We start from the raw sequence: 71,806 nt of genomic DNA, 5'->3' as shown, positions 1-71,806 counted from the left end.
TGGGTAGGAGGGAGGGAGCCACTCAGCTAGCAGCATTGTCCTCCAACATTTGTTGAGCACCTACTGTGTGCTGGAGATAAAATTGGATGCAGGAACTATCAACACTAAATGGGATGTACCCCTGTCATAGACGGGGCTCAGAGGCTCTTATAGAGTAGAGAACACTGACCCTTTTGTTTGAGGGCCTTTCCGGGCAACAGCTTTAGAAAGACAGAGAAGCAGAAGCAAAAACACCAAACTTGGAGCAGTTAGGACATTTTCACTAAGGTGAAAGCTCAAAGTTTGGAATCTGTTGTGGCTCAGCCCTGCCTCTAGCAGCTAGGTAAGCTTGCACTAAATTCTTTCTCTGCCCTGAGACTTGGTTTCCAAATCTACAACATGGGATTAAAAATAGCTTCTGTTAGGGCTTTTGTAAGGATTACATAACTAATAAATAGAGGGAGTGAAGAGTCACCAAATGTTTTGAAATTAAAAATGCATTTTTACCAGAAACGGAAATGTAAGACCTGCTGCTGTTTCACCTGACGCAGCAGCTGGCAACTTTTGCATTAGATACTCTGTTGCCTTCATTGTGTAGAAGTTTCTGGCAATTATTTTATGAAGCAACTTGTTTTCAGTAACTTTTTCTGACATCAAGGTTGTTGTTAATTTTGGTTATTTTAAACAAAGTTGTGATAACCTGGCTTTTGGCTAAATCTTTGCATTCATCCCTATATGTTTCCCAAGAATAAATTGTAAAAGTGCCTTTGTGGAGTCAAGATATATTCATTTTTAAGGCTTTTGATAAGAACCAGACACAGTATTTTGGCCCAGGGTGGGGTCTTGGGATGCTGCTCACAGATGCTAAACAAAAGCTTTCACAGTTTGGTTATTTAGAGTCACATGCAGAGATCACATTTATACTATTAAATTTAATTTTATTGGATTCAGCTCATTTCTCTGCTTTTTGTGATCTTGGATTTCGATTCTTCCATTCAATGTACCTAATGTCACTCCCTCCCCCATATCTATTGTATCTGGAAATTTGATCAGCATGTGCCCATTGTTTTCATCTAACCCATTTGTAAAAATGTAACACAAGAAAAGGCCAAGAATGGAGCCCTGAGGCATACACACACACACACACACACACACACACACACACACCATGGTTGACAGTGACAATAACTCAGGCAGCTGTAAATATGCCTCATTGATTTATTGTTCAGCCCACCTGGCTTTGTCATAAGGAGACCTTGTCAGACACCAAGATCAGGTTAAGCTAAATGTCTCCCAAATTCTGCACTCTCAACCTGGAGTACTGGGAGAAAGGGAGGCTGTTACTCTGCCATATATGCTCTTGGTAAACCCTTACTAATTATAAGGAATCACAACTCCTTTAATAATGCCTTCTTGAATCTTGCCTAACTTGCATATCATGATTATCTGATTTAGAAATAATGCTTCATTTGACCCTTTTAGAACATTGAAGTATCACTTGCCCATTTCCAGTTTCCTGACATCTCTAATTCTCCATTCTTCCAATGTAGTAGGAGGTTAGGGAGCTGTTCTGCAATCCAGAATCTGTTCAGATGCAGAGACAATATTGCTTTGAGTAGCTAGGTGCTTTCCTTTATTCGCCACCTCATCTCAGACCTTGATTTCCTTTACCAATGTTTGTTCTACCTTTGTTATTCTGGAAGTCCTTCCATTATTCATTCATTCATTCATTCATTCAAAAGTTTACTCTGCAGTCAATGTGTTAGGCACACTGAAGAATCCTGGTGACAACACAGACCCATCTCCTGCCTTTATGGAATTACAGATTAGCTGGGGTATGCAGAGTTGATCATTGCTCCAGCAAGTTCAAGATGCTCTAGCAAAGAAGAAGGTTCACAAACTGAGACTAGTGGACCAGAGAGACCTCATAAAATGCAATGATAGGAGTTAGAGTGGCAAATAGGTATGTGTGTTAGAGAGGATTGCAGACCCTGCAAAAAAGTCCAGAAGGGAGAGCCCAAAGGGAGCAACAGGGAAGACAGGTCTGGAAATGTACAGGCTGAGGCCAGACCCTGTTGGGGCCCAGTGGGTCAAGTAAAGAGCTGGGACTTGATCTCCAAGGTCAAGGGATGGGGAGCATGAATATTAACAGGGACAGAAGCAGAAATGGATTGGAGAAGCCTCCACAGTTGCCTTTTCCCAGTCTCTTGTCTCCTTTCTCCGGACTTTGGAAAGTCAGCCTTCCCGGGCTCCCAGCTAGGACCTTTCCTGCTTTCTCCTTGTCCCACCCCAGGGCTTCCAGGCAATCGCTCATTGTCTCCTGCGCTTCTGTTGCTTCTCCTTTATCATCCAGTGCCAAGATTTTGTCAGATGTTCTCCTTTAACAGCCCCCGCCCCACACAAGAAAGAAAACTTGCAACAGATGTTGGAAAAATTAATTCCGCCACTACTTTGCAGCTGTCTCGATTCAAATATCACTGTTAGAGGTGGGATTTCTCTGTTTTCTCCATCTGAGAAGGGTTAGTGAGCCCCATCAGCAATGATCTTGCCTTCCTCTTTCCTCTCCAGCCACCCCTTCCTCCCCCAGGTGCTTCTACCTGTAACTACTGTATCTTTTTTTTTCTTCCTTCACTATATGATATGTTGCTGATTTTAATTGTAAACTACATGTGAATACAGTCTCTTTGTAAGCAAATGAAAATGTCACAGATCTAACCCAGCATCTCCCCAACTTGGCCCCTCTAGACATAATCACTGTGATCTGTCGTAGACTTTTTTCCAGAACTTTTTGCTATGTGTTCATACCCACAAAAAGAACATTATGGAAAATACACAATCTTGTTTTGCACTTAAAAAAGAACTCACATGAAAGGCTTTATGCTCTGCATCCTATTCCACAGTCTTGCTTTCTTCACTCAGTTGAATGAGTGAGTCCATGCAGATCTGCCGACTCCACGGAACTTCAGCTCAATATCCCACAATTTGGACTTTTGGGTAGTTCCAAATTGTGTGTTTGTCTAGTTTAAGAGTGCCAGTCTTTCCACACCTTTGTGACACCTTTTATAAAACCTTGAATCTTAACAATATGATGGGTGAAAGTCTTATTTCACTTGCACTTCCTAAGTCACTAGTGGGGTGAGCATCTTTTCATACAGCTGTTAGTATTTGCATTTCCTGTCTGTCAATTGTCTATTCATAGACAATTTGTTTTTCTTTTGGGCTGCTTACTTCTTTCTTATAAATGTGTAAGAATTCTACATGGTAAGAAACACATATCGTATATATTCTGAATAATAATCCTCTCTATATAGTAAATAATAATCCTTTGTTATGTATTTTATAAATTCTTTAATTCCTTTCCTAACCTTTAAGTCTTTTAGAAATTACCTCCATTGAATTAAAGCTTTGTAGCCATTTCAGAGGCAGGTGTATTATTAGTTTGCTAGAACTGCCATAACCAAGTACACCAACTGGTTGTGTCAAACACCAGAAATTTATTTTCTCATAATTCTGGACATTAAACATTTGAGCTCAAGGTGTCAGCAGGGTTGGTTTCTTCTTAGGCCTCTCTGCTTGGCTTGTACATGGCTATCCTCTCACTGTGTCCTCACATGGTCTGCTGTGTCCTAACTTCCTTTCATTATGAAGACATTCATCCTATTCAGTTAATCATGTTGGACACCAGTCATATTAGATTAATTACCGTATCTTACCTTAATTACCTCTCTAAAGACTATCACACTCTGAGGTCTGGGGCCTGGGACTTCAACATATGAACTTTGGGAGACACAATTCAGCTCAGTGCAGTAGAATAGAAAGAACAAGACCAGCTACCAGAGAGTGGAGGCCTGTCCCTTTTGGTACTGGGCCCTGGTTGCAGGTAGAGTCAGGCCTCAAAGCCAAGAATACTATCTCCAACCTGATTTGACAAGAGGCTATTTCTCTACTCCCCAAACCCCCAAGGTGCTCCAGCTCCTGGTTCACTTGGCAACACTCACCATGTGTGAAGAGGAGACCACTGCTCTTGTGTGTGACAATGGCTCTGGCCTGTGCAAGGCTGGCTTCGCAGGAGATGATGCCCCCCGTGCTGTCTTCCCATCCATCGTGGGCCGCCCTCGCCACCAGGTATGTGTTCATCTGGACCCAAGGCTTTGAGCCAGTAGGAGTGGACACTATCCTATGGAGACGGCTGAGCTGTGTGTGTGTGTGTTTGTGTGTGTGTGTGTGTGTGTGTGAGAGAGAGAGAGAGAGAGAGAGAGAGAGAGAGAGAGAGAGAAAGAGAAGGGGAAGAGGTGTATGAATAGGTCCTGCTCTCTTGGGCAATGACATTGTCTTAAGAAAGAGAAGAGAGACATTCCACAAGAAATCTACCTTCTTTCCCCATCACCCCTTTCCTCCACATTCACTGGTATCTGGTCCGCCCTTACCTTCTGCTGTCTTTCCCCCCTTTTCTATCTTCATCCTTCTTCAGAGACTCTCCAGTGCCTGAATCCTTCTGAGTGGAGCCCTCAGCCAATTCACTTCTCCTCCCTTCTCTTTTGCATTGCAGGGTGTTATGGTGGGAATGGGCCAGAAAGACAGCTATGTGGGGGATGAGGCTCAGAGCAAGCGAGGTATCCTAACTCTCAAATACCCCATTGAACACGGCATCATCACCAACTGGGATGACATGGAGAAGGTATTGGTAGACCCTCCTTTAATGTGCTTGTCAATAACACAATGTCATGATGCTGGACTCCCACAGGCCCCTGTCAGCTCGTCCTTTAAAATGTTTCTCACATCCTTCTTCTCTTCTGGTCCATCCCTATGACCATCTCCCGTCTCTGCTGCCTGCATCTCTCACTGGACTATTTCCTGACTGATTTCTTTGTCTCCTGCCTCACTCACCCAATTAATTCTCTACACTGCTGCAAAGCTTTTCTTTCTAAAAACAGATCAGATCATGTCACTCACTGCCTTAGGAATCTTCAGTACTCCTCATTAACCAACAGTAGGTTCCTAACTCCGTCTGGCATCTGAGGACCTGGCCCTGCCTGATTCCCAGCTTCATCCTCTCATGTAGCTTTCACTGCAGTCTCGCACTTACCCTTTTAAAATGCTGCTGCCGCCTTGAGAGAAGTAAATAGCTCTCTCTTCCTTTTATTGTCCCTGTCATGACTTCCGACAGATGCACTAGTGCTATGTTATAATGATGACTCTTCAATGAAAATTTTTAAGGAGGAATCTCTAGGGGTTTCTAGCAGCTGTTTTATGTAAGAAAATATGAGAGGACAGTCCATTTCGAAATGTAGTTTGTGATAAACAGAATCATGCATGCAAAATGCTAATAGGGCTTTTTAAATATTCTTTTGATGAATTCTGCTGACAGCTGTCTGAGAGTTATTGATTCTGCAGTGATGGGCTTTGGAAATATAATAAAGGGCTTGTTAAGCAGATCGCAACCGGGAGTAAAGAATGTTGTTTTGAAATCCATAATTCACATATACTTTCTCTAAGTCTTAGATTCACTCACTGGTTGTGAAATAAATAGGTAAGATACAATAGCTTTTGCATCACACAGTGTAGCAGTTAAGAGCACAGGCTCTGCAGTCAGTGGCAGGGAGATCTGGACACAAAACCTTCCCTCAAAGCCTCAGTTTCCTCACTTGTGTAACTAAAAATACTTTCTTCATTAGGTTGCTTGGAGATTGAATTGGATAAATGCTTAATGAAATGCCAAGATATAGAACATATTTAATGTTCAACAAATGACATATACTGTTCATACATATCTAACAATATCTAACAATATCTAATTCAACATACTAGGAAAAAATACTTTACTCACAGTAGTAAAACTATGTGAGCTCCTTAAAGAAACCACTAAACACGTATTATGTGCCTTCAAAGAAAAACTGTTTAGGGGGGCCTGCCTGGTGGCACAGGGGTTAACGTCAGTGCTATCAAGCTATCTCCAGTTACTGCAGCATGAGTTCGATTCCCCAGCCAGCTAGGGAGCTACCCACATAGCACAGCAGACCTCTCCTGACTCACCCATGTGTATTTCAGTCAGTCTGTTCCCCACTCTGTTCCCCACTCTGTCTCTGGTGAATCCTCTCACCTCCCCAACCCCCCACCTCCGGACCTCTGGCCTGTACCCCAGCTCTTGTGTGCATAAATAAATAAATCTTTAAAAAAAATGAATAGGGTAAAGCAATTCAGTCTATCCAAATTACTAATTTGTAGGCATGTTGCCATTCCAATAAAAATCTCACATTTTTTATTATATATATCTAAAGTATACAGCTTGATCAGTTGAAATGCTTATACATTATATAATAATCACCATGTTCAAGCTATTTCACACATCTGTCCTCTCACAATTATTCTTTGCGGTGAGAATACTTAAGATTTATTCTCTTAGCAAATTTCAAATATTCATTAGCCTATTGTTACCTAAGAGTCGCCATGCTGGTGATCTTAGATCTCCAGAATTTAATGATCCTGCATAACTGCTACTTTATATCCTTTACCAACGTCTCCCCCTCCCCAGCACCTGGTTTACTCTCTGCTTCTATGCAAATTATGCTAAATAATCATAAAGAGATGGAGAAATAAATAAGGCAAAAATGATGAGAAAATGTGAATAAGAAATTTATAAGAAGATAATAATAATAATAGAAGAAATTCTTGAGAAAAGATTTGCCATATCTAAATATTAATGTATAATATGGTTATAAAAATTAAAACAGTTTGGTACCAGCACATAAGTTGAGGAAATAAACGATAAATGAATGTTCCAACACCATAGGTGGGAAGAGGATTATTCAATGAATTATCTGAAACAAATGATTAGTTATTTGGGGGATGGGGAGTATTTGTTTATTGCCCTTACTTTGCACCATTTCACCAAACACATAGCAATTGAATATAAAAGTTAAATATAAAAATTCAAATGATAAAACTATAATGTAGTGGATTTATCAGATTTTTATTTATTTATTTATTTATTTATACAAGCACTGAGTACAGTCAGAAGTGCGGGAGAGTAAGAGAATTCACCAGAGCCAGAGCGGGGAGCAGAACAGGCAGAAGGACTGAAACACACTGCTGAGGGGAGCAGCGGGCGGCAGGAGAGGTCTACGCACCTGCCATATGGGACCCTCACCAGTGGCCGGGGATTGAACTGGCGCTGCAGAGGCTGTGGCAGCTTCACAGCCCAGCGCTCAACCACGGCACCACCAGGGGAGGCCCAGGATTTATCAAATTTTTGATGAAAGAAACCATAGAGAAAAAACTAAAAAATTTGACTTCTTAAAAAATTGTAATTTCTAATATGTGAAAAATAAAACCAAATTTAAAAGGCAAATGGCAAATTGTGAAAAATATTGATAGCAAATGCACTGAAGATTAATATAAACAATTAATACAAATTGATAGTTAAAAATACAAAATCACCACCAGACAAATAAACAAAAGACATGAAAAGATAATTTGTCAAGTAGAAATTATAAGAAGTTGGACCTACCTGGTGGTGCAAGGGGTTAAGCACAGCACTATGAAGCAATTCTCTCTGCAGTGTGAGTTCGATTCCCGGCAGATCAGGGAGTAACCCACATGGGCAAAGCAGACCTCTCCTGTCTCACCCGCTGCTCCTCTCAGCAGTGTGTTTCATCAGCCTGCCTGTTCTGTTCCCCACTCTGTCTCTGGTGAATCCTCTTACTCTTCCTCCCCCCACTCCTCTGGCCTGTATCCCAGCCCTTGTATGTATAAATAAATAAATCTTAAAAAAAATAAATTATAAAAAGTTGTAAATCTGAAAAAAGCTTAAACTCACTTGAAGCAAATAAAAAAATTCAAAGTAAAATAACTAAGTATTTTTAAACTTTTTTTTAAAGATTTATTTGTTTGTTTGTTTGTTTATTTATACTAGCACTGGATACAGTCAGAAGCACGGGAGGGTGACAGAATTCACCAGAGCCAGAGCAGGGAGCAGAACAGGCAAACTGATAAAGTACGCTGCTGCGGGAAGCAGTGGGCATGGCAGGAGAGGTCTGCGCACCATCTGGGACCCTTGCCAATGGTGGGGGATCGAATCTGCGCTGCAGAGGCTGCGGGCAGCTTCGCAGCCCAGAGCTCAACCACTGCGTCACTGGGGAGGCCAAAAAACAACTAAATATTTTTACCTATCAAATTATTTCATACCTTAAGAGTGAGAACACCAAACACAGGTTAGAGTGTGGTAGAACAGGGACTCTCTTATTCCATACTAAAGACGAATAGAGCCCACGTTTGCAGAAATACTGGCATCACTCATGAAGACTCATTGCCATCTCCTTCACATCCTCTGTGAAGCATTCAGGGTCCAGGGGCTCTGCTTGTACCGTTTCCTCTACCTCAGAAGCCCTTCAGTGTCTCTGGAGACTTTCCTTTGCCAGGATCCCCCATCCCTGGTTCACATCTACCCTCATCATATTTAACAACATCCCTAGTACAAAGCCAGAGTCCATGAACATAGGGCTACAGTTGAATCAAGTACCCCTCCTCTGAGAGGATCAAAGTCCGATGCCTTTCCACTCTTTGCCAAATCCTTCTGAGATAAAGTTTCTTACTTGGTTGTCACAGATGGCCAAAGAAGGAAGTGGACATGGGGAAGAAATAACTTCCAGTAAAGCCATGGTTCTCAGTGGGGGCAATTTTGCCTCTGAGAGGACATTTGGCAATGTCTGGGAACAGTCACAGCTGGAGAGGTGCTACTGGCAAGTGGTGGGTGGAGGCCAGGGATGCTGCTAAACCTCCTGTAGTCCACAGGTCAGCTGCCCACAACAAAGAATTGTCCAGCCTAAAATGTCAAAGTGCTGAGAATTCCTGTCCAAAGTGCTAGCCTGCTCACTAATAAACAGTGAAAGTTCAAGTGTGTTTGTCAGGTCCCCAGCAGGACACAGCTGGAGACACTCAGCTGGGCTTTTGTAATTAATTTAAGGAAGGCCTACTACAGAGATGTGAGCAAGGTTAGGGGACCAGAAAAAGGTGTTGAGGCACATAAGTACTAGAAACAGAGGAAAGCTCTTATACCCCCAAGTCTGAAGGGGCGAGGGCAGTGTCACTGGGGCTCAGTGAGCTGGAAGAGGGGTCACCCAAGAGGAACTGTAGCATGGAGAGCCACATCATTGCTGGGAGGAAAACCATAATCTCTCTCTCTCCTTCCACTTTCTAAACTCTTGCTGGTATCTTCCATCAGCCAAATACAAACAGAAGCCAGAAAGCAAGGAATACTGAGAGAGACAATGGCCTTGTCCCCTATGGGGAGAAGCAGAGGAGATAAGGGAGGAGAGTAAGAAAGGGGGAAAGTCAGATGAGATAATCAACACACTAAGTGTATTGACTGAGTCCTGTCTCCCAGTCATGTTGAGAAGGACTATCGCTTCTAAATGTCAGTCAGAAATGCTCAGTTCTCTCCAGATCCAGCCCATCCTGAGAATGGTATGCCATGCTTCCCCAGCACGAGGCATGTCAGTCAGAATTTTCCAGACCACTGAGAGTCTCGTTTTACTTTTGCCTCAACCAGATCTGGCACCACTCCTTCTACAATGAGCTGCGGGTAGCACCTGAGGAGCATCCCACCCTGCTCACGGAGGCCCCCCTAAATCCCAAGGCTAACAGGGAGAAGATGACCCAGGTAAGAGGCCAGGAAAACTTGAGTTCTGGCACAAGAATGCAGCACAGATATTTGGCCCAGACCCTTTCTCCCACCTATGCATCAACACAACAGTTTTTTGAGGAACTGCATGTGCATAATCTATGCCAGCTCCTGTGAGAGGTAGGAGTAGGTTAAATAAGCACAGTCCCTGTTTAATAAGATTACAGACCATCTGCAGGCCGAGAGATACTGTGAATTTTGCCAGATAGTCCTTAATTTTGCATTGTCTTTTCAGATCATGTTTGAAACCTTCAATGTCCCTGCCATGTACGTTGCCATCCAAGCTGTGCTCTCCCTGTATGCTTCTGGCCGCACAACTGGTAAGCAGCCTTGTCATGGGTCCCCTTTCTGACATCAATGGGAGGTAGGGAGAAGCTAGTCTCCTACGGAGTCTCCGGCTCAGAAAAGTCAAAGGGACAGCCCAAGTCCAGGGAAAACCTTGCTTAGGAAAAACAGAAGGGCATACCCATGTGGAATGAAGATGAGAGTCTACCTAGTACAGCAGGAAAGAAGTTACATGAACATGCCATAATGAGTACATCCAGCCAGAGCCATTTCCCTCATGGGGGTCAGCCCAAGAGCAATACTGGAGTGTTTCTGCTCATGCAGCAGCAACCACAGCACCTGCAGTGGTGGATGTAGAAGTGTGTGGCCTTGGTATGGAAAGGTGCTCAGGGAAACAGATGGATCTTCAAAATAAAGCAACTTTGAGTTGAGATCTGATCACTTCCATGAATATCATTCGAACATTCATTCATTCATATGTTCATTGATTTCTCCATTCACTCATTCATTAACTCTTTTCCATTTCTTCCCTACCATGTGCTCCCACAGCACCAGGCCGTGGAACACTGATAAACAAGATACTAGGCACTGTGGAGCTAACCACCAAAGTGGGGAGATTCAGCAGTAAAAGATAATGTCATTATAGGCAATAGGACAGCGATGCGGAAAGGCAAGGCCATACAGAGTTTTGTGTCCTGCACTGTGCACTTGCATTTATGGGGATGCTCTTGATTTTATATTGTAAACATGATGTTTAATGGCCACATGGTAGTCATTGAATGATGTTTCTATTATTTCCTTTTTCAAAGATCTTTTCTCTATTGCTGAACATTTATGCCATCTCTACTTTTTATTTTTTATCATAAAATACGCCGAGATCAACATCCTCATACAAGAGTAAGCTTCTAGTCTCTGGATTTTTAGTTCGTATCTGGCCCTTACTGTCTTAAAAGCTCTAATTGCTTCTTAGTTGACCCTCTTAGGTCTTCTAGGTCTATACCCACATAATATACAAATAACAACAATTCTGTTTTCTTTTGATAATATCACCTCTTATTTTTATTTTCGGTCATATTGCATCAGCTTGAACATCCAGGACAATATTAAATAATAATAATACACCAACAATATAGTAGTGTTTCCCCATCAATTATAGTTATCAGATGGAGAGAGATTTCTTATGTTAAGAAACCTTATTTCCCTTCAGTGTTTATTAACTTTTTCATCAGCAGAGACTGTTGCTTTTTCACACTGGCTGATTTTTATAGCCCCTTTCAAATCTAACATACTTATTGCACACACACATGTGTAGTTTGCCTAAAGGCTGTGCAAATTATCTTGTCTCATATAAAGAATGTGCAGTCTAGATGCAAAATGACAAGTGTGTTATCATAAGTGTTCTGAGGAATATAAGAAGACATTTTACTTGCCTTGCAGAGGCTACAGTCTCATTTGGGAGAATAAATTTGACATTCACAAAAAATAGGTTTGATGCTTCTCGTGTTGGTTAAATTTTCTTAGCTGGTAAAGAAAAATGTGGTGGTTGAAGATCCTTTGATAATTGACCCCAGAAAGAGTCAGATGAAAGACAAGTAAAGTTTTCATGGGTTCCTTTCCCTCTGTCTATAGGCATCGTCCTGGACTCAGGCGATGGCGTCACCCACAATGTCCCCATTTATGAGGGCTATGCTCTGCCTCACGCCATCATGCGCCTTGACCTAGCTGGCCGCGACCTCACGGACTACCTCATGAAGATCCTCACAGAGAGAGGCTATTCCTTTGTGACCACAGGTATTCACTCCCTTTCCTGATTCTGACTTGAGCTCAGAACCAAATATGATCAGGGACAAGTAGTTCTCAAGGCTAATGAGAAGTCTGTGGCCCTGTGTCCTCAAACTCTGTTGGGTCAGACATGGAGGACCTAGGCGGTGGCTGTGTATTCAAATAGTCAAGGCTGCTTTCCTTGAGGAGGAAGGTTCCCTGCCAAGATGCCCTGGGGAGGGACAAGGTTAGGTCTTCTTGTCCTTTCACAGCATTCCCTCCTTCCCCAGGGACCTGTTCCCTCCGTCCCTGTCTACACCCGGATCAGGCTGGTTTTTATAGAGCTGAGTGATAGTAAAGCTCTGGTGATGCATTTCATTACCGGAGGGTGTATGATTTGTCTGAGGAAAAGTGGAATAAATAGGATCTAAATTTCTAAGTTGTGGATATCATGTCTCATGTCTCCCCCACCCCTGGGTAATGGTTTTGAGGTAGCAGCCTTCCTAGATTTTGTAAGTTCACAACCTATAAGTCGACAGAAATATGTCTTGCAAGCTTCTCAGAGAGACCTGAAGTTCCTTCAGGACACAGTGATTAGAGCAAGGAGAAACCCCCATGTGAAGTCATGCTTGGGAGTCGAGATTCTGACCTTCCTGACATCCTTTTAGATAAAGGAACGGAACCATTAGCATTCATCCTGAGACTGAATCCAGCATACAAGAAGGAGGTTTTTATGGACATCAAAATGGAATGACCAAACTAACTGAACTGAGAATCTACTTTCTGTCTTTTCTACTCCTTCCAGCTGAGCGAGAAATCGTGCGAGATATCAAGGAAAAGCTGTGCTACGTGGCCCTCGATTTTGAGAATGAGATGGCCACAGCAGCCTCCTCTTCCTCCCTGGAGAAGAGCTATGAGCTGCCTGATGGACAGGTCATCACCATTGGCAATGAGCGCTTCCGCTGCCCTGAGACCCTCTTCCAGCCTTCTTTCATTGGTGAGGTGCTGCCCGCAGCCCCTGCCATGGGGAGGGCAGGGTAGAGGTATGGGTGGGGAATAGTGGGAGAAAAACTGGGAGTCATGGACACTTTATTTATTATTAACACATACTCCATATTTCTCCAGTAGGACCAAAAATTTGTAAAGAACATAACTTGATAGAATATAATAGAATATAATTTTAAATAATGGGATAAGGAAATCAAAATAAAGGAAAAGCAGGATAGGGACTATACCATGAAACTAAGAATGAGGTTAATACACAAAACACTTCCTGAATCACTCAACATTGAAGTCATAGAGCTTGAAACCTATAGTAATAATAAGGGTTGGGTGGGAGAGGATCACATTAGCTTTTAAGTCTCAAAACTGTGCCTTCAAAGCCTGTCACTTTGGACGTGACCTTACCTCAGTTTTATAGAATAGAAATAATAATAGTGTCCGCCACAGAGGGTCACAGTAAATGTTAAATAAGATACTGTTTAATATAAAGACAATTACTTTCTTGAGGTGTCCATATGTAAATGTTGATCTTCATGTATTGGTAAATAGCAAACTTGATGGAGTGCTGTAAGAGGAATAAATCAGGGAGGACTTCTAAGAGAAGGTGAGCCCTTGAGCAGAATTTTAAAGATTAAGTATTTCTTAAAGGTTTATTTATTTATGCATACAAGGACTGGGGTGTAAGCCAGAGGTGCGGAGGGGTGGGGGTGAGGGGATTCACCAGAGACAGAGCGGGGAGCAGAACAGGCAGACTGACGAAATACACTGCTGAGGGGAGCAGCGGGCGAGTCAGGAGAGATCTGCTGCACCATGTGGATTGCTCCCTGGCTGGCTGTTGATGGAACTCGTGCTGCAGAGGCTGGTGATAGCTTGATAGCATTGTCTTTAACCCCTGTGCCCCCAGGGAGGCCCCGAGATTAAGTATTTTATGGTATCTAGGGCTGGAAGTATTACAGAGTGGGTAATGGCACTCAGTGTCAATGGAATGATATGTGCAAGAGCTTGGAGGTGTGGAAGATCATGTTCTATTTGAACATAATGGAAGAGTATGTCGTTTGTTATGTGTTTGTGCACACGCTTGAGAGACATTGAATCACACAAAAAACATGAGGGTTAATCATATGGGTCATGGAAGTTTTTAGGTAACAGTGTAGCAAAGGGTCAGATTTGTACTTCAGGAAGATTCATCTATCTACAATGTGGAATTACATCACATGAGGAAAAAGACTAGAGGTGGGGGAGTCCAGGCAGTGGGCATGAGCTGGTCTGGCATGCAAGATCTTTCACTCTGGGAGATCTCGATGCCAGGTTAAGGCAGCTAGATGTCAACCTTCAGGTACAAGGGGACCGTCAAAGTGATATTTTAGATACATTTCATATAATGAAATATTATTTAGCAATAAAAGAGGATAAACCATTAATAAATTTTATAACATGTGTGAACACTGAAAAGACTATGCTAACTTAAAGAAGACAGACACAAGAGGTGATATTTGTATTGATTCCATTTGCATGAAATGTCCAGAATAGGCAAATGTGTAGAGAAGAAAAATAGATTAGTAGTTGTCTAGGGCTGGGAAAGAGGTAAGAGAAAAACAGGGAGTGTCTACTAATGAGTATGAAGTTTCTTTCTGGGATATTAAAAATGTTCTAAAAATAAATCATGGTGATAGTTGCACAGCTCCGTGAACACACGAAACACAACTGAACTGTCTGCTTTAAAAGGATAAATAGGGCATGTAGATTATAAAGCTGTGAAAAAGATGATAAGATGAAAGCATTTCTTTAGAAATATACCTCAGGCAACAATGTGAAAGATCAGTCAGAACTGGGGAAAACTAAAGGGTGAGTGATGACCAGTTAGAGGTTCTGATCTTGTCACATTTGGGAGGTGAGTAAGGGTCTGAACTAGGGTAGCTGCAGCAATAGAGGGTCACTTGGGGAGCTGGAAGTATGTGTTTATGAAGTGATGGATGCTAACTGGATACTGTGATCTCCACGAGGCATGGAATCTGCTGGGATTCATGAAACAACCTACAATTCCATCATGAAGTGCGACATCGATATCCGCAAGGACTTATATGCCAACAATGTCCTCTCTGGGGGCACCACCATGTATCCTGGCATTGCTGACAGGATGCAGAAGGAGATCACAGCCCTGGCCCCCAGTACCATGAAGATCAAGGTGGGTCTCTTCCCAGTTCTCTCCATCCTGTTCTTTTTTTTTTTTTTTTTTTTTTGTGGGACCCTCGCGGGTGACCGGGGAATGAGCCAGCGCTGCAGAGGCTGTGGGCAGCCTCGCAGCCCAGAGCTCAACCACTGCGCCACCAGGGGAGGCCCTCCATCCTGTTCTTTGTACAGAAATCTTTGAACAAAGACAGACTTTCTGCTTGGGAGATGCTCAGAATCAGGCTGTCAGGTCCATTGGTGGTCTCCTGGGTTCAGTTTCATCCTGGTTTGAGACAGACTTCATCTCAGGGGGTTATGGTTCCTTGGACACTGATGAGCCCGAAACATGTTTAACAAGGGCTCTCAAACATAATCACAAGGACACCATGAAAGAAGGGGTTGAAAGAAATGGGATGAAGAGACTATTGAGAGGTTTGAGGAAAAATTAGGACAAGAGAAATAGAGGGAAGGAAAAGAAGGAGACAACACTATAGCATTTTATTTATTTATTTATTTATTATTTTAATTATATATATTTTTTTACATCATTTTTCATTTTTGCACAATGTATGCATTTTCATCTTGGTTATAGTCCCCACACAATTCCCACCCCCCCTTGTTTTGATCCTACTCCCTCCTCCCCTCACCCCCGGAAGTGTGTCTCTGGTTTATAGTTGCTTGTTGATTTTGATTTTTACTTTGTATTAATTAGTCTTTTTCCTGGTCCCTTATTTAGGTTTTCTAAACTCTGCTATGAGTGAGACCATCTGGTATTTTTCTTTTTCTTTTGGGCTTATTTTGCTGAGCATGATCCCTTTCTGCTCCATCCATGTTGCTGCAAACTGCATGTGTTTATCTTTTTTGATTGCTGAGTAATATTCCATTGTGTATATGTAACACATCTTCTTGATCCAGTCATCTATTTTTGGGCATTTGGGTTGTTTCCATAGCTTAGCTACTGTAAACAGTGCTGCTATAAACATAGGGGTGTAGGTGCCCTTTTGAATTAATGTTTCTGTGTCCTTTGGGTAAATACCTCAGAGTGGAATTGCTGGATCATATGGAAGCTCCATCTTTAGCAGACTGAGGAACCTCCACACAGCTTTCCATAGTGGTTGGACCAGTTTGCACTCCCACCAGCAGTGCAGGAGAGTTCCTTTTTCTCGACAACCTTGCCAACATTTGTTGTTGCTAGTTTTTTTAATATGTGCCATTCTCACTGGTGTAAGATGGTATCTCATTGTAGTTTTGTTTTGCATTTCCCTGATTACAAGTGATGATGAACATTTTTTCATATGCCTGTTGGCCATTTGCATTTCCTCTTTGGAGAAGTTTCTTTTTAGCTCTTCTGCCCATTTTTTGACTGGGTTATTTACTTTGTTTTTGTACTATAGCATTTTTAAACTTTCAAAAGGATGTGGGTGTTACCCTAGAGAAAGAGAAAAGTGAGCATTCTAAACGTGAGCATTTGGCCACCGGCCAGGCTGCCAGTTCAAATACACAGGGACAAACCTTGATTCCTAGACAGCCTATTGCCCTGTGTTGGCCACAGCCCTCCCCACACTGCTTTTCCTGTGTACTTTTCACCTTGCAGGTCCCAGCAGAATGGGAGCCCGCCAGCCTCACTACTCCTCCAACAGCCTCCCGTCCCCAAGCAATCAGAGACTCTTTAGGGCTTCTAGGAAATTTGCTGCTAAAAGGTTTAGAAACAGAATTGGAAATGGAATCAAGATAAAGATTGCAAGTTACAAAGCCTCACAATAAAGTTAGTCTCAGAGGATCTGAGTGAGAGTATTCCCTATACCAGTATTCTAAGAAACTTCTTCACAAAAGGGTAGGCCTGCCCCCTGCCTACCACTGCTCAGCACAAGGAAGCAGAGCGGGTCACCAGAAAACGGGTGGAGCTAGTGGGCTCTTCGCCTCTGGTGCCACCACAGTCCTGCTGCCATGCCTGCAGCAGAACTTTTTACCAGGACTATATATTAGGATACCAGCCCTAGTTTTACCCCCAGACTCTAGTACAACAGGTCTGGGGTGTCCCCATTAGCTAGGGTGCTGCATGAATACCAATAATTTGATGCATATCCCAATTTATGAGCCACTGCCCTGAGTTTAACACCATGTGCCAGGCTTCAAGGAATTCAGTATCTAAATAATAGACATGATGAATAAAAGAACTACTTAACTAACATAAGAGGAGGAGAAAAAGCGCTCCAGGAAGGGGAGTGAGCAAAGGTGACCAGAGCGTGTTTGAATGTACAAGCACCTTTTGCTACCACATTGGACAGAAGGGTTTGTGTGGAGAAATCGGGAAGATGAGGCAAGACTTAAGGATACGGCAAAGAGCTATAGCATAGGGCTGGGGACCGAGATTTAGGACCTCCAACCTAAGACAACCCAGAGTTTTCTCACAACTAGAACTGCCTAGCAATGAAGTCCATTGCCTTCTTACTGGCTGTGCCTATCCTTGAGGTATCTGTCCAAGGAGTATCTAGGTAACTTTTGTCTGCCTAAATGATAAGATAATTCTAAAAATCATATTCTACAATTCCATGATATTTGTAATTTAGGAGATATGTGGAGATGTTCTATGGAGACAAAAAATTCAATTTAGTATCTGATTTGTTCTAGCACTGGATTCTTAGATTCTTCAGAAAGTGGGAAATGAGGTTAAGAATCAGTCCTTCTGGATCCACTTTTAAGTTCAAAGTTGTTTGACATGACAACGAGTTCCTAAAGGCTAAGTTCAGGACTTCCAGTGGCACTGTATGTATGAATTTAAGAACAAGCGGCTGTTCACAGATGAAGTTCAAGACATGGTTTGAGTACACTAGCTCAGACTGAGGAATGGAGGAAGCCCAGCCCAAGCAGCCTATGCATCTAAACTCCAGAACCGAACAGCGCTGCCCCTATAGATGTTTGTATCTTACCAGCTCTTACCAAGTAACAAGCAACCATAAATCTCAGAGCACATGACAATAAGCCTTTATTGCTTGTGCATCTACAGGTCTGCTGGAAGTCAGGTGATCTAAATGAGGTTTGTCTAGAAAGCTCTACAGCTCAACTCAAATCAGGTCCACTTCTTACATTAGGGGACCCAGGCTGAAGGGCCAGCAGCTCCTCAAGGGCAGCTCTTCTCAAGATGACAGAGGCGTAGGAGAGCATACCCAGTTGCATGCCTGAAGCACATTTAAAGCCCTGCTTGTATCATGTCTACTAACATCCTCTTGACCAAAGCAAATATAGGGCCCAGCCCAAAGTCACAGGGTAGAACAATGTACTCTTTCCACAGAGGGGCAGGTAAATCAGGAGTGAAGATTTGAGCAATAATCCAACCTACTGCAAGGTCTACCCAGTTTCTTTCTGACCATGGTGGCTGTCCTTTCCCAGGCAGCCTCAGGGTGGAGAGGCAATTTCTGGATTACCTTCCCTGTTCCTTGGGGGCAGATCATGATTCATTCCATTTACTCTTTGCAGATTATTGCTCCCCCAGAGCGGAAGTACTCGGTCTGGATCGGAGGCTCCATCCTGGCCTCTCTGTCTACCTTCCAGCAAATGTGGATCAGCAAGCCCGAGTATGACGAGGCAGGGCCCTCCATTGTTCACAGGAAGTGCTTCTAAAGTCAGAAGAGATTCTCTGGGAATCTCCTTGAGACTGCTCTGTTACCAATCACAAAACATTAAAACTTTCAAACTTTACTTCTCTGTTGGGGCTTTTTTTTCTCCAGTTCTGTCTCACACATTTTACTAAGGACTTTTCACATCTTTCTTCTATCTACACATTGACCCTCTGTGGTAGGTACTATTATTATCCCCATATTACAGATGAGGAAATTGAGGCTCAGAGAAGTTAAGGTCTTGCTGAAGATCACACAGAACCAGGATTAAAATCCAAAGTTAGTTCTTCTCCTATACTGCCCTGTTTCCTTTTCCTTGAACGTGAGTAACAAGGGCTAGAAAATTGAGGGGACGGGGGGAGTTAGAGCAGTAGGTAAGAAACAAGGCCTTTCAGCGGTTGTGTCCTCATACTCAAAGGTGACACACGGAGAACATGAATGGAAAGAAAAGCACAAAGCCTATAGGATGATAAATATAAGTGGTTCAAACACAATGTTATTGAGCTTAGTGAAGGAAAGTCACGGTGGGCTTAAGATCGCTGAGGTCCATTTGTTATTATTAGACTGCATTTTGCCCCAAAAGCCAATCAATAAAGTAGCACACTGTCAGCAGCTCTATTAATGAAAAAGTATCTTCTCTCCCCTTTTGTTCCTCTCCTTCTTCCTCCTCCTCTTCCATCTTGTCTCCCTGTGTCTATGTCTTTCATTATTTGCCCCCTCCACTCCCTGCCCTTGGTCAGTTTGTTTAATTTCATAAGTATTTACTGAATTTGGATCATCTAGAATTGCTGGGTATGGCCAAGTGGGATTTTTGTACTAGTCAAAGATTATTCCTGCCAATCAGGGTCTCATTGCAAAAAGAGACAATGATTTGAGATGAAACAGAAGCACCCACAAAGTACAATGAAACAATAAGGAATGATAATAATAGCTAACATTATTGAGTGCTTACAATATGCTAGGCATTAGGTTAAGAGCTTTATGTGGATTTCCACATTTAATCCTCATCACACCCCTATAAGGCAGGATTAGTATCAGTACCATTTTATAACGAATTTCTTTTGACTAGATCACTTATCTAGTTAATTCCAGAATTAGGTCCTCACTTCTGCCTGATTATGTACCCTTTGCTCTCTCCACCTAGTCAGGTCCCATCTTTGACTCTGCTAAGCAGATCCTACCAGGTCCATGAACTTTCCCAAACACACCTATTTGGAGACAGTGAAGCAGGAACCTCAACTTCAGACATTTTTCCTCCATTTTTCCTCCATCCCTTCACTTGCCCTCTGGAGTCGGTTGTTTTAGGCCGGATTTCCCAAGCAGAACTGGAATGGCACTTCACATCCAAGTGATTTATTAAAGAAGTGCTCTTAAGAGAAACTGCTAAGTACAGTAGGGGAGGCAAAACAGGAAAGGGGAGGAGTCCGGTGGTGGGGGTGGGATCTTCAGGCAAAGTCCCCAAAAGGTGGCTTCAGCCTGAACCTCAGGGAGCTCTAGAGTATAAGCCTGACTGAGGCAACAGAGCCAGGCTTTTCACTGTCGCTTCTGCAATTAGTGGTGGATGTAGGTGTACCCTACACGGAAGGGGGGCGGAGGAGAATGACGTGAATTCACAGAGTTTCCACCTGTGCAGGGAAGTGGTTCCAGTAGGTTGAGGGCAGTTCTGCAAAGTAGTCACAGACCCGGGCTATTGGAGGATTGGGGGATGTAGGGGTGGGTGTTGGGGGCATGTAGGGAGGCGGCGCGCTCGCTCCCCTCCCACCCAACTGCCCCCGCACCCCCGACTTGGCAGGATCGGAGGAAAAGTGGGGCGCTGACACTTCTTCCCATGCCCCTTGCAATCAGAGCGATATTTTGAAAATCTCCTATCTCCAAAAGTGCTGCCTGAATGTCTGTTTGCCTGTATACACCCGATTTGACTCTTACGGTTTAATCTTGCAAGGTGAAGCACCCTTTGATAATATTTCATAAATCATTAATTCTGGGGTCGTTATGACAATGGGGTGTGGCAGGACAAAGCTTGTCAGGGCCTCATTCAGTGCCAGATGCTCAGAACTGTCCCTGTTCCTTTGCAGAATACAGTTCTTTAATAGTAGGTTTCCACTCGTACTTACCAGCAAGTCTCTGTACCCAAGTTCTCACCCTTTCACAAATCCCATTCACATGTCCCACCTCCGCCTAACCCGCCCTCCCGGTCATTGTTCAGACCCACACAAGCCAATCTATCCGGTTTAAACGAGTTCCATCTCATTTCTGAACCTCTACCCACTTATCTTAATGGGATTTTTGGTTATTATGCAAATCGACTGAGCGAACATTTATTCATTCAAGAGACAAAATAAGGGGTGGGGTGCAGTTGAACTAATTTGTTGATTATTCAGTAATGTACCAGCTTGTGCTGCGCCCTAACAAGGAATGAAGAAAAGTTAATTTGCGCAAATCATCAGATGGCGTCATTTTCATACTCAAAGCCGTCCAATTTCTTCCCATGTTAGAATATTTTGCTGGAAAACAAGAACCCTCGTTTAAAATTACAATTAATTTGGCTTGTCTTTAAAGTCACATAAAAATGCAATGGTGATGCTATTGTCCTCTTTTTTCTTTTAATTGGAGTAACAATGGTTTACGACACCGATGATTCAGAAATACTGGCTCACACCTCTAGCGATGTGTTAGTACACCCCACCCACCACCCAGGCACCAGTAGTCCTCGACCGCAATCCACTGTGCCCTCCCACCTTTGCTCCCCACCGACCCTCCCGCGCTGGTAACCTCAGTTTTACGATTATATCTCTTTCTAAAATTTATTTGTCCAATTAACAAAACCGAAGGGGCTAATCTCGCCCTTGCGAGTCCAGTTAGCAACAAACCCTCCCCCACCCCTGAGGACTTCCTGCAGCCACGCTTCTCCACAAACGTCGCGATATCAAAGTGTTCGCTTTTGACCCCCTCGACCCCACGACCCCACCCACTTCCTGCCTGGCGATCTCCTGACGTCAGATGCGCGCCGGAGCGCGTGAGGGCGGTGTTGGGGGCGGAAGTGCTTTCAGCGGAAGTGACATTTGCGCGAATCGTGGGTGGGATGACGGCGGGCCGGCTCTTTCTAAGACTACTGCGAGCACCCTCCGCTTCCATGGCTCAGAGCCCACTCGAGGGCGTGCCCCCTTTCAGGGGTCTGCACGGGGAGCGCGGGCTCCGAAGTCTCTCCATCGAAGGCAACATTGGTAAGGGCCCGAAAGTGGCTGCCCTGCCTTGGCCCCCACGGACCAGGTGCCTGAGAGGCCGGGAAAGGGAGCTGGACCCCACCTGATACTGCGGGGCTGCTTATTCAGAGTTGCTAGGGCCTTTCCCCTCCCAAAGTGTACTGTTGGCCTTTGCCTCTGATTTTTAGGGCTTCAAGCCTAAGTACTCGCCCACGGGGGTACATTTGTTGGGCCTTAAAAGCCACGCAGACTGTAGGTAGGCTAAGTTCTAGTTTGTTTTGATATGTCGAGGTGGAAATGACAAAGAGTAAAATGCTTGTTCTCCTAAAATAGGGTTGCTAGATTTAGAAGAAGAAAAAAGATACACGTGTCAAATAGGATTTCAGATAACTAATAATTTTTTTACTAATAATTTTTAAGTATGTGTCCCATGCAGTATTTGGGGCACACGTACGCAAAATTCATTCGTTATCTCAAATTCAGATTTAACTAGGTGTCCGGTATTTTATATGGCAGCCCTACTCTTAAGGCGGTTTCTAAACTTGTCATTCAGTTTAACTATTTTTGCTGTATCCCTGTGCTAGTCCCCCATTTCTTAACGTTTTTCTTTAAAAGTGTATAAATTATAATTAAAAATTAACTGTTACAAGAGTAGAGACACAGATTCGCAAAAGTAAAAAAAAACACACAAAAGTTTCAGTTTAATGTAACTAAGTCCTGAGTTGATACTTTTAAGTACTAGGGTACTGAACCCTGCAGGGGATCAGCAAAGGTTGAGTATTGAAGATATACTAGCAATAAATCGAGAAGTTCTCATTTTATTCATTCAACAAACAACCTTTTGAGCCATTTCCACATGCCAGCACTGTAATTGACCCTGAGGAAACCACAGTGAACCGAACAAACAAATCTCACTTTCATGGAACTCTAGTAGAGCTCTACAATAAACACAAATTAAACAAAGTAAGCAGTATGTTAGACTAGTAATGAGTGTAGTGGAGAAAACTCAGAGATGAGGGATTGATTGGAGTTGTAATTTTAAATAGCATAGTCAAGACAGGCCTCACTGAGTAAGTGACATTTGAGCAAAAACCTGAAGGTGAGGGAGTGAACCAACCATGTGGATAACTTGAGAATGTTTCAGGCAGAGAGAAGGCCATGTGCAAAGGCCCTGAGGTAGTAAGTGTATCTAGGGAACAGAAAAGCCAACAGTTGTGGCTAGAGTGGAGTGAGTAAGGGGAGTGGGGGAGATGAGGTCGGAAGATAAGGTATGTGGTCAGATTGGATAGGCCTTGTAATCCAACATGGGTTTTTAATTCTCATTGAGGTGGGAAGCCATTAGAAGTTTTGAACAGTCAAGAGGCATAATTTGACTTAGATTCTAAAAAGAAAACTAGCTGATACAGGTATATACCTTGGAGATCTTGGAGTTTGGTTCCAGATCACCATAATAAAGTGACTGTGGCAACACAGGGAATCTGAAAATTTTTGGTTTCCCAGTGCATATAGAAGCTATGTTTATACTTGCTGTAGTCCATTAAGTGTGTAGTAGCATTATGTCTAAAAAAATCAATGTCCGTACCTTAAATGGGACACAGACAGGAAGTGAGCACTTACCTTTGGATAAACGGTACATGTAGACTTGCTGTAAAGTTCCCACGGACCTTCAATTTGTTTAAAAAAAAAAAAGACACCATTTGTGAAGCACAGTAAAACAATGTGCAGTGAGGGATTCCCTGTGTGTTGAAAGTAGAAGATGGCAAGAGGTTATTGTAAAAAAATGAGTTAGTTGGACCATCATGGTAACATGGAGGTGGTGAGGGAATGGAGTACATTTTAAGGTAGGACCACTGGATTTGGTAACAGGTAGATGTGGGGTGTGAGATAAATAGGAATCAGAATGATGCCAATCATTTTTGACCTGCTCAACTTGAAAGATAGAGTTCTGATTTCAAGATTTTTGTTTTCGGCATATTAGGTTTTCAGACTGTTATTAGTTATCTAAGTGGATGTTGAATAGAAAATGACTCTGAAGTTCAGGGTCTCTGTACCAGAGTTATAAATGTAGATGATATTTAAATTCAAGAGACTCTGCGTGTTGATGGAAACGACTAAACCCTGGGGCACACAAATGTTAAAGAGATTGAGGAGATGGGAAAGAACCAGCAAAAAAACTGAGAAGGAATGACCAGTGAGATATGAGAAAAGTCAAAAGAGAATGATATCCAGGCCTCCCCTGGTGGTGCAGCGGTTGAGGGCAGGGTTGCTAGTTTGCCCGCAGGCTCTGCAGCGCTGGTTCTATCCCCGGCCACCCGCGAGGGTCCCACAAAAAAAAAAAAAAAAAAGAATGATATCCTGGGAGCCAAGTGAAGAGTTGCTCAGGGGAGGGAATGATAGCTGTGGAATGCTTTAAATGTTGAACCTGTTAGGTGAACTTTTGAAGAATTTTGTAGGAGCAGTAGGGGTGTAAGTCAGGTGAGGTTTGAACTGCTTCTCCCTATTTTCCTGACCTTTGCTTTTAACCTTTCAGACTGTATGCTGCTTTCTTGCTCTCATGCAAACAAGGCTCATACCTACTATGAGGGTGGACTCGTGTGATAGAGTGCCTGTCTTTTAAGGAGTTTACAACCAAGTGGAAGGAGCAGGCTTCTAAACGTTCATTTCTGTGGAAACTCAGAATCTGTGGGGTAGGAACTTCCAAGGTGGGAGAAGAGGAAAAGGAATGTTTCGGGGGACAGGAATTAACATTTGCCAAGGCAAAACCTGAAGAAATATGTGCAATTTTAATAATAGGGCAGTAGCTGTGTGTGCTTGGAGTTTAAAGGCCTGTGAGAGGATGGCAGAACAAGAGCATGGAAGGATAGGATTTGCCAGAATTTGAACGGTCTTCTGAACTGTGCTAGGAGTTTCTTCTACAGGCAGTGGGAGGTTATTGCAGACTGGAAACCAGATGTTCCAAACCAGATTAATTTTTCAAAGGAAACTGGCTGCTAGAATGAGCAAATAGAAAATTCCATAAAGGAGGCACTTTACTATGTATGTCTTGGTTGCTGCAATACCCATCATGCCTTGTATCTGGTAAGTTTGGCATAGACTAGTTTTATAGCTATTGTAGTAGTTGGAGAGAGGGAAATTTCAGGCCTGAACAGAAAGAATAGCGAGACAGAGAAGTGATGGTTTGAGAGAAATTTTGGAAGTGGAATTGACAGGACTTGGGGACCTTTTGAAGGAGTGAGGGGTAAAGAGATGTAGAGGATAACAGTGAGGTATATAATTTGGACACTGACTCTGAAAATTGAGGATGGGCATAAAGGAAGAGGAGGTCTGCGGAGCTTAAGGGTGATATGTGTGGAGTGCCTCGGAGATATACAGAGATAATTCTGGTGTGGATTAGAATCTGTGCCTGAAGTCAAGAGAGAAATAGGAGCTGAGGTTTCAACTATGAAAGTTGGTAACTTGGGGCAGTTTTTTAAGTTTTGGAATGAATGAAGTTGCCCAATGAAAGTCTGACTAATGAGAAATAGACTGGTAAGATCTTAGTGTGACTCTTCCTTGTTTTATTTCCTCTCACACTACATCACCCCACATACCCTGATGACTCTCCTCAGACAGAATTAGTCACTGCCTCCTCTGTATGCTCTCATAACAGTTTGTACCCTTAACTGTTGCAGCACTTGCGTTCTATTGAAATTGTTTGCACATTCAATACCTTCCCAGGATTGGCCATTTCATGTCTTGTTCATCTTGCATCATCAGCACCAAACCCCCTACCTGACCCATTGTATTCATCCCGTGTTTACCAGAAATTTGAATCCTGTGCTGTAATATTCATATAGAAGTTAGTCATCAGTACCAAGGAAATATATCAAACTGCTTTTATAATCAAATCAAGAATTAGCTGGTTCTCTGGCACAGGTGGCGCCCCACCCCCTAAACAAATCAGAGTGAAGTACCTATTCAGGAAACTTGAACCGGGAAAGGTGCTAACTCCTGTCCTATTGAAGTTAGATAATTTTTAAAGGGATTTTTCTTGTAGTTGTGCTGCCCTAAGTCTTATTAATCTTACCCTGAAGGTTCAGAGAGCAGCATGTAAAGAAAATTGGTCAGTGCAGTAGCAGCTGGTAGCTGCTACTGGCATGTGTGATGAAGCCATATTCCCTGTGTGATTGAAAATTATAAACGTGGTATCTCAAATACCTTAAAGTATAAAAAATAAAGTGCTTAGCCTGTCTTTTGAGTATATTCATCATTGACATGTATCATCACTTTCCAAAGCCAGTTATTTTATATTTACAAACGTAAATTGCAGAAAGGATTGCTATAGGAAATATTGTCAGTGAGTCATGTCAGACCATTCTCATTTTGATTTTCAGAGACCCTGCTAAAGAGAAAACTTGCATGTTTTTGTAGTTTAAAAACTTACACATAAATCAGTGGAGAGCTTCCCTAGTAACATGTCCCTCAGCATTCAAAATTAGTGACAGGGCCTCCCCGGTGGCGCAGCGGTAGAGCGCTGGGTTGCGAAGCTGCCCGCGGCCTCTGCGGTGCCGGTTCAATCCCCGGCTGCTCCCCGGCCACCAGAGGAGGGTCCCACATGGCGCGCAGACCTCTCCTGCCGCCCGCTGCTCCCCTCAGCAGTGTACTTCGGTCCTTCTGCCTGCTCTGCCCCTCGCTCTGTCTCTGGTGAATTCTCTCACCCTCCCGACTTCTGACTGTACCCAGTGCATGTATAAACAAAACAAACAAGCAAACAAATAAATAAAGAAAAACATGCCTCTATTAAAAAAAAACAAAAAAAAACAAAAAAAAACAAAATTAGTGACAGTGTCACTAAGATGCATCTTTTACTGAATATACTGGGTAAAGAAGCCTGAAGGAGCAGGCAGATACCTATTTGTTCCAAACACTGTATGTTGGATTCTCTGTTTCTGTGATTCACCTCGTTCTTTCCATCCATCTCCATTCTCAGTACCTGGGTAGATACTCAGGACACAAAGAGAATAAGGTCTTCAAAAAGCTAGCTTCTAGTCTAGCTGGGGAGAATGATGAGTCAACAAATAATTACAGTGTAATACCTTGGTAAACCAGAGCACGCAATAATTAACTCTGGTTAGGGATGAAGTGGAGCTGGAGATAGTTCAAGGAGGCTTCAGGGAGAAGGCGGCAGTGAAAGGATGAATCAATTGAGGAAAGTGGGGGTGGAGGGCATTTCAGATCAACAGAAAGATGAGTTTGGGTGGTATTCTGGAAGCTGTTAGGACTTTCGGGAGGAGGGGTGGGGGAGATAAAGTTTGCCATGAGAAGAAAAGGATCAGGGCAAACATATTAAATTTCTTTTAAGCCTGCTGAGTGATTTTTATTAAGTTTTCCCAGAATGCTTTTAAGAATGCAGTGCCTATCTGATCCTGGGTGCTTAGTTTCAGGGTTGGGTTGCAACCTAATTCATCATTTTAGTTACATTACCTGCCCCTTAGTAACTATTCCATAAACATCTGTTTATAGCGAATGAGTGAGTGAGTGAATGCAGCACCAAATGTAATTCCTGAAATAAAGGCTTTAAATTTTCTTTAGAAGAATGTTTTCTTGTTTAAGTTAGTTTTGTATTTATTGCTTTTGTTTGCTTTTTGGTAAAAAGTTTCAGATTTGGGTTTTTTCCCCCATGTTTTTGCCTGGAAGTGATGATATAGTTAAGAGGTTCCCTCAAAATATAACCACATTAAATTTAAAATAATATAACATTATTTTGAGTGTTACTCAGGTACTCTCTTACTACCAGATTTTAGCATAATGTAGCTACAGCATGTTTATAGAAAAATTTGTGGGAGGAAAAACCCATGACTTAGGAAAGATGAACTTTAACAATAGAACTCTTGGGTCTAACATGTGGAGTGATAATCCTGGTGCTAATAGAAGTCAGCATGTTGAGGTAACATACTACCCCCCACCTTTTTCTTTAAATCATGGCACATAGAGCAAAGTACGGTGATTGCCAAGGCCTTAAAGGGATGCTTTGATGCTGCTTTTGACGTCTGACAACTCCAAATTTTATGATACTGAAAGATAACAGTTAAACTGGGATCTAACTAAGTCATGATCATGAAGTCTAAGAGGCTTGTCTCTGCAGAGACCTGACAAAAGGGGGAATTTGTGAGTGTGGCTCAGTGCTACCTGAAGAAGAGAGGCTTTTGGTGGACACAGGAGTTCTGGTCGCTAGAAGGACGCCATTGTAGCAGTGGACACCCACGCTTACAAAGTCCTGGCAACACTTTACAACATAGGTCTTAAAAAAAACTATGAAGCTCAACCAGGAAGAAAACAACTATTAAAACCAGGTATCACAGCACTAAAAAAAAGTGATGCTGTGTCATTTGTACACAAATATATAACTGCATTATTTTTGTTAAAATACCCCACCTGTGTGGGCAGTGTCTGGCACAGGCCAGTTCCATTGGAATGTAAGTTGAGAAATCCTGCCCTTTGGTAAATTACTCAGGCTCCCAAACCCTCCAGCAACATGGATGGCACAACCTGGGACCCTCCATCCTCATTCTTGCCTTTAAAAAGTAAGCTTCTGTGTACTAAGCTGGCTTTCCAAAAGCTTTGGCATGGGGAACTCCCATGCAGTGTGGGGTGCAGTGTGGGGAAGTTACCCTGATGTGATTGTTCCAGTTACTGGAACTGTTATTTCCCATCACATCTTAATTTGCTGGCATTCTGGGTTTTTTTGTGTGTAAATAGCACGAGTTGTGTTCGTTGAGTCCTGGCTGCCCTCAGATGAATTGGTAGCGTCTGATCTCAGCAGAGAAACAGTGACCTCAGAGCCCTTTCTCAGCAGTGAAGCTGTGACCTCAGAGCCCTTCCTTTCCATCTGCAGTAGTTTCTTAGGTAATTGTTTTTAACTGCTGAAAAAATCTAAGTCACTCAGTCCCACCTATCTCATCAATTGCCTTCATCTTTTTATATCAGTCAAAATAGTTTTTCAGCTGATAGAGACCATGTTTTAGACTTAATCGACAACCTGCAATCTAAATATTGACCCTCTGTGCCAAATATCTTAAACTTAGGGCAAGCAGGTGTCTGATAATATATAAATTCAACTTATTTGTAATTCCTGTCACTCTGTTAGGTACATTGACAAGCCCAGAGAGTTTTATTAGTAGTATGGAATATGAGTTTGGAACCTCTGTTCAAAAAAACACCACCTTTGTTGGTTTTGATTATTAGATTGTTCTGCATAACAATTTCAGTATGCACCAGGATCACTTTGGGGCATAGTTTGAAAATGTGGAGTACTGGGGTCCAACCCTAGAGATTCAAATCCTGTTAGGAAACCAAAATTGAGACCCATGAAACAAAACAATTAAATGCTAAACATACCATAGGTGTTGCTAAATTCCAATTTAGCATGAGCTAGAGAAGGCCTGAACTTCATGGTAGTGATGGAGCCATAGGCTTGGTAGGTTTAGACACAGACCTAGAAGAGCAGGGGAAGGCATTTATTCATTGGAGAGTGGGAAGAATAGAGGCTATGCAAATGTGCAAAGGCACACAGGAGTTGGGTGGAGGTGGCACTGAGGGATGAGCGTGACTGTACCAAATGCAGATTCATGTTGTTTGTTCTTACCCTGTGTGTTCAGAGAGGAGTTGGAGTGGTGTGTGTTAAATGTCACGTATTGAATGTGTGGGCTTTTCTGCTGAGACATCTCACTCCTGATCAGTAACCGAGAGGGCTAACAGAATCAAATGGGCAGGTGCCACTGTTCTTTTCTTGGTTCCATTTGGGTTTCTCCTGAGGGTAGAACTCCCTTGAGAAACGTTCTCTCTGATAGAAGAAATTGAGCTCCCAAACACAGTCAGGGTTCACTGCAGGAGTCCATCTAAGCAGAATCTTCAATGATTGAGAAGGAATTGGGTCATGAGGAAGGTGCTCCAGGAAATGGGAAAATATGCAGTCACATTCCCACAAGAGAACATGGCATGATTAGAGTTGAAAGGAATTTTATCAGGCAGGAGCCTAGGATGCCTGAAGGGGAGCTGAAGCCAAAGAGATGAATGCAGGGGCCAGACCTCGAGGTGTGTTGTAGACCGTAGTGTTAGATTTTGTTGTTAAGGCAATAGGAAGCTGTCATAGGGTCTTAAGTAGTGTTATTTTATGTTCTGTTTGAATGACTGGACTGAAGAGGGCAAAGGCCACAGTGGGAAAGTAAGAGATAAGAGCCTGGTCTTGAGCATAGAGGTGGGAATGGAGAGAAAAAGACAGGAAATTTAGAAGGCCGGTCCAAAGGACCTGGTAACCATTTGAGTTTTGGTAAAGGAGCAAGTTCTGACTGTGAGTGGATAGTGCTACTATATCCTGAGGTCTGGAATATAAGCAGAAGCTCAGTTTAGTGGGAAAGGTGAGTTCATTTTAGGGAGTATATAGACTGAGGTGTTTGTGGGATGTCCAGATGAAGATTCTGGAGGCCAGATATTGAAAATGGGAAAAGATAACTTGAATGTTGTGGTGCCAGGTTGGTTTCAGCTCCAAAATCTCTCTCAGAGCGACCCTACTTTCCACCTTCTCTGCCGTTTTAGTTCAAGCTACATTTAACGTTCTGCTGGGCTGCCCACTTCTTTATGCATCCATTCTTACACAGCTGGCAAAGTAATCTTTTAAAAATGAGGGCCTCCCCGGTGGTGCAGTGGTAGAGCGCTGGGTTGCGAAGCTGCCCACAGCCTCTGCAGCGCCGGTTCGATCCCCGGCTGCTCCCCGGCCACTGGAGGAGGGTCCTGCATGGCGTGCAGACCTCTCCTGCCGCCCGCTGCTCCCCTCAGCAGTGTACTTCAGTCCTTCTGCCTGTTCTGCTCCCTGCGCTGGCTCTGGTGAATTCTCTCACCCTCCCGCGCTTCTGACTGTACCCAGTGCTTGTATAAATAAATAAATAAATAAATAAATCTTTAAAAAAAAAAAGACCTTTAAAAAAAAATGAGATGGAAACTTGACATTTCCTTGTTTAATTAAGCTCGATCATCACTGACTTCTCATTGCCCTTAGAATTCTAACTTCTTAGCAGATCTAGAAGGCCCCAATCACCTGCCCGCATGCCTGCTGCCTTTCTGTACTCATATTCTCCCTCTCATGACCACACTGGAGGTGCACTCACTTCTTCAAGGCCATACATGTCTTTTTCTTGTTGTATGACAAGTTCTTTCTCTTTCCCTGGCCTGTGTTCATGCTGCTCCCTCTGCCTGGAATACTGTTCCCCCACCCACAGTCTGGCTAATTCCTCATCTTTTAAGTCTTACTGTCAATGTCATTTTTTCAAACCTCCTGCGCTTTATTAGAGCCATCTTGCGTTTTTCTTTCCTAGCACTTAACACATAGAATTCCTATAAGTTACTTGTGTGTCATTAATAACTGTCTCCCATATAAGTTCTGTGAGGGCAAAATCCCTCCTGGGTTTTGTTAACCATTGGACCTCCAGCACCAGAGAGTCCAGGCATGTGGTCCCACACCAGAGAGCCCATGAATATTGGTTACATTTGTTGAATGAATGAGAATAATAATCTTCATCTTCTATCTGGAAAAACTTGCAATTCTTACACTGTCACAGAATAAATAGGGCCGTGATTCAAGCTTTAAATTTATGTAGCTGATTTCATCAGTGTTTGGCAGCCTGTCATTTTCAGCTATTATTAAACTACTTTCCTCTGGGACGTTGGGACATTAAAATTGTAAGTAAAGTCTAAGGGTATTTTTCTTCCCTGTTGCCTGTGTTCATTATGGGGACCAGTTGGCCTAGACTGGTCACACTGTCATCATTGTGACAGTGGTATGGTGACTGGCTTTGAAAATTGGAAAAATTGGCACTGGTTTTCTTACATTGGGCATTTATGGCATAGTTCAGTAGCAGCCCAACACATGCTGTTTGCATTGCAGCTGTGGGAAAGTCCACCTTTGTGAAGTTACTCACGAAAAGTTATCCAGAGTGGCACATAGCTACAGAACCTGTAGCAACATGGCAGAACGTCCAGGCTGCTGGCACCCAAAAAGTAAGTTTTCAGTGGTTGTGGTTAGTTGGCTGGCATGGGTGAGTAAATTAATTGTAATCATGTAATTTGCTTTGAGTAGGTGAAGTACCCAGTTTGACTCTCCTTTTTAAAATGCCTTCATTCCAGAAGGCAGACCACATACACTAGGGAGGATATGACTTGTTTGAATATGTTCTGTTTTGACTTTTGTGGGCTTTGTATGTCTATGTGCCTGTTTTTTATGGTTTTTCCAAGCATGTCTAGCGTCCCAGCTTTGAAGATTCATTTTGTCATTTCTCCCCTTAGGTATTTGTATTATTATTACTGAAGTTGACCATCAAGAATAATAGTTGATTATAGTGATTTTTATTTTATTTTATTTTATATATTTCTTACATCATTTTTCATTTTTGTACAATATCTGCATTTTCATCTTGGTTATAGTCCCCAACCACCCTTGTTTTCCTCCTACTCCCTTCTCTCCCCCCCATAGTGTGTCTCTGGTTTATAGTTGCTTGTTGATTTTGATTTTTACTTTGTATTAATTAGTCTTTTTCCTGGTCCCTTATTTAGGTTTTTCTAAATTCCTGCTATGAGTGAGACCATCCAGTATTTTTCTTTTCTTTTTTTTTTTTTTTTAATAGAGGCATGTTTTATTTATTTATTTTGTTTGTTTTTGTTTTGTTTATACATGCACTGGGCACAGTCAGAAGCGCGGGAGGGCGAGAGAATTCACCAGAGCCAGAGCGGGGAGCAGAGCAGGCAGAAGGACCGAAGTACACTGCTGAGGGGAGCAGCGGGCGGCAGGAGAGGTCTGCGCGCCATGTGGGATCCTCCGCCGGTGGCCGGGGAGCAGCCGGGGATCGAACCGGCGCCGCAGAGACCGTGGGCAGCTTCGCAACCCAGCGCTCAACCGCTGCGCCACCGGGGAGGCCCTAGTATTTTTCTTTTTCTTTCTGACTTATTTAGCTGAACATGATACCTTTTAGCTCCATCCATGTTGCTGCAAACTGCATGTGTTTATCTTTTTTGATTGCTGAGTAATATTCCATTGTGTATATGTAGCACATCTTCTTGATCTAGTCATCTATTTTTGGGCATTTGGGTTGTTTCCATAGCTTAGCTATTATCAATAGTGCTGCTATAAACATTGGGGTGCAAGTGCCCTTTTGAATTAATATTTCTGTGTCCTTTGGGTAAAAGCCTAGGAGTGGAATTGCTGGATCTTATGGAAGCTCCATCTTTAGCAGATTGAGGAGCCTCCACAAAGCTCTCCATAGTGGTTGGACCAGTTTGCACTCTCACCAGCAGTGCAGGAGAGTTCCTTTTTCTCCACAATCTCACCAACATTTGTTGTTGCTAGTTTTTTTAAAGTGTGCCATTCTCACTGGTGTAAGATGGTATTTCATTGTAGTTTTGATTTGCATTTCCCTGATTACAAGTGATGTTGAACATTTTTTCATATTCCTGTTGGCCATTTGCATTTCCTCTTTGGAGAAGTTTCTTTTTAGCTCTTCTGCTCATTTTTTGACTGGGTTATTTACTTTGTTTTTGTTGAGTCTCATCAGCTCTTTGTAGATTTTTGTGATCAGTCCTTTATCATTAGTGTTGTGTGCAAAAATTTTCTCCCAATCAGTGGGGTATCCTTTAGTTTTGGTTACTGTCTCTTTGCTGTACAGAAGCTCTTTAATTTGATGTAGTCCCATTTGTTTATCTTTGTCTTCACTATGGCTGCTTTAGGTGATGTGTCTTTAAAGATGTTACTAATGTGTATGTCATGTAGTGTTTCACCTATATTTCCTTCTATGTATTTTATGGTTTCAGGTCTTATGTCTAGTTCTTTAATCCATTTTGAGTTGTTTTTTGTGCATGGTGTGAGGTAGTTGTCAAGCTTCATTCTTGTGATGTAGCGACCCAGTTTTCCCACCACCATTTATTGAACATACTTTCTTTGCTCCATTGCATATTCTTTGCTTCTTTGTCAAAGATTAGTTGACCATAACTCTGTGGGTTTATTTCTGGATTTTCTGTTCGGTTCCATTGGTCTGTGATCTGTTCTTGTTCCATTGCCATGCAGTTTTGATTATTATGGCTTTGTAGTATATTTTGAAGTCTGGGTGTGTGATACCTTCACTCTCTCATTTTTTTTTTTAAGATTTATTTATATATATACAAGAACTGGGGTACAGTCAGAGGCATGGGAGGGTGAGAGAATTCACCAGAGACAGGGTGGGGAGCAGAACAGGCAGATGGACCGAAGACACTGCTGAGGGGAGCATCGGGTGAGGCAGGAGAGGTCTGCCACGCCATGTGGGTTTCTCCCTGGCCAGCTAGGAATTGAACCCACTCTGCAGAGACTGTGGACAGCTACACAGCGTGGCGCTCAACTCGCTGCATCACCATGGAGGCCCTCTCCTTTTTTTTTTTCAGTTGAGCTTTGGCTGTTTGGGGTTTTTGGTGGCTCCATATAAATTTCATCAATATTCGTTCTTTTTCTTTGAAGAATGTCATTGAATTTTTTATTGGAATAGCATTGAATCTGTAGATTGCTTTTGGTAGGATGGCCATTTTGATAATGTTAATTGTTCCAGTCCATGAGCAGGGGATGTCTTTCCATTGCTTTGTGTCTTCTTCTATTTCTTTTATACAGTGTTTTATAGTTTTCTTTGTATAGCTCCTTTACTCTTTTGTTAGGTTTATTCCCAAGTATTTGATTTTTTTTTATTTCAATAATAAAAGGAATGGTTTTCTTGATTTCTTCTTCTTCAGATTTACTGTTTGTGTATAGGAAGGCTACTGGTTTTGTGTGTTGATTTTTTATCCTGCTATTTTACTAAACTGATTGATGAGTTTGATTAGTTTTTCTGTGGAGTTTTTGGAGTTCTTTATGTATATTATCATATCATCTGTGAATAGTGATAGTTTGACTTCTTCTTTCCCTATTTGGATTCATTGTATGTCTTTCTCTTGTCTAATTGCTCTGGCTAGGACTTCCAGTATTATATTGAAAAGCAGTGGTGAGAGTGGACATCCTTGTCTTGTTCCAGATCTTAAAGGAAATGCTTTCAACTTTTTACCATATGAGAATGATATTGGCTATGGGCTTGTCATATATGGCCTTTATGATGTTGAGGTATGTTCCTTGTATCCCGAGAATTTCAAGGGCCTTTATCATAAATGAGTGTTGTACTTTGTTGAAAGCTTTCTCAGCATCATATGGTTTTTATGTTTCTTTTTGTTGATGTGTCGGATTACACTGACTGATATTCGGATGTTGAAACATCCTGTGACCATGGAATAAATCCTACTTGGTCATGGTGAATTATCTTATGGATACATTGTTGGAATCTGTTAGCTAATTTTTTTTTTTAAGATTTATTTATTTATTTATACAAGCACTGGGTACAGTCAGAAGCATGGGAGGGTGAGAGAATTCACCAGAGCCAGAGCAGGGAGCAGAGCAGGCAGAAGGACCGAAGTACACTGCTGAGGGGAGCAGCAGGCTGCAGGAGAGGTCTGCGTGCCATGTGTGACCCTCTTCCAGTGGCTGGGGAGCAGCTGGGGATTGAACCAGTGCTGCAGAGGCTGCAGGCAGCTTTGCAACCCAGCGCACAACCGCTGCGCCACTGGGGAGGTCCTGTTAGCTAAAATTTTATTGAGGATTTTTGCATCAGGGTTCATTAGAGAGATTGGCCTGTAATTTTCGTTTTTTGTGTTGTCCTTGTTTGGTTTTGGTATTAGTGTAATGTTGGCTTCATAGAGCGTGTTTGGTATTATCCTGTCCTTCTCAATTTTTTGAAAGAGTTTGTGAAGGATAGGCAATACTTAGTTTCTAAATGTTTGGTAGACTTCATTTGTAAATCCATCTGGTCCTGGGCTTTTGTTTTTGGGGAGGATTTTGATTACCATTTCAATTTAACTGCTTGTAATTGGTCTGTTTAGGTAGGTGTTCTATTTCTTCTTTATCTAGCTTTGGGTTATTGTGAAGTTGTAGGAATTTGTCCATCTCTTCTAGATTGTTGAACTTGTTTGCATATATAACTGTTCATAGTATTTTCTGATTATTCTTTTGATTTCTGCAGTGTCTGTTGTGATTTCTCCGCTTTCATTTGTGATCCTATTTATTTGTGTTTTCTCCCATTTTTCCTTTTGAGTCTGGCTAGGGGGTTGTCTATTTTATTTATTTTTTCAAAGAACCAACTTTTGGTTTCATTGATCTTTTGGATTTTTTTTTAGTTTCTATTTCATTTATTTCTGCTTTGATTTTTATTGTTTCCTTTCTTCTACTGGTTTTAGGGTTTTTTTGTTGTTCTTTTTCTAGTTTGTTGAGATGTGCGATTAGTTTGTTTCTTTGAGTTCTTTCTTGTTTCTTTCTCTTTTTTTTTAAACAGGTTTTTTTAACAGTTTTTTTTTTTTTAAGATTTATTTATTTATTTATACAAGCACTGGGTATAGTCAGAAGCACAGGAGGGTGAGCGAATTCACCAGAGCCAGAGCGGGGAGCAGAGCAGGCAGAAGGACCGAAGTACACTGCTGAGGGGAGCAGCAGGCGGCAGGAGAGGTCTGCATGCCATGTGGGACCCTCCTCTGGTGGCCGGGGAGCAGCTGGGGATCGAACCGGCGCTGCCGAGGCTGCCGGCAGCTTCGCAACCCAGTGCTCAACCACTGTGCCACCAGGCAGGCCCTCTTTCTTGTTTCTTGATGTGAGCCTGTATTGCTATATATTTTCCTCTTAAAGTATTTTTGAATTTCTTCTTTGATGTCTTTGTTAGTCCAGTGGTCTTCCAGAAGTGTGGGTTTCAATCTCCATGAGGTAGGAGGGTTCCTTGCTGTTTTATGGTTTATTTCTAGTTTGATGCCTTCATGGTCAGAGAAGAGGGTTGGTATTGATGTTGGCACCAGATGACGTGAAGAGCCCCATGTTGGGTGCCAAAATGATGTCGTTTTGTGGAGTTGCAGGTCCTTGGGTTCACTCTGGGAAAGTTTTCATCAGAGCTCCCATTTCAGCGGCACATGGCAAGTTCCCCAGGTGAGTTTCTCCATGAGACAGAGACATTAGTTATATTTAAAGAACAGGCTTATTAGGGAAAGGGAAAGGGACAGGTTTTGCTAAGAGAGGCCTGCATGGTTGCAGGTGTGAGCGGCCTTCACAGGTCACAGGCAGGCAGGAAGCTGCTACCCTGCCAAGGAAGAGAGTTGGTGAAAAAACGCACCTTCATAGTCACAGGTGGGCAGTGCGTGTGCTGCCCTGCAGAGGGAGAGAGTTGGTGAAAGGAAGCACCTGTATAGTCACAAGTGGGCAGTAGGAGTGCTGCCCCCAGCCTGTGCAGAGACTGCATTGATATAGTCCTTTTCTCTTTGGGAGGGGTCACTCCTCCGTGGAGTGGCCTGCTTGTTGCTAATGTTGGGTAACAGGCAAAACTAGAAAAGAGATTCCAGGGTGGGCCCAATCTCCATATCTTTACCCTCAGGCCTGTGTTCCACTCCCTATAGCAGTCTGATCCTGCTTGGGTCTCATGCCTTGTGATAAGGCACTGGTGCCTAAGGGTCACGACCTCTATAGCTGGGTTAATGGTCATGTTATTCCCCTCGACCCCCACCTCCTTGTGTGAGTCAGGTTTTAGTCTTGTGAGGACTCCTTTCCAGTTTTCTATTCTTGTCCTCCATCAGTATGATTGTTGTAGAGCAACCCCGATACAAAACGGGGTGCCTGACTGTGGGTCCTCACCCGCGCGCTTAAAAGGACTTATCAATGCTCTACTGCAGGCACACGTGAAAGGTTAATAAAAGGTTTATTTACAAGGGAAGGGGAAATGAGGAAATGTACAGCTCTGGGAGAAAAGCGGGAGACAAAGTTTTAAATGAGTCCTACCCGATCCACCGATCAGGAATCCCAAAATGGCTCTCTGAGACCTGGCCGTCAGCCAGGAGCGGTGAAGCCGGGAGGCAAGCGATCGCGAGCCAGAGAGCCCAAGGCCCACGTGTTTGGTTTTTTATATCCAACCTGGCTGCCCAACTCCACCCTCAGGTCCCAGCCACCCTCCCTTGGTGGTGATGGGATTTGTCTTTCCCAGAGTCTTGATGGCTTTAGTCTGGAGTGGGGGTGGAGTCCACAAAGCCTGTATGGGATTAACTCAGGACATCACTTCCCCCTAACAATTCTCCCCTTTCACTTTTTGCCACCATTTCCATGGTGATGAAGATCAAACATATGGATGCTGGGATACAGTCTCAGATGAAAGTTTTCCAGGGTTCCAGTCTGAAAGAAAACGAATCCCTCCAGGTAGTGTCCATTGTGGAAAGCAAAAGTCCTCCATTCCTGGAAAAACAGTTCATCAGTCCCAGCCGAAAGAAAACATCTGGAGGCATTAGCCAGAACAAGACAGCAGATATGTCAAAATCACAGGAAAAAAAAGTTAAAATGGTTCAACTTATGCAAAAATGAATTCTCTCAACCTTGATCCCAAACTTTAACAGCATAGCAAAAGTCTGCAAATTAAGTCTACTTTTAAACCATTTTGCCTATTTTTGCATAAAATCACAGGGCAGAATAACTAAGCAGCAATTTTAGCTGGCTTTGTTGAAATACTCCATATAGGATCAGAGCGAACCATTGGCATCCGGTCGATGTAGGCTTCAGGTACAAAGTTAGTCTCATCAGACTCCACCTGGGCTTTCTTCTTCTCGAGGGTACCAGGGCATTTTCGTTGGCCGGGTTGTCCAGTCCTGCCAATGGAGGCAAGCTTCCTCACCTTCTTTGGAGGTCTCTGGAACCCTACGAACAAAGCAAACAGGTTCTCTTCTTCTTGGTTCAGCTCTGCTTCAACTTTCTGGAGGAGCTCCACACAAAGCCACACAATGAAACTTATGTCCAATTTTTTCAGTTTAAACAAAATCCCTATGGAAGTTATGCAAAAACAGACTCTGAGATAAGTAGTAAAAGATTACTACCACTATTTTTATGCTGTGTTGGTATCACGGGGAGAGAAAATGCAAACACAAGTTGGCTTTGTTGGGGAAAAAAAATTACAACCTTGCTGCAGATCCTGGTCACCAAAACAAGAGAACTTTGTGGATTTAGAACAAAATGCAAAAAAAAAAGCATGAGTATTATGTCAAGGAAAACTTAGTAAATATGAGGTGTATTTCCAAGTCTATTCAGTCCTTAGTAGAAAAGTTTTACTCTCACCAGTTCCATCAATAGGAATCTGTTGAGACCTTTTCTCCCTATATTTTCAGAAACAATTCCCGTAGATATTAAACAATTGAAGTATACAATATTACAAGGTGACAATCATCATTGACAATTTACATCCATATCAGGTCAAGGTGTTATTACCCGATTTCCCAAGTGACAATGCTTCCCTTCTAGTTTTACTCTACTAGGTGAGCCAAATAGAACAAATTCATCTAATGCCTTTCCCAGGAGGAAAGGGAGAAACTTTGTGGAGTGTCTCAGGAGCTCTACTGAGGTTCCACAAAATTTCCTTGCATCAGCCAAATGACAGGCTACCAAATTTGTACTTGAATTTAGATTTCTGGGAAGCTTTGCCATAAATATCAGAAAAATAACAGAAACAACAATGTTCAATCTCTATGAAGGCACCGGCTTAGTTCAGTAGCACAATGTTGACAATCAAACCATAACCTTTAGTTTTTCTCATAACTGGAGACTCTTTTTTTTTTCAACGTCTATGGGCACCATGTATACCAATTTGTCAATCACTTGAGGTCAAGACAAGGACACAAGGAAAGGACATACAGACATACAACATATAGACACAAAGAGCTCATTAGTTACCATTTATCACGCGTGGGATATCTCATGCAACTGCAGTTTCACTCATTGGCCAAAGTAACAAAAAGAAAGCAGAGAAAAAAATCTCAAAGGTAAAAAAAAAGCAGAAAGTTAAAAAAAAAAAACAAAATCAAAATCAAGATTAAAAACCTTTCTGTGTAAAAAAAAATATAGTGGCACCATATGCATGATCCTAGATGTTATTTCACGTCTCCTAAACTTTGAAAAGAAGAAGATTGGTTAGAGCATGTTAGTTTTCTCAGGGTTTCTTCAGGAAAAAAAAATGAGTCCTTGGGTATCCTGTAACAATAACTGGAAAAGAAGTCAGTAACATTCAAGTTTTTTTCTGTTTCTTAAACAAATACCTCAAGTCCTCAATGGGTTCACAAGACCAATGGGACTTCGTCTCTGGGTCAGTTCCTCCTGGGGCTTCTCTAGATCTAGTGGAGCCCCCGGGCACCCCTATTCTGCATCTGAACTTTCTCCATGAACTATCATCTGTCTCCTCTCCTCTGCACTTGGTTCTAGATTCCTTCTACTCTGTCTGTATTCCCTCCTATCTTCACCTGAGGCTCTACCCTGTGCTGTCATTTGTCTCCTGTCCTCTGTACTGGGCTCTCGATTCCTTCTCTGTCTGTATTCCCTGTCATCATCTGAGCCTCCACTCTGTGCTAACATTTGTCTTCTTTCCTCTCTCCTTGGTTCCTGGTTCTGTGTGCTCCTTCTATATTCCCTCCTGTAACCCCTACGTGAATCATCATGTCTTGGGGTTCTCTGTCTTCTATCCTGCCTTCTATAATTATTGCGTCTGCCGCTTCCCTGTAACCTGGGACAACTGTACTTCCAATGTCCCTCTTCCCTACAGAAAGCACACTGATTTCTTCCTAGGGGTTCATGTCTCTGTCCATTATTGTTTCCCTGAAACCCTGTTCTGTGTTCTCTTTGTAAAAAAACAGTCGCAGGTTTCGGTCTCCTGTCCTCTCTATTATTATAAACCCTGAATGCCAGGTCCGCTACCTGGGATGGACTCATCTCAGTGACGCCGTCCACCTTAGCTAACTTTTTCTTTATATCTGGGGCACTATGGGTAATGAAAGCCATAGTGATCAGACGAGCATTTTCTGGGGCATCTGGGTTTATATCCGTGTGGTTAGTGTAAGTTTGAATAATCCTCTCAAGGAACTCTGACGGATCCTCATTAGCTCCTTGCTCGAGTTGCAGTATTTTGTTAAAGTTTTTTGTTTGGGGATCCCCTGCTGCAGTCCTACCAATAAGCATTTTTTATACAAATCCAACATCGCTGTTCCTCCATTGTTAGGGTCCCATCCAGGATCTCTCTCTGGGACAACAACCTCCGGCTCTGGGGACTGCCTATCCTGTTGGTGGAGACGGTCAGCCTCCTCCCTGGCTTTCCTGAATACCATCCTCTGCTCATCCAGCGTTAATAAAGTATGCAGCATGGACTGTATATCTGCCCAGTTAGGGCGGTGGGAGACAAAGATAGAGGCAAACAAGTTCGCCATCCTCTTGGGAGCCTGCCGGTACGAGGGAACAGAGCTCCTCCAATTTAGGAGGTCTGCAGTACTGAACGGATGGTGCGACCAAAAGTACCCAGCAGGTCTCCCATGTTCATTTAAGCCACCCATTGGCATCTGGCGAAGGGGAAACTGCCCTGCCTCAGGTTGATCCTTCCTGCCAAAATGGGTGCCGAGTCTAGTGTGGGGAGGAGACGCCATTTTAGTGTCCTCCCCAGAGGGCAGTGGAGGCTGTGCAGCCTCAGGGGTCTGCATGGGAGGGGCCTTGTCACGTGGAAGAGGATTTTGTCCTGATGTATTTAAAGTATTTAAAATATGATGCTCCTCCTCTTCTAACTCTGCTCGCTGGCTGTCCTCATGGAAAGGGGAAGGTCTATCCTTTCTCTGCACCATTAGCCTAGCCTTCGCCTCCGCCATATCTAATTTATGGAGGGCGGCCTGCATCTGGTCCTGCATACCTTTAAAAGCTGACTCAAAAGTCCGATTTTGTTGTTGCACTTGAGACAGCATGCTTTGATAAGCTGACTCAAAAACGTTACGATTTTCATCCCTTATACTCTTAATCGTTAAATCAAAAGCCTGATTTTGTTGTTGTATGGCCACGTTAAAAGCCTGAATTTGTTGTTGCATGGCTATGTTAAGAGCCTGAATGTGTTGTTGCACATTCTCAGTATGTGAAGTAGAACTTCTACCTCTCACAGAAACAAGAATGTAGCAAATTGCGCTTACACATATTACCAAAAAACCACCCAGAAGCACAGTCTGTAAAGGGATGGCTTGTAAACCACCCATGTATGTATACAATAGTAAAATCACGTGCCATACACCAGGCTTCATCAAATTATTTATATTAATGAAACTGGTGGTGATATTTAATGGAAGAAGACTACTCAAATTCAAGGCCGGAAGGAAACTGAAAGAACTCAGGCTAGGGATGAAACTGTATAGGCTCATGGTTGAGGCCATATTTGAGTCAAAACGCACCCACAAGGGCTGTACGCACAGGTAAAAAACAGACTTTTCAGGACTAGAGACAAATATTATACTGCTAGTCCTGCAGAACTAGTGCGCTTATGGTGACCAACGCAAGGAATGTTACTTTGGGCTGGTCAACCGCGGGTGTAACTTGGAAACCACGCTGGGCGCCAAACTGTTGTAGAGCAACCCCGATACAAAACGGGGTGCCTGACTGTGGGTCCTCACCCGCGCGCTTAAAAGGACTTATCAATGCTCTACTGCAGGCACACGTGAAAGGTTAATAAAAGGTTTATTTACAAGGGAAGGGGAAATGAGGAAATGTACAGCTCTGGGAGAAAAGCGGGAGACAAAGTTTTAAATGAGTCCTACCCGATCCGCCGATCAGGAATCCCAAAATGGCGCTCTGAGAGCTGGCCGTCAGCCAGGAGCGGTGAAGCCGGGAGGCGAGCGATCGCGAGCCAGAGAGCCCAAGGCCCACGTGTTTGGTTTTTTTATATCCAACCTGGCTGCCCAACTCCACCCTCAGGTCCCAGCCACCCTCCCTTGGTGGTGATGGGATTTGTCTTTCCCAGAGTCTTGATGGCTTTAGTCTGGAGTGGGGGTGGAGTCCACAAAGCCTGTATGGGATTAACTCAGGACATCACTTCCCCCTAACATGATTTCAATCTTAGTGTATCTGTTGATGTTTGTCTTGTGTCCCAGTATGTGATCGATCCTGGAGAATGATCCGTGTGCACTTGAAAAATGTGTATGCAGATTTTTTGGGGTGTAGTGTTCTGTAGATGTCTGTTAAGCCCAAGAGGTCTAGATCCTTATTTAGAGCTTTAGTATCCTTACTTATTTTTTGTCTCATTGATCTATCCATTGTTGATAGTGGTATGTTGAAGTCTCCTACTACATATGTATTTTCTCTGATGTCTGTTTTCAGAGATGATAATAATTGTCTGATATATTTTGGTGCTCCTTCATCTGGTGAGTATATGTTAATGAGTGTTATGTCTTCTTGATGTAGTAATGTAGTGACTGTATGGGTCTCTTTTTACTGTTTTGAGTTTGAAATCTGTTTTATCTGATATAAGTATAGCTGTTCCTGCTTTCTTTTTAGGTCCATTTGCTTGTTAGATTGATTTCCATCTTTTTACTTTAAGTCTATTTTTATCTTTTGTAGTTAAATGTGTTTCCTGCAGACAGCAAAAGGTTGGGTTTTGTTTCTTGATCCAGCCTGTGACTCTGTGTCTTTTTATTGAGTAGTTTACTCCGTTTACATTTGTTGTAGAGCAACCCCGATACAAAACGGGGTGCCTGACTGTGGGTCCTCACCCGCGCGCTTAAAAGGACTTATCAATGCTCTACTGCAGGCACACGTGAAAGGTTAATAAAAGGTTTATTTACAAGGGAAGGGGAAATGAGGAAATATACAGCTCTGGGAGAAAAGCGGGAGACAAAGTTTTAAATGAGTCCTACCCGATCCGCCGATCTGGAACCCCAAAATGGCGCTCTGAGAGCTGGCCGCCAGCCAGGAGCGGTGAAGCCGGGAGGCGAGCGATCGCGAGCCAGAGAGAGCCCTAGGCCCACGTGTTTGGTTTTTTATATCCAACCTGGCTGCCCAACTCCACCCTCAGGTCCCAGCCACCCTCCCCTTGGTGGTGATGGGATTTGTCTTCCCCAATGTCCTGATGGTTTTAGTCTGGAGTGGGGGTGGAGTCCACAAAGCCTGTATGGGATTAACTCAGGACATCACTTCCCCCTAACACATTTAGAGTCAATATTGATATTGGCATCTGTATTTGCCATTTTGTTTGTCTTTTCTGTGGTTTTATTTTTTGTCTTGTTTCGTTCTTATTCATCCCTCTGTTGGTTCTGGCTTTAGGATTCCTTGTAGTATTTTTTGGAGTGGGGGTTTATTCGTAATAAAATTACGGAGTTTCTGTTTGTCTGGAAGGTCCTTATTCTTTCTTCATAGAGGGAGGAAAGCTTTGCGGGATAGAGTATTCTTGGTTGACATTTATTGTCTTGGAGTTTGTTAATTATGTCCCTCCATACTCTCCTTGCCCATAGTGTTTCCTCTGAGAAGTCTGATGTCAGCCTGATTGGTTTTCCTTTCTATGTTATCTGTTTGTTCCCTTTTGACAGTTTCGTTATTTTTTTCCTTGTCTTGGATTCTTGGGAGCTTTACTATTATGTATTTTGCTGTATTTTTCCTTTCATCATGGAACTTTGGTGTTCTTCTTGCTTCTTGTATGTCTATTTTCAGCTCCTTCATGCTTGGGAAGTTCTCTTCGATAATCTCCTTGAATATTTTCTCTGTTCCTATGTCTCTCTCGTCTCCTTCTGGGAATCCTGTAACTTATATTTCCTTTCCTCATGGAGTCAAATAGTTCCCGAAGTCTTTCTTCATTCTTTTTCCTTTGAACTTCTGTTTCCTATTCTGTTTTGATTCTTTTTATTTCTGTGTCTTCGAGAGTACTTATTCGTTCTTCCATTTCATCTATTCTGCTTTCATTGCTTTTCCCAGAATTCTTCAGCTCCTCCATTAATCTTTTGATCTCCTGCATTTCTTTCACTTCCCTCTTTAGGGACTCAATTTCATTCTTCTCATCACTGATTATTTTTCCCATATCGTTTTTGACTTCTTTCAGTTTTTTAATCATGGCGATTTTTTTTTTTAATTTTTGAAAATTTTTTTTATGAGTCTATTTATTTTTAAGATTTATTTATTTATTTTATTTATACAAGCACTGGGTACAGTCCGAAGCGCAGGATGGTGAGAGAATTCACCAGAGCCAGAGCAGGGAGCAGAGCAGGCAGAAGGACCGAAGTACACTGCTGAGGGGAGCAACGGGCGTGGCAAGAGAGGTCTGTGCGCCATGTGGGACCCTCCGCTGGTGGCCGGGGAGCAGCCGGGGTTTGAACCGGCGCTGCAGAGGCTGCGGGCAGCTTCGCAACCCAGCGCTCAACCGCTGCGCCACCGGGGAGGCCCAATCATGGCGGTTTTAAATTCTCTTTCGGGAAGGCTCAGAAGTTCTTCCAAGTCACTGTTGTAGCAGTCTGGTGGGTGATTTTCTTTTGGTGGGGTGTCTTTTCCCTGAGGACTTGCTTGGTTGCTTGTAGTTTTTCTTTTCCCTGCTGCTTGTTTTCTTATTTGTCCTATGCGTTGAGACACTGTGTCATTGGTACTGACTGGCATCTCTTTGGTAAGCTCCTTCTGGGATGTCAGAAGCTCTGACTGTGAGGACAGCCCTTTCTCAGTTCCACACAGTTTTGGTGAGGGCTGGAGGCTAAGTTCCCTGTTTTAAAGGTGATGCTTCTTGGGACCGCCCTCCCCTGCGCCCTCAGTCTGCCCCCGTGGTGGCTGTCTTCCCTTCTTGCTCCAATTCCCAGTAAGGGGGCCTGGCTTGTGAGGGGTTTCAGCTCACCTCTGACTGTGGGGACAGCCTTTTCTCAGTTCCACACAGTTTTTGGTGAGGTCTGGACACGAAATTTCCTGTTTTCAAGATGGCGCATCTGGGATCGACTTCCCTGCTCTCTCGGTCTGCCCCCGTGGTGGCTGTGTACCCCTCTGGGCTCTAACTCAATTATAGTGATTTTGACTTATTTATTAAGTCTTAGAAATTGGAAGGGGCCTTAAGAGAGAGCGCATCTTGTCATACTTTGAGTCAATACAGAAATAATAGCTAGCATTTATAACACAGCTCTGTACACCAGGCACTGTACTGAACCAAGCACTGTGCATTTCACTTACACCTCATGACTTGGAGTTTGCTTTGGTAAAAGCCATATGGTTAGTTTGAACACCAACCACACTGGTGGAACGATTTGAATATGAACCCAAGAGGTGGCTGAGTCTGCCTCAGTCTCCACGGACTCCTCCATGGAGCGTTCACTGAGTGGCTCATCTGGTTTTTAATAACTGTAGTTGTTAGAAATTTCTGGCATAGCCACTTTACATCCCTGTGGCTCTTACTCATTGATTCAAGTTCTGCCTCTTAACTTTTCCAAATGGCAGCCCTTCATGTTGAAAGCGATGATTTGCCTGTTCTCTTTTCCCTTCAAGTTTCCTCTATCTCAAGGCAAACACTGTTTTCCTCTAAACTCTTCCTCATTTTGATATAGTTATTATGTAGGTGAAAAACTCCAATTTGTTAGACTTTACTGAAACTGGTATACAAATGAACGAGGCGTTCTAGATACAGCCTCAATGATACGGAATGTCATTAGAACTTGTTCTGGGTGCCATTTTTCTGTTACTACAACTTAAAATTGCGTTACCTTTTTTGGTAGGTACATCATACTTATTGAGAATATTTGTTTTTTAAATTGTTTATGTGCGTATGTGGATGTGGATTTGTGGATTTAACTATTTAGAAAATAAATGTCTCTTTCTCTGAGTATGCCACAAGTTACTTATTGTGGGGACTTGAAAGTATGTCCACAAATTGATACGCTTTCCTTCAAATAGTGGACCATAATTCTCCCCTTGAGTGAGGACTGGACTTAGTGACTTGATTCTAATGAATAGAATATAGCAGGAGCAACAGTGTGACTTCCTAGGGTAGGTCATGAAAGACATTGTATAGTGCATCTTGTCCTCTCTTGATCACTTTCGGCTCTGGGGCAGTCCAGCTGCATGTCATGAAGCATCCCTGTCTGTAAAGAGGCCCACATAGCAGGAAACTGGATCCTCCTGATGACAGCTGTGAGAATCTTCTTGTAAGCTATCCCGTAGCCCCCATTCAAGCCTACTGTGACTGTGGCCTCAGTCAGTATCCTGACTGAAACCAGGACTGAAATCTCATGAGATACCTTGAAGCAGAACCATGCTAAACTGTGTCCCAAATTCTTCACCCATAGAAACTGAGATGAATGACTTAAGTCACTAAATGTTGACATAATAGGTAATTAATAATCCCATTATCCAGGGATAAAATAGTTGACATTTTTGTTTTTTAATATTTCTGTAAGGAAAATAAATACATATACATTTATATACATCTATAAAACATCTAAATTACTCTTAAATAAAAATTGTGACTGTTAGGGACATGTCACATGATACACAAGGTCTTCATAGTGATGGCATATTAATGGTTGCAGTGTACTGTATAATATGATATCCTATCACGTAGTTATCTAGTCTTCTGTTTTGAATATTTACTTTTCTTATTTCTTATTTTCTTAGTTTTAGGGAAAACTCATAATTTTCCTTGGTAATAATCACTTGTAAGAGTTTTTTAAAATCCATATTTCATTTCTATATTACTACATCATTACTCTTATCTGGTTCTGTCTTTAATGAAACTACTTCTAATATAGCAGTGTTAAGTTTTTTTGTGATTGCTGTTCATTTAAGTGCTTAACCCCTTGTGCCACCATGTGGAGGAGGAACCCCTCTATTACTTATAGTAGGATATTAACTGTTTTTAACAGCATCAGTGTCAGATTTTCAATAAAATTCTTTTTAGCAGCTAGTGAGATGAACCATAAGGTTCTACTTTCTTAAGTAGATATGATAATGATGCCATTTTCATGACCAAACCTTTTTTTTGGTTGTGGAGCACACATTAATTTGTTGATATGTTGCTTGGAATTTCATGTATATACTTGTAAATTTAATTGGTATACTATTTGTATATACAGTTCTTGACAGGTTTTTCCATTGGGTTATGAAAATGGATTGAAAAGCTTTCTCTTGTCTTTAGCACAGGAATTAACATTCCTTGTGAGTATGATAGAAATTATTCTAAACATTTTATGAATTCAGTGCTCTTTGGGGGGAATCATTATAAACAACAGCATCTTCAGTTATTATTCAGGGTTGGGTTTTTTTTTTAGCCTTCTTAGGTCAATTTTGAGAAAATTGAGATTTTTCTAATTTAGTAGTATAACTTTTATACTTTAAACTCTGTGTCCAGAATTACTTTATCTTTTTTCTGATGTTGCTTATTTGTGCAAATATTTTCGAAGGGAATAAACTCAATAGATGAATGTCTATTTGTCCTTTTAAGAAAGATACAGGATTTGGGCCTCCCCGGTGGCGCAGCGGTTGAGCGCTGGGTTGCGAAGCTGCCCGCGGCCTCTGCGGCGCTGGTTCGATCCCCGGCTGCTCCCCGGCCACCGGAGGAGGGTCCCACATGGCGCGCAGACCTCTCCTGCCACCCGCTGCTCCCCTCAGCAGTGTCCTTCGGTCCTTCCTCCTGCTCTGCTCCCCGCTCTGGCTCTGGTGAATTCTCTCACCCTCCCGTGCTTCTCACTGTACCCCGTGCATGTATAAACAAAAAACAAACAAACAAATAAATAAATAAAACAAAAACATGCGTCTATAAAAAAACAAAACAAACATAAACTAATATCTTTAAAAAAAAAGATACAGGATTTTATTTTTTAATTCTGTGGGAATTTGCATTCTCATTCATTAATTTTTTAAATATTCATTTCTCAGAATTTCTTTGCCCTTTTTTTTAAAGATTCATTCATTTATGCATACAAGAGCTGAGGTACATACAGACCAGGGGTATGGGGGGTGAGAGGATTCACCAGAGACAAAGTGGAGAACAGAAAAGGCAGATTGACCGAAATGTACTGCTGAGGGGAGCAGTGGTCCAGTCAGGAGAGGTCTGCTGCGCCACATGGGTAGCTCCCTGCTGGGGATTGAACTCGCACTGCAGTGGCTGTGGACAGCTTCATAGGCTGTGCCTTAACCCCTTACATTACCAGGGAGGCCCATTCTTTGCATTTTTTTTAAAAAAAAGATTTATTTATTTATTTATGCATACAAGAACTGGGGCACAGGCCAGAGATGTGGGGCAGGGGGTGAGAGGGCTCACCAGAGACAGAGTGGGGAACAGAAAAGGCAGACTAACTGAAATACACTGCTGAGGGGAGCAGTGGGCAAGACAGGAGAGGTCTGCTGTGCCATGTGGGTAGCTCCCGGGCCAGTCAGGGATTGAACTCATGCTGCAGAGGCTTCAGATTGCTTCATAGTGAGGTGCTTAACCCCTTGTGCCACCAGGGAGGCCCCCATTCTTTGCATTTTTTAAGCTCTGGTTTGAATGATTAATTTGTGTATTTTACCCTTTCTAATCTGTCGTAATAAAAATCATTTAGTTGGGAATTTTTTTCATGGGATAAGCTTTGGCTCTGTCTTCTAGGTTTTGACATACAGGGTTGGTTTTTTTGTTTTTTTTTGTTTTTTTTTTTGTTATTAAACATTTTTGAATGATTTATTTCACTACAAATCTGCTCTATTCAAACATTTTACTCTTTTTAAAAAAAATTTCTTCATTGCATTGAAATTGCAATTGAATTATATCTCTTTTTTATTACATTCTAAGTCAAAATATCCATAGTTGCAGGGAATATTGGAGTTAAATTGCATTTTTTTTTTTACTATTCAATCAATATTTTATTTATTTTTTTTTATATAATAAATTTTATTTTTATATTCCCCCATACAACTGCACATGCCCCATTCTGACCCCAATCCCTCCCCTCCCGGCCCCCACCCCCCAAAAAGTGTCTCTGGTTCATAGTTTTTTGTTGATTTTGATTTTCACTTTCTTATAGTTATTCATTTTCCTGATCCCTTATTTAAGTTTTCTAGATTCCTGCTATGAGTGAGACCATCCGGTATTTTTCTTTTTCTTTTTGGCTTATTTCGCTGAGCATGATCCCTTCCAGCGCCATCCATGTTGCTGCAAATTGCATTGACATACAGGGTTTTAACAGATTTCTGAAGAGTTGGGAATTGTCATTTTTTATGTATTTTTGTCCAATGATTATTTTTTAAATATTTTACATTTTCCGAGTAGATTTTGTGCCTGCGTTATTTTGTTACTTCTAATTTTATTTTGCTATGGTCAGACAATGTGGCTTATACAATTACTTTTTTTTTAAAGATTTATTTATTGATACAAGAACTGGGGTACAGCAGAGGCACAGGAGGTGAGAGAATTCACCAGAGACAGAGCAGGGAGCAGAATAGGCAGACAGACCTAAGACACTGCTGAGGGGAGCAGTGGGCGAGACAGGAGAGGTCTGCAGCACCATGTGGGTTTCTCCCTGGCCGGCCGGGAATCAAACCCACACTGCAGAGGCTGCAAACAGCTTCACAACACTGAGCTCAATCCACTGCGCCACCGGGGAGGCCCTTATACAGTTTCTAATGGAGGAAGTTAGTGAGATTTTCTTCATGACTTGTGTATGATCACTTTTTGTTAATACACAAAAACTAATTTTTGTGCATGATCACTTTTTATAAATGTGCCAGGGCCTTTTAAGAAGAACATGGAATTTGTTGTGACATTTATAAGTTCTGTCATACCCTTGATCCTAACTAAGCCCCATGATCATAATATTTTTTTTAAAGATTTATTTATTCATTTACACAAGAACTGGGGTACAGGCCAGATATGTGGGAAGGTGAGAGGATTGACCAGAGATAGAGCGGGGAGCAAAACAAGCAGACTGACGAAATACACTGCTGAGAGGAGTAGCGGGCGGCAGGAGAGGTCTGCGCTCCATGTGGGACCCTCGCTGGCCGCCTGGGATCGAACCGACGCTACAGAGGCTGCGGGAAGCTTCGCAACCCAGCGCTCAACCGCTGCGCCACCGGGGAGGCCCTCTCATGATCATAATATTAATAACACTTCTAAGGATAATTAAAATGTCTTGGTTTAATAGCCATTGTGAGATGTATACCAGTTTCAGACATGTGAGAAAAATGATTATAGTTTCCATTTTTTAGGTTCCATATTTTGGGTTCTAGTTTTTCTATTAAATTCTGAGAGAAATGTGTAAAAGTTTTATGCTTTTAGTGTACTGTACCCATTTCTCATTGTATTGATAATTGACTTTCCTCTCTACGTATTCTGATGCTTTTTAATTCTGTGTAAAAAGGTTCATGAATTCTCTCTGGAGTCTTTCTTGGTTTATTAGTATTTTTTAAAAAAACCCTTTTTTGTAGAATTTAATGCTTTTCTTTTTGATATATTTTGCCACATCTGCCTTCCTTTTTTTTAAAGATTTATTTTATGCATACAAGAACTGGGGTACAGGCCAGCGGTATGGAGGTGGGGTGCGGTGAGAGGATTCACCAGAGACAGAGTGGGGAACAGAACAGGCAGATTGACTGAAATACACTGCTGAGGGGAGCAGCAGGCAAGTCAGGAGAGGTCTGCTGCACCATGTGGGTCACCTCCCTGGCTGGGATCGAACTCATGCTGCAGTGGCTGTGGGTAGCTTCATCTTAACCCTTTGCGCCACCAGGGAGGCCTCTGCTTTCTTTTTATTTGCTTCCACTAGTTGGATTTTGCTAACCCTGTGTTTTCAGCCACAATGTTTTCATTTTATTTTAGGTTCTCTTAGGAATTTTAGTTTTTACCCAGTCTTAGGGTTTGCCTTTATTGGGAATTTTTTCCTTTACCATAGTTATGTTTAATTTATCCCTGCCACCTTATTTTTTAATTTTATATGCTTTGTTTTTCTTTTTTGCACTTTAAATTTTTTTAAACATTTCTTTCATTTCATGCCCCTTTGTTCATATGGAAAATGTATTATTTTTATTCAACCAGTGGAAGCATTTAAATGAAAAATATGCATGTTTCAGCTTACCTATCAATGTTTTTTTTGTTTTGTTTTGTTTTTTAATAGAGGCATGTTTTATTTATTTATTTGTTTGTTTTGTTTATACATGCACTGGGTACAGTCAGAAGCGGGGGAGGGTGAGAGAATTCACCAGAGCCAGAGCGGGGAGCAGAGCAGGCAGAAGGACTGAAGTACACTGCTGAGGGGAGCAGCGGGCAGCAGGAGAGGTCTGCGCGCCATGTGGGACCCTCCTCCGGTGGCCGGGAGCAGCTGGGGATTGAACCAGTGCCGCAGAGGCCGCGGGCAGCTTCGCAACCCAGCACTCTACGGCTGCACCACCGGGGAGGCCCTACCTATCAATGTTAATGGCATATCTGTGGAAACAAAAAACCTAGTACTTTTTTACTGCCACTTTCTGCAGACTCCATCCCCCAGATATATTGAAATCATCTAAACATTAATAATAGCTTACACTTTGTTCTACTTATTGATCACTGACCACTGTTCTCTCATTATCAATTCTTCCCATTTCTAAATTCTTTATTCTGATTCATTTTTTTCAATTTTAGAGAAGTTCAGAAAGAGTATATAGGTAGTATAATTTCTGAGTGATTGCTTGTCTTAAAATGTCTTTCTTTTTCTCTGAAATAGAAAAAGTAGTTTCTGTTGATCCTTTTTTAAAATAAGTAACTGGTATTTTGTTTTTATGAATTATTGACATTTTGCCAGGATGAGTCTGGTTGTGGCTACTGTGTGTGTGTGGGTGTGCACGTACAGGTCTGAGAAAGTGAAAGCTGTATATGTAAATATGTAATTTTTTCTGCTACTTCGTGGCTTTTCTCTGGTGGACATTCTCATGTCTCTTGAAATTTTCTTTAATTTTTTATCTTGGATTTTAGCTTCTTTTTCAATTTGGGTATTTCTCTCTGACTATAGCTCCCAAATGTAATATGGTTTTAGACTTTATTCCTCTTCTAAAATACCTAGAGATACTACATGTTTGCTATTAGATAGAGATTCTCAGTAACAGTGAAATTTAATGAGAGAGAAACACACACCTAATGAGTACTGTTCTTCCTCTGCTTAACTCTTCTTTGTTGGGAGTAATATTTCACCTCTGTGTATTGAACTCATCAAAATCATTTCCTTGGTTAGAATCTTTGAGTACTTATCAGGCTTCAAGAGATTATTCTAACCTCTCTTTGGAAAGTTGTGTGATAGAAAATTGTATTAATTACAGTGAGGCGGAACACATGGCATTATATCTTGTTTCTTTCTAGAGGGAAGGGAGAAAAAGCAAAAACTTCTTACATATTACAGTGTCTGTTAGATTTCCTCCTTCTAAAACCTTATCATTTCTAGTCTAGTTTGTAGTCTAGTTTCATTTTCTCATCCCCTCTTTCTTTTATAACACTTTCATTTTTTTAATTTTCTCTTAAGGAGAACTTCTTACGCCTGAAATTTTACAAAATATTCATTAATTAGATTTATTGCAGAACGCAGTCTGCTAGTTACTATCTTCATTTGGGTGTTTTATTTTGGCAATTGCATTTCTTCATATTGCTCCTTTTTTTATGACAGCTTGTTCTTATTTTATCAATGTGACAATCTCTTGAATCTCATTGATCTTTTCCTGTTTTCCCTTGTTTCTGGCAATAGTTCTTGTCTCCCAGGATTGGTCCTCTCCTTTTGAATTGTTAACTATATTTATATCCCGGATTGTCCTTGTATTTGTTTATATGTTTGAAGGGATGGTTGTATTTGTTTCGTAGCTGAGATGGATTGATGCAGAAATTGTGTAGGCCCCTATACAGTTTTTGTTTCAGAACAGCCTCCCAAAACCCAAAAGAACAGTAGCCTCGAGCCTGCTGGAGGAATAGCTCCACCAAGTCAACCTAGTGTAACTGCCAGCACAGTGCCCCACCCCCCCTTTGTTTTGTGGGCTTCCACAGAGTCAGGCCCTCTACAGTCTCTAGTGACACCATCAGAGACTCAAGTCTTTCAGATTTGGCCCCTGCTTCTACCTCCACCTTTTAGCCAGGGACCTTCTATGAGGCTGCTGTAGAGGAATGAGGGGGGAGGACTGGGAGTTGAAAGGAGGAAAATTGTGTTGTGATCCACTCTCTCTACCTGCATTGCTCCTGGTGAAGTCTTCCAATGTACTGAGGCCTTTTTTTTGTTATCTGGGAGTATATTTAGCCAAACTGGGCCTATATCTTTGTCTTCCCTGAAATGCCCTTTCTCTATCCCCATTTTCATCTGTGGAAATTCCACATATCATTTCCTTACCAGGTTGATGCCACTTTACCCAGAAACTCTCAGATTCCCTCTACCATATGTAATCATCCTTTTATCACATGTTCTGCTTATAGTCTAGTTCTTTATATACTTGTCATCCCCTTCCCTTTTGCATTGTGATGTTGGGAACCATGTCTTGCTCACCTTTATGTGGAGAAGTATTAAAATGAAGGTAGAGAGGGCCTCCCTGGTGGCAACAAGGGGTTAACACGCAACCTAGGAAGCTATCCGAAGTCATTGCAGCAGGAATTCCATCTCCTGCCAGGGAGCTGACCCACATGGCACAGCAGACCTCTGCTGACTGGCCACAGCTCCCCTCAGCAGTATATTTCAGTCAATCTGTCGGTTCTGTTCCCCACTCTGTCTTGGTGAATCCTCTCACCCTCCTCCCACCCCCGCACTTCTGGCCTGTACCCCAGTTCTTGTATGCATAAATAAGTAAATCTTTTTTTTTAAAAATGAAGGTAGAGAAAGCCAGGTTTGAATCTCTATTCAGTGTTCACTTGCCAGATCATCTTGGGACAAGTAAGTTACTTAACCTTTCTGAAGGAATGTTTTCCTTAGGAAGAAGGTCATAACAATAGTACCTACTTCAGCACACTGTTTTGAAGATAAAATGAGATAAGATCGTACAGTGAACAATGAAACAAGTCTTAATTTGTTTTCTCTACTCAGTATAGCACCTATCCCATGTAACACCTTATCCACACAGGCCTTAAGTTAATGGTGACTGAGTGAATGCATTTGCAAAGTGTTTTGCACAAAACTGACTTTTGCACTGAGTCAGTGGCAGAGCCCAGGAAAAAGAATCCAGGATTCCTGAGTATCCCACACATGTTCCCAGCTGGCGAATGCTGATGAAGTAGGGCTTCAAAAGCCTTTCCATAAGTCTGAGAATGGAGGAGAGTTGTTTGTCTGCTTTTGTTTATTTAGTAAATTGTAACCCTTCTATGAAAGAGACTTCTCTTTGATTGGTCAGATTTTTAAATATCAGTTGCTTTCTTGTCTGGGTTAAATGCTTACGAAGAAATAGCCACAGAAGTCCTCCCTGGTGGCACAGGGGTTAGTCTCAGCGCCATCAAGCTATCACCAGCCACTGCAGCAAGTGTTCGATCCCCAGCCAGGGAGCTAACCCACATAGCACAGCAAACCTCTCCTGTCTTGCCCACTGTGTCTCTCAGCAGTGTATTACAGTAAATCCTCCTGTTCTGCTCCGCACTCTGTCTTGGTGAATCCTCTTACCTCCCATATCTCTGGCCTACACTGCAGTTCTTGTATGCATAAATAAATAAAAATAAATTTTAAAAAAAGAAAAAGAAATAGCCACTGATGGAAGTCAATAGAGAGGCAAATAGTGTTATAGTGGAAAGATTTGATGCCAAGTAGAGTGTTTTTTTTTTTTTTTAAGATTTATTTGTTTATGCATATGAGACCTGGGGTGCAGGCCAGAGGTGTGGAGGGGAGAGGATCTACCAGTGACAGAGTGGGGAACAGAACAGGCAGGCTGACTGAAATACAGTGCTGAGGGGAGCAGTGGGCGAGACAGGAGAGGTCTGCTGCGCCATGTGGGTAGCTCCCTGGCAGGTCGGGGATCGAACTCATGCTGCAGAGGCTGTGGCTGGCTTCACAGTGCTGTGCTTAACCCCTTTTGCCACCAGGGAGGCCCCCCAACTAGAGTTTTAGATGCTTATGATCATTAACTTCTCAGACAGACTGCTCGTCTCTGGTATTTTAGAGGTGGGATCTCTATCAGATTCCTGTCTAATAAGGAAGGAAAATTCTCTTCCTCTATTGTAGCTTGACTAAGCTGAGGAATGTGATTGTATCTTTTTAGTGAAGGGATACTTTTGTAATTGCTTCCCTTATTATTAAACCTGCACAGGAATGGGGAGAAGGTAAACACCCATGAAATAAATATGCCTTCTAGGAAATTCTCCTCTTTTGCAATTTTCTCTAGGCCTGCACTATCCAAAATCTCGGAAACTTGCTGGATATGATGTATCAGGAACCAACAAGATGGTCCTACACATTCCAGACATTTTCTTTTATGAGCCGCCTGAAAGTACAGTTGGAGTCCCTCCCTGAGAAACTCGTACAGACCAACAAGCAGGTACAGATCTTTGAGAGGTCTGTGTACAGTGACAGGTAAGACCTGGGACCCTTAAGCCCTGTGCTCAGGGCTGCATGTTTTCTCTTCCAGCTCAAACCCTGCATTACCCTGGATGTTGAGAATTGTACTTTGGAAAACTGTGCAGATACACTACACAGATTTGTTCAGACTTACATTTCCCTGACAAAGTTTTTCATAAACTGTGTTTTCCATAAACTGAATGCATTTAATTTATCACATTGCCATTGATTATGTTCCCTTATTCTTTTCTGTCAGAGGCAAGCTGGAAGCTACCTTGTACAACCATCACGTGCTGAAAGGCAAGGAACAGATATTTAAGTAACAGTGTATGTTCTAGGAAAGCAAATGAATCAGTGATTGGTTATTACCTTGAAGTGGTTGGTTATCACCTTGAAGAAAACTAATGAAATTAAAAGTTGTGGTCCAAAAATGACACAGGAGATATAGTCATCCTTTTCTCTTGTTGAAGAAAGGATTTCTAAGTTGAAATAGCACATCTATGAAATTGACATCTGTTTCAGATTTGCTCCTTTTGGCCCCTTGTTATATGACAGGACTTAGTGCTGGCCAGTCTTTGATGGACATCCACTGCCTGTGTCAGGCTGGGCATCATCCCAGCCACATGTGGGTATGGGATGTAAAAATCACTTTTAATGAAGTCTAGCTGCTAGCTTGGGAAGTCGGCCCATCTGTTCTAGAAGAACTAGTTCATCCAGGCCCCAGAATTCCTGGCTCTGCCACAAGACCAGGCTGTGGCTTGTGTTTAAGCTGTTTAGAGATGAAGTGAAGGTACCTTGATCTGCTCAGGATTTTATTACTGAAAACTATGAATGGCCTGTGTTACTCTAAAATTGTGCTTTAGAGCACAATGATCTGTCTTAAGCCCCTTTGCATTATCAAAGTGGAAGATGCTACATTTTCATTGTCTGTTCTGTTCACTTCTGAAGACACTAAATTGGCACTAATTAGACAAATTGTTCTACTTTTTGGTATGCCCGTAAAGCCTCCTGGAGGGGAGGAAAAAAAGAGTATGCTTGTAAATGTTGTGTTTTTGGTTGTTTTTTTTTTTGACATCTAAAAATCACGCAAGATGGTAAAACAACCCCTACAGCTGCACATTCCTTCTCAATGTACCCAAAGAGAGAGCCTACTCTGTCAAAGCTAAATATTTGAATTACAAATGGTGGGGTTGTAGATTTTGGTACTTTTTCAACTGTTGGATATATTACTACCTATTTTCCTCTCCCTTTCCTAAGCTATGCCTCTTGGATTAGGAAGATGGATTCCATATAACCACCTGGGTTGCTTGCAAACAGATTCTCCATGAATCTTTTGATTTCCAGCTCTTTAGTGAGGTAGGCATGTGAGAGATGCCCCCAGAAAGAAGTATCCAAAAAAAGAAAGAGAAATTGTTTAGAAGCTACAAGATCTTAACAAAGGAATAGATGTGGATTGATTGAATTGTCTTCTTCAGAGGGTTCATTTTTGAGACAGAAAGGATAACTAATTACACATTCTAATCCTGATGGTAATTTAGACCCTTCCTCCATTCTTTTAAAAAATTTATTCATTTATTTGTTTACTCAGCACAAATTATTGAATGTCACCCATGTTCAGGCACCAGGTTAGGTGCAGCATTGCAGCGGTGAGCAAAATGGGCTCAGTCCCTACTAGCAGAGCAGCCTTCCACTAACAGGACATTCATATGTGCTGCAAAGGACTAACATGGGTTGATTGAGAGACTTGCTGAAAGGGAAGAAGGAATCGGAATCTTTTTTGTTTGAGTTAAAAGCATGTGGTCTTAGAGCAGGGACCCTGGTGCCTGGGTCTTTATGCTGATGTGTTTCTCAGCCCCTGCACTGGAATTGCAGTCGTTCCTTCCCCTGGCACTCAGCACCACTCCCTCTGCTGCCCATCACCGGCAGCTTTGGAGAAGAAAAGCAGCATTCATCCTCCAGAAAGGCAAGGTCCCCTTTCTTAGGATTTATTAATAGATTCTTAATTTCTCTTCATAAGATTTTTTTTTTAATTCTTAAAAAATTTTATTTATACAAGAACTGGGGTACAGGCCAGAGGCACAGGAGGGTGAGAGAATTCACCAGAGACAGAACAGGGAGCAGAACAGGCAGATGGACTGAAAGCACTTCTGAGGGGAGCAGTAGGTGAACAAGGAGAGGTCTGCTGCACCATGTGGGAATCTCCCTGGCCGGCTGGGAATTGAACCCATGCTGCAGAGGCTGTGGACAGCTTCACAGTGCTGTGCCTAACCCACTGTGCCACCGGGGAGGCTCTCTCTTTATAAATCTTAATTCTAATTTACCTGTGAAGAAACTGAAAACATTGTTCAGAAATTGAATTACTAAAGTCACCTCTTTATTGCCTTTAGCTGGACTATGGCAAGACTGTTCCAGACTGGGAGACTTTACTTCTGAAATTCTCAAATTAATTTCTTCATAGCCTATCAAAGGTGTCATTATAATAGCAACTAATATGTTTTGAATTCTATGTGCCAGTCACATTTCTGAACACCTGTGAGTATTATATGTAATCCTCACTACCCTGTGAGTTAGGTTGTATTGTTATCTCTTTATACAGAGGAAAAAACAGGCTGAGAAACAACCAGTGATTTTAGGAGCGTTGGTCAGATGCAGGAATATAACTCTGAAACCTCTTCTCTTTGTTGCAACTTTTTTTTTTTTTAAAAAGATTTATTTATTTATGCATGCAAGAGCTAGGGTGCAAGCCAGAGATGCGGGGAGGTGAGAGGATTCACCAGAGGCAGAGCAGGGAACAGAACAGGCAGACTGACTGAAATATACTGCTGAGGGGAACAGCGGCCGAGACAGGAGAGGTCTGCTGCGCCATGTAGGTTGCTCCCTGGCCGACTGGGGATCGAACTCGGTGCTGCCATGCTGCTGAGGCTGCCGAGGCTGCGGATTACTTCATAGTGAAGGTGCTTTAACCCCTTGCGCCACCAGGGAGGCCCATCTTTGTTGCAACTTTTGCAGCCTTGTGGTATATGCTTCCCTGAGTCCCTTATACATAGATTCCAAGTTTTATTTCCCAGTTGCTGAGCATTGCCTTAGAAACTGGAGTTCATTGTTTGGAATGTAAATTGTATCAAGATGCCTGAGGTTTGAAAGCAGAATTGACCCTTCTGAAGCAATGGTTTCTAGTTATCTCTACTATCCTGTTTACCAAGCTGCGCCTTTTGATGTGGAAGTAAGCAAGGGGCAAAACTAGTTTGATTTTTGGATTTAGCTTTCTTGTACCTGGATTTGAACAGACATGGAACAAGTTGGTTATTGATTTTCTTCTTTTCTCCCTTTCTCACCTTTCATTCCATTTCTCATTCTCCTTTCCCCATCCCACTTCTATTCCCAACCAGGTATATCTTTGCAAAGAATCTTTATGAAAATGGTTCCCTCAGTGACATCGAATGGCATATCTATCAGGACTGGCATTCCTTTCTCCTCCAGGAGTTTGCCTCCCGGCTCAGATTACATGGCTTAATCTACCTTCAGGCTACTCCTCAGGTAAGGCAGAACCTAAAACCCTGGACAGAAGGGCCATAGGAAACTTTTCCCAGCCCCTGATCTTCTGGTTGAAAAAATTAATTAGTGGGTGTCATCCAGAGTACAGAGAACCCTAGGTAAGCACCCTCTAGTTCTAGCATTGAGCATCCATGATCTCTCTGCAGCTGAGGATTAAAGCGATTGGCTGCATTGAAAGGATCCCTGTTGATGTAGCAACAACATAGAGCAAACTGGGAATTACTTTTGTCACCCAGGGTAACTCTTATCAGGTGGGCGCTCTTATCAGGTAATCATAGTCAGTTGCTTCAGCTTTTCCTTCCCTCTAACTGGGTTGTCAGAATCAGTCTTGATGGTTTCCTGCATAGGATGTGGGGTAGAAGAGAAGGAAGTTTTCTCACCTCATCCTGATACTGCCCTAATTTATAGCCCTCTTTGAACCATGAGGAGGCCCCTGGTTAGGCAGGAGGGACTATGGTAGCTGTATTGCATGACTTGACTCAGCCTAGCCACAATAAGGTGATGACTTGGCAGGAGCACTGAAGTCTTCACAGACCGTGGGTCAGTGGCCTCGGCTGCTGCCGATTGGCAGTCACCATGGGCAACCCCTGGAAACCTTTCCCCTAGAAATAAATAGTCTAAGGTTTAAAGGGGGTCTGTGAAATCCAGTGGCTCAGACTAGATCTCTACAGGCTCTTCTGGAGTAGGGTACCTACTCAAGGCAGGTCAAGATGGCTTTTGGGAGATGTATTTCTCTTAGTTTTTGAGACATAAATGTAATGTTTAGTCAAATGCTGAATATACCATTTAGGAGGAAAAGCTCCCCTCAGACTAGAGGCCATGGTTTTTAGAGACAGGGCTGAGCCTGTAGACAGAAGAAAACCTGAGATCAGATTGAGCAGGGTCAGAAAATGACCATGTACGAGAGCCCTGTCATGCATACTCCAGAAGACTGGAAAGAAGGGCTTCGCCCCAGGGAGGCAGCAGCCATGAAAAAGGCCCTAGAATTGATGGAACCACATTTGGGGTGGGAAGGGTCTCTATTTCAGGAGTTTCTGGATGTTGTGTGGTAGAAGCGAAATCTTAAGAGGAAATAAAGAGATTCCACAGAAATAAATAGTCTAAGGTTTACTATTTAGGTTTTAGACTATTAAATAATCTAAGGTTTAAAGTGAAACTGAATTAGAGATTCATTTAAGCTGAGTAAATTTTCTGTGAAAAGAACCAAGCTGAAATTATTGATAGAGACATTAATAACAAAGTGACCAACTGGGTCACATTTATATTATTTCTTTCAGGAGTCTTCTTTGCCTGAGAATAGGAGTAGAAGAGGCAAATTATGAAGGCGACTGTACTTTAGGGGTGAGGATAGAGTCAGTGGCTAGGGGAAAGGATACTTTTGCCAAAGAGGAAAACTAGAAGTAGCTGAGGGTAGGGTCCAGGTAGGGAGGGAAGTCCTGGCCCCAGGGAGAGGTCGTGGCTTGAGCCAAGGACCAGTGAGGGTGCTGTGAACTTGTATGAGTGAAGATTATGGTTGAAATTTGAAGAGGTGACAGATTTCCTGTAGGGGTCATGGGATAACTGAAAGAAACAGTAGGTTGGGAAGCTGAGCATCAGAATTGAGAGAACTGCCCTAACCTTTTCTAAGAGAAGTAGAACTTTAGTGTAACAGCTCAGCACCATGAAGAAAGTGTTAGCTTGAGGAAGTGGCTGTACTCATTCTTGGGTCAAACAGGGTACTGGGCTAGGTGCAGAGGCTTGTTTCTGGGACCTGGGCACTGAGACCCAGTAGGGAAGGCAGAAGTCTTCCTCCCTTCTGAGCACTCTGAATGATTTTGTGAAAAGGGACAATGATGAAAACGATGGGGGTGGTGATCATGATGATGAATTGTAGCTCAGTCATCTTTTGAGAGGGTTTAGTTGAGATTATTTCAACTGAGATAGAATGAAGAGAGTTGAAGGATTATTGTATCTTAGTAGAAAAAAATAGCTTTCTTATTTTGAGATTGAATGGGGATTTTGGTGCTATTTTGATGGCATTGGGGTCAGGGGCCCAGGAATGCTCATATCTTTTCCCCAACCTCATCCCCTTCTGTGAGAATTGGAGGCAGCAACATCCAAGAGAAAAACAAGTGAAACAGGGCCTCCGGGTGGCGCAGGCAGTTGAACGCAGCACTGTGAAGCTGTCTGCAGCCTCTGCAGTGCCGGTTTGATCCCGGCCGGCCGGGGAGATACCCACATGGCGCAGCAGACCTCTCCTGTCTCACCCGCTGCTTCCCTCAGCAGTGTATTTCAGTCAGTCTGCCTGTTCTGTTCCCTGCTCTGTCTCTGGTGAATCCTCTCACCCTCCCGTGCATCTGGCCTGTACCCCAGCTCTTGTATAAATAAATAAATCTTTAAAAAAAAAAAAAAGAGGGCCTCCCCGGTGGCGCAGTGGTAGAGCGCTGGGTTGCGAAGCTACCCACGGCCTCTGCAGCGCCGGTTCTATCCCCGGCTGCTCCCCGGCCACCAGAGGAGGGTCCCACATGGCGCGCAGATCTCTCCTGCCGCCCGCTGCTCCCTTCAGCAGTGTACTTCGGTCCTTCTGCCTGCTCTGCTCCCCACTCTGGCTCTGGTGAATTCTCTCACCCTCCCGCGCTTCTGACTGTACCCAGTGCATGTATAAACAAACACACAAACAAATAAATAAATAAATGAATAAAATACATGCCTCTTTAAGAAATAAATAAAGAAAAGAAAAGAAAAAAAAAGAAGAAAAAGAAAAACAAGTGAAACATCTGTTTAAAAGCTGTTCAGGGGTTGGGCCTCCCTAGTGGCGCAGCAGTTGAACACTGGGTTGCGAAGCTGCCCGCAGCCTCTGCAGTGCCAGTTCGATCCCCGGCTGCTCCCCGGCCACTGGAGGAGGGTCCCACATGGCGCGCAGACCTCTCCTGCCGCCCGCTGCTCCCCTCAGCAGTGTACTTCGGCCCTTCTGCCTGTTCTGCTCCCTGCTCTGGCTCTGGTGAATTCTCTCACCCTCCCGTGCTTCTGACTGTACCCAGTGCTTGTATAAATAAATAAATTTATAAAAAAAAAAAAAAAAAAAGCTGTTCAGGGGCCTCCCTGGTGGTGCAGGAGGTTGAGCACCACACTGTGAAGCTGTCCGCAGCCTCTGCAGCGCGGGTTCGATCCTGGCCAGCAGGCGAGAATCCCACATGGCCAGCAGACCTCTCCTGTCTCGCCCACTGCTCCCGTCAGCAGTGTATTTTGTCAGTCTGCCTGTTCTGTTCCTGGCTCTGATTCTGGTGAATCCTCTCACCCTCCTGCGCATCTGGCCTGTACCCTGGTTCTTGTATAAAAGTAAATAAATCTTTAAAAAAATTTTAAAAATAAAAAAAAGCTGTGCAGGTGCCCAGTGCTCCCATGCAAAGTCCTTGAAATGCTGGGTGTGGAGCTTGTGAGATGGACCTATGTAGGGGCTTTTGCTCCTTTCTGCCTACTCTACCCTAAATTCTGAAGCACAGTAGGCAAGTCAATAATTAAAAAGAAAATCAGAAGAGAAATGATGGCCTCATCTCCCCAGGTGCATGGAGTCAGGAAAATAGAGTGCAGTGTGCCTCAAAAAGGTCAAGAAAGACCTGCTGGGGACTGCTTGCAGCCTGGAGATGGTTTGCAGGAAATACTGGGAACAGGTGGCACTAGGAAAGCACAGACTACTAAGGACAGATCCCTGAGCAGTCAGAGTTCAGTCATTGCCTCTTGACTCTGGGAAGTCTAAGCAGCAGCTTATCCTGGGGAGGTAGGGAAAGGGGGCAGATGGGAAGGAGGGTCCCCCTGCTGTTTGCAACTACACTCTCTTTCCTGTTCACATTCAGGTATCTCCTTCCTGTGGGATATTTTAATAAAGAATTTATTTATTGTTACCACATGAGTAAAATAAGAACTATGGCCAATGTTTGACAGACTAAGAGACAAACTAGATTTCTGAGGGGAAAAGTTTGTTCTGTAAAGCAAATGAATAGTAAAAAGGGAGAGTTTAGCATCAGTGTTTGCCTGCAAGCAATAAATGAATAATACCTTTACTAAAAACAATTATTCTGTCCTTATATATAATTGAAAACAAAAAGCCACATTTTTTTAAATGTGCATTTTTCATTAATTCCAATAGTATTTTTAATTTCAATAGTAAAGAGTTAAATTAGGTAGTTTTGCTGTGCTTAGAAATCCTGAAGCTGCCTTGATGGTAGGAATGTAAATAAGTTAACCTCTGGGGAGGCAGTCCAGCAGAATATACTAGCAAGTGCTTTGACCTGTTAACTTGCTCCTTGGAATTTGCTCCATCAGTACTCAATGTGTTCCATGGCTAGAATGGCTCATGTGCAAGGTGGTGTTGAGCATATTACTGAAAACAACAAACCCAAGTAGCCATCAGTAGAGACCAGAACAAAAAAAAAAAAAAAGAGGCAAGAATGAAAATAGAAATGGAAAAGATTGGGCCTCCCTAGTGGTGCAAGGGGTTAAAGCACCGCGCTATGAAGCAATCCACATCCACGGCAGCATGAGTTCGATCCCCGGCCAGCCAGGTAACAACCCACATGGCGAGACAGACCTCTCCTGTCTTGGCCACTGCTCCCCTCAGCAGTGTATTTCAGTCCATCTGCCTGTTCTCTTCCCACTCTGTCTTGGTGAATCCTCTCACACCCCGCATCTCTGGCCTGCACCCCAAGTCTTGTATGCATAAATAAATCTTAAAAATATATATATATAAAAAGAGTAGAGCTTGCTTATTTCATTAAAAAAAAATGGAGGGGGCCTCCCCAGTGGCGCAGCGGTTGATCGCTGGCTTGCGAAGCTGCCTGCAGCCTCTGCAGCACCAGTTCGATCCCCGGCTGTTCCCCGGCCACCGGAGGAGGGTCCCTCATGGCACGCAGACCTCTCCTGCCTCCCACTGCTCCCCTCAGCAGTGAACTGCGGTCCTTCTGCCTGCTCTGCTCCCCGCTCTGGCTCTGGTGAATTCTCTCACCCTCCCACGCTTCTGACTGTACCCACTGCTTGTATAAATAAATAAACAAGCAAACAAACAAACAAAAAAAGAGTTCCCCTTTAAAAAAAATAATAATAATGCTGCAATAAACATAATGCATTTCTCTCGATCTCTCTCTTAAAAAAAAAATGGAAAAGATTGAAGTGTGACAACAAGATAAATGGAAATAGAGATGAGGTTAAAAATTAAATAAATTCATGCCACAAATATTTGTTGATCCCCTACCCTGTGCTCAGCCTGTACAAAATCAACTCTGACCTGCCCCTTGGAACTCCCGTAAGGACTGGGCCCTGGGACTGCCCTCTGTCCAAGGCAGCTAAAATGCCTCTGTTGCTCTAGAGCCCAACAGAACACCAGGCTCTTAAAGTTTGGTTCGGCAACCTGGAGCCAGAGGTTAAAGGGGAGCTCTTGCCACTGCTACTAACTTCTCTTTGTCTGCCAGAGTCCACATTGCTACCTCCCTCACCTGAAGTGTTGTACTTAAGATTCAGACTCTCATGGTTGAGCACTTAATTTGCTATTTTGCAGATTTTATTTATTATCTAAGTAAATTATAAAATCCTGAGAATGAAGACTTAATCTAAGTTTGGGACACTTAATAATTGAGTGGGGAAAGGGAGCGACAAGAATAGATAAGTACTTGAAGTATTAACCTTTTGGATCTTACTCTTAATTTGAATAGTTGAACATAAGACTGTCAGTGAAATTTGCTTATGTAATTTTGTTTCCCTAGAAGAAAGGATGTGAAGGAAAAGCAAATGTCATGTCTTTGTGAAGATTGCATACTACTTTTGGGAATAAAGTTTACATCTGGGAATAAAGTTTTTTTAAGTGATTGAAAGAGGGAAATCCTAAATAATGGGTTAATCCATTTGTTCTTCCCAGGACAGATGACACCGAATAACAAAATGTTTGCCAGACAAAAGCAGGCAATTAAGACAGAATAAACATCTGAAGCAAAAGTTTTGCAATGTGAAAGAGCTTTTCTTGCCCACAGGAAGGCAAATCTGGCTGAAGCAGTGTGCCCAGGAAGTTGATAGTAGAGACACAGGAGCGTGGTCAGACTCCGAAGAGCCTGTGTGATGGGTTCAGGAGTGAAATTCTCTGAGCCAGTGTGCCCCAAACTTTTCTATTAATTGACAGCAGAATAAAATGATGCACACTCAGGAAAGGGTAAGAGAGCAGAGGAAAGGTAGTCTCAAGCCTCATTTTTAAAAATTTGTTTTACCTATGCAGATTTTGCATTCTACTCCAGAGTGAGTGTTTGATAAGGTATTAAAGAGCAGCTTCAAGCTACCTATCATTTTGTAAATGTAATGCCTTTCATACTTCCTTGTACCTGAGGATTATGACTGCCGGCAGTATGGAGCCTGTGAGGTATTTCAGTGAAGAGAGTTGTGCCCTAATACTGCCATGCTGTGGAAGGGCGGACCAAGGGGAGTGAACTGGAAGGAGAGAACACTTTTGCTAGGAACTTGACAAGCCTTACCTCAGAGACTCTTGTAGGGGTGAATGGAGGATGAGGAAATGGAAGCCCATAAAGAATGTACCATTAGTACATGGTAAGGACAGAAATTAATCCACGATGTTCTCACCATAAGGCCCGAGCTCTTGCCACTTTACCATCTCCAGGAAGCAGAGAGCAGGAAAGTGCTTGTCATGGTCCAGTGAGGTGATAAGGACCTTACTAGGGAAGAAGTGAGAGAGTGGCCAGGAAAGAACCAACTGGAGAAAGATGAAAGAGAATTCAGTGACTTCCTGTATGTGGTTGGGAAGAGGGGAAAAAAGGGAAATTTCATGTTCCCAGGATGGGTAATGTTTCCATTAACCTGATTGAACAAGAAAACAAGCAGCAGAAATAAAGTTGTGGCTTCTAGCACCTGGGATAGACACCATAAGCGGGTCTTAGAGGCTAAAACAGCAGTATAACAGTTTAGTGAATATAACAAGTGTGTTCATCAGCCTGGGGGTTGTCTTTTAGGTTTGTTTGAAGCGACTGTGCCGGAGGGCCAGGCAAGAGGAGAAAGGAATAGAGCTGGCCTATCTGGAACAGATTCATGGTCAACACGAAGCCTGGCTTGTTCACAAGACTACCAAGTAAGTAGAGAAGAGAGAGGACAGAGACTTGCCTCCCTCATTCAAACTGTTAAAGCATAAAGGGACATACACTTCCATAAGAAGGTTCCGAATGTTTTGGAAATGCTTGGAAAGGTCAAGCATCATCCAACTCAGTAATTTAATATTGGATATAATCTGTATATTCCAAAAGGCTTTTGTTTAGATTCTGTTTCTCCATCTTTTTGTTGTTGTTGTTCTCTAGATTAAACATTATGATTGTTGATGTTGTTGGGGGGAAAGGATGTCCTGAGAAAACTCCACAAATAGGTTTTATGGACCCCACCCCCACCCCAAACCAAAGAGATCCAAGACACCAAGGACTACAAATCCCATAATGTCATCACCACCAAAGGGAGGATTGCTGGGAACTGTGGGTGGAGTTAAGCAGCCAGGTTTGGTATATAACCAGACATGTGGTTCTTGGGGGCCCTTGATTTTTCATTGGCTTACAGCATGCTGTTGGGGTTCCAGATCAGCAGAACTGGTTGGATGCTTTCACCAATTTCTCTCTCTTTCTCCCTGGGTTATTCATTTCTTCATTTCCGCTTTTTGTAAACAAACCCTTTATTACCCTTTTTGTGTGTACCTGTGGTTGAGTCTCATTATAAGTCCCTTTTAAGCGCGTGGGTGAGGACCCACAGTCAGGCAACCCATTTCACATTGGGGCTGCCCTGTAACAATGGTGATATAGTTAACTGTCAGGGTGATGGGCTGAAAGTTTTTAGAAACAATGTCCGTTTTATTATATGCTTTTCCTCCCCCAGGGTTGGTTTGCTGTCGCCTTAAAGTGTCTGGGGCTCAGACCTTCATTATCAGCCCCAAGACTAAAAAGAAATTTCAACCCTCTTTTTATTGGCCAACTTTATTGAATTATCTTTTTCTTTAGCTGCTGGTTTACATGCAGTTTCATTGAGTCTCCTACCTTTAGTCCCGGCCTCTGAATAATAATAATAATTATTATTATTCTATGCCTCTGAATAATAATAATTATTATTACTATTGTATTAATTATTTTGAACATGTGAAACCTGGCTTGCTTTTTTTCTGTTTTCTGTCCTCTGAATATTCATGCTTCTTACAGGCTACACTTTGAGACTCTGCTGAACATTCCAGTGCTGGTGTTGGATGTCAATGATGATTTTTCTGAAGAAGGAACCAAACAGGAAGAACTCCTGGAAAAGGTGGGGAAGACCTTAACTTTTGCTTTCTAGTGATTGTACTTTTATCTTTGCTTCAAACCTCAGTATAATGGTTCTTATGCTTGTGCTTCAATTTGCATGTCACACTCCAAAGCCTGTGGGATCTTGTATAAGTTACAAATAAAATCCCTGTTCTCTAAAGTATTTTAGACTAATAATTATTAAATAATGAACGTGTAGTGTGTGATTCCCAACTAATTTCCCCCTCTGAGTTATTCTAGAACTAGGGAAATGCAACTTCTGGATTCTGATCCAACCTCTGCCACTTGATGTATGACCCTGGGACATCACATTTCATCTCTGTGCCTATGTTCCCTTCCTCACAAAAACCTCATGGGCTTGGCCTTGTGGATGGGCTAGTAGATAGTCTGCTGAAAGTATAAAATTTAACTTCTGGTTTTTCTCTTCCCCTCAGGTAAACACCTTTGTAAAGAACCTGTAATCATGTTCTGGAATGTTCTGTTTGTCTCTCTGACTTTCTGAAGCTAGAAATATATTGAGTGGATCATGTTTCCATCCCTATTCCCATTCCCTTTTACCTAACCCTGGAGTGCTCTGACACTTGATGCATGGCTTATGTTACTAGATGTTGCTATTTTTTTATATCTCAAGAACTGCTAAAATAAAGTGTATTTAAGTTTTGGGTTTTTTTTTTACTGATCCAGTTGTTCATTCGTTCAGCATGTCTCTATTGGTGTCTCTGAACTCCCATTTAAACTAGCAAATTTTGCCAGAGAAAAGCCTTAACTTTTTTTCTTGAATCTTTTACCACAAGACTTCTTTATGTGACCCCTTGTTCCTTTTGACCTGCCAAGGCAGGAATTGCTCCCAGCACCATCCCTCAAGCCCTGCCATGGGCAGAGGAGAAGTAAAGTATCTCAGGTGGACATTAAAGGGTAAGCTTCCAGAGCCAGAAAATGAAGACCAAACTCCAGAAAGCTCCTTAATATCTTCCCATCCAGCACTCTTGGTATGAGGGCTGGTGGGGGGAAATTTAGATCTTTGTCCTAGAGCTGAAAAGCCTGAACAAATGGAAGGAGAGAGAACATATCAGGAATCCAAAAGTTCAGCACCTGATGATTAGGGTTTGGTCATCGCTGCACTCTGACCTGTTCTGAACACCAAGTGAGCTCCATGTGACCTTCATGGAGCCAGTCTGTCTCTGCTCAAAAGAAAGAAAATAGTTTTATGTGTTGCATTTTTAAGTTTTAAGGACAGTGTACAGTCATGCTGTATAACATCATTTCGGTTCCTACTGCCCAGTGACATCACAGAGCACACTGCCAGAGTGCTGCAGGAGTAGTAAGTCATGGATGACCCAGCTCCCCTTTCAGGATGCCCTCAGAACTGTTAAATCAGGGATACAGGGAAGCACTGTTTAGAGAATAAGACACACAATGATGATATCACTTAACAAATGCATTTCTCAGGACCTAGCTCCATCTTTAGTCATGCATGACTCTGTTATAAGTGAGAAAATATGTTATTCCTATAGACTGATGTGCTCCATTGCTGGAAATCCACAGGTCCATGGTCCAGTGGGAGCAGGGGCCTTGCTTTCAGCCCTTGACAGTTGTGCAGGCATTCAGGAAAATGAATGGGCTCAAGACTCAGTGTCCCAGGAGACAGAGCCTGTGTTTTCCTTTATGATTGGGAAAATGAGTGTAAGATTGGTTTCTAACAAATGCATGATGTTTTGAAATAAAACAGCATTTCTTTGTATGACTTTTTAAAAATTTAATAGCTTTATTGAAAGGTAATCCACATGCCATACAATTCACCCATTTAAATATACAGTTCACTGGTTTTTAAAGTGTAGTCTTAGGGTTGTGCAACCATCACCACAAACAATTCTAGAATGTCTTCATTACACCCAGGAAGAAATGTCAGACCAATTAATAGTCACTCCCCATCTCCCACCTCCGGACAACATCCACCTACCCTACCCTTTCCTAGGCAACCACCACTAGACATGAATTCATATGTGTGGAGTCACATAATATGTGGCCTTTTGTGACTAGCTTTCATTTTCAAGATTTTCAAGGGTTATCTATGTTGTAATGTTAGTACTTCCTTTTTATAGCTAAACATTTCATTTTATGAATAGAACCAACTGAAAAAATCACCTTTTTTTATTCCAACTATTGATGGACTTAAGGATTCTACTTTTTGGCTATTGTAAATAATGCTACTGTGAAAAAAATACCAGTTTTTGCGTAGATGTATTTTAATTTCTCTTGTGTACATATTGAGGTTATGAAATCACTGGGTCAATTAGTAACTCCATGTTAAACTCCTTGAGGAACTGCTAAACTTTTCTAAAGCAGTTGCACCATTTTACATTCCCTCCAGCAATATATGAGGACTCTAACTGCTCCACATCTTTGCCAGCACTTGCTCTCTGTCATTTTGATTATAGCTGTCCTAGTGTGTATGAAGCGGCATCTCTTGTGGTTTTTGATTTGCATTCCCCTGATAACTGATGATGTTGAGCATATACTTATTGGTCATGTGCTTATTGGTCATACATAAAGAAAAAATTGGTCCATTTAAAAGTTGATTATTTGGCATTTTATTGTTGAGTTGTAAAAACACTTTATATATTCTACATGTAAGTCCTTATTAAATGCATGATTTACAAGTATTTTCTCCCATTTGGTGGTACTTTGATAGTGTTCTTTGAAGCACAAAAGTTTTGAATTTTGTTGAAATCAAGTTTGTCACTTGTCTTTTGCTCATGTCTAAGAAATCTTTGAATAACCCAAGGTTACAAATATCTGCTCCTGGGTTTTCTTTTTAAGAATAGTATAGTTTTAGTTCTTACATGAGGTCTGTGATCAATTTTGAGTTAGTTTTTGTGTGTGGGAGAAAGAGAAATTCAAGTTCATTCTTTTGCATGTCCGTATCCAGTTGTGTCCCAGTACGATTTTTCTTTTCTCCCACTGAATTGTTTGGGAACCATAATGAAAATGTGTTCTATCTTGTGTTGTTTGCCTGTTCAGGTTTAGACAGGAACAGGGATGAACATAGGACATTTGGCATGTTTTTGGAAACTCAATGGTTCAGTTCTTTAGCTTTGATGTTTGATGTTTTGATGTTTAATTCACATTTACGTTCCCAGGAAACACTAATGTGGAAATCATCTGTAAACCAGAGTAAGAGCAGTAGGCCTCCACTCTTCATTCATTTATTCATTCATCAAAAAACATTTATGCATATCTGCCATATGCTAGGGGCCAACAAGTAACAGTGAACTCCATGGAAGGCAGACCTTGTCTTTACCTCACAGAACTTGTCATCTAGTGGAGAAGGGATAGACACTGAACAATAATTACAGTGTGGTGAGTGTTTCAGAAGTGCAGGGGTACTGTGGAGGTCTGTAACAGAAGGAGCCAGTGTAAGCTGTGACAGCCCCCTAAGAAAGTAACAACCATCCTGAATGAATGGGGTAGAGGATTCAGGCAGAGGGGAACTACTGTACAGATGCATTGATGTGAAAATAGGCAGTAAACCCAGATTTTCAAAATCAGATGCAATTAGTGAAGTTATAATTTAAGAATATCCTCCTCTTCACATTCATCAGGTAAAGCATGAAAACTACAAATTCAGCAGTTCTTTCCACTTTTATGTAGTACCTTTCAGAATGTAAATGTTATGTAGGATAGAGCTATTAACATTCTCACCTCAGTGACATAATTTGCCATTTTCCAAATTGGTAGCTGAGAATGTCTACAGAGAGAGAATAGATATTTTAATGAGGAGCAGTAGTTTGGGACCTTAAGTATCCTGGGAAGGCTAGGTCTGGGTGGAGTGCCTAGAGAGGGAAATTAGGACCATGCTGTCACCAATCTGTTCTCACTCCTGGTTTAGGCCATCCCCAGAGTCAAATAACTTAACACATAAAA

At 42.4% G+C, this 71,806-nt stretch overlaps 2 protein-coding genes across 8 annotated transcripts; both read left to right on the top strand.

Moving 5' to 3' along the window:
- Positions 1-3,963: 3,963 nt before the first annotated feature.
- Positions 3,964-18,539, top strand: ACTG2 (actin gamma 2, smooth muscle; the record flags this gene model as incomplete). 6 transcript variants are annotated; one of them, XM_084235047.1, is made up of 8 exons in its annotated part: positions 3,964-4,104; positions 4,529-4,657; positions 9,527-9,637; positions 9,894-9,978; positions 11,573-11,734; positions 12,510-12,701; positions 14,710-14,891; positions 18,353-18,539. In XM_084235047.1, 8 exons carry the CDS (start codon positions 3,979-3,981, stop codon positions 18,494-18,496), a joined length of 1,131 nt encoding a protein of 376 aa, XP_084091173.1. In that variant the 3' UTR covers positions 18,497-18,539. The 6 variants fall into 6 exon arrangements, with proteins under 6 accessions (XP_084091173.1, XP_084091176.1, XP_084091175.1 ...); XM_084235048.1 differs by having other exon boundaries at positions 4,016-4,144; XM_084235050.1 differs by lacking the exon at positions 4,529-4,657 and having other exon boundaries at positions 3,979-4,104.
- A 3,035-nt stretch (positions 18,540-21,574) lies between these two features.
- Positions 21,575-68,343, top strand: DGUOK (deoxyguanosine kinase; the record flags this gene model as incomplete). 2 transcript variants are annotated; one of them, XM_084235678.1, is made up of 7 exons in its annotated part: positions 21,575-21,716; positions 31,615-31,727; positions 55,855-56,042; positions 59,417-59,564; positions 66,566-66,681; positions 67,784-67,883; positions 68,317-68,343. In XM_084235678.1, 7 exons carry the CDS (start codon positions 21,575-21,577, stop codon positions 68,341-68,343), a joined length of 834 nt encoding a protein of 277 aa, XP_084091804.1. The 2 variants fall into 2 exon arrangements, with proteins under 2 accessions (XP_084091804.1, XP_084091803.1); XM_084235677.1 differs by lacking the exon at positions 68,317-68,343 and having other exon boundaries at positions 67,784-67,913.
- Between the last annotated feature and the right edge of the window lie 3,463 nt (positions 68,344-71,806).

The sequence above is a fragment of the Talpa europaea genome (assembly GCF_964194135.1).
Source record: "Talpa europaea genome assembly, chromosome: 6".
Classification (NCBI taxonomy): Eukaryota; Metazoa; Chordata; class Mammalia; order Eulipotyphla; family Talpidae; genus Talpa; species Talpa europaea.
Note: the sequence above shows the minus strand (reverse complement) of the source record. Positions and strands in the feature narration are given on the sequence as shown.